Raw genomic sequence first — 72,089 nt, forward strand, 5'->3', positions numbered from 1 at the left:
AATGTTGAGTTGTAGCGAGTAAGCAATTTTCACACCCACCGTGAAGTAACTTCCTGTTAGCTGATAGTCACTCATTGTACAAGGAAAATTTTTGATTGACTACTATTGAAAGAAATGATTTTAAATTTGGTCTGCAGATTGATAGTGTTGAGTTGTAGCGAGTAAGCAATTTTTACCCGATATTGCTCTTGTTTAACAAATGAATGACCAATTTTTCTATGAGCACCTTAAAGACAAGATGAGTCAGCAATGCTAGCTACTTTGTGTGCCCAATTTATGGCGTAAATAGCATCATTTAATTTGTAAACATATGAAAGCAGATACATTCGAGAGGCAATTCAAAATAAAAGAGGAATATCAAGGAATGTCCTTTTTGCAGACTGAAATATGCAAAATTCATGAATCTATCAAAAAAGTGCAAATGCATCAACTGTTTTCTAATTTTGTAAACTGTTATTGATAACTTCAATTGTTTGAAGCAATTTCTTCTCTGTAAAAAAAAAAACAAAACTAGAAACTTGCGTAAAAATATGAGAATATTCCTAGTCAGAAACTTCTTCTTTCAGACCGTAATTATAAATACATAGAGAGGTCAGCTTAATGGAAGAAATATCTTTTATTTGACGTAAAATAAAATCCTTGAAGCAGTAAGTTTATTAGAAGAAATTTCTTCTACCAAACGTTAATTGAATAACTTTGAGTTGCAATAGCTTTTGGAAGAAATTTCTTCTTTCAGATTTAAACCTGAAATTAAATATTTAATCTAAGCTGTTAGTTCGTTGGAAGAAACTTCGTCCATCAAAACTACATATAAATCTTAAATGAACTACATATAGTTGAAAGTTCGTTGGTAGAAATTTTTTCTACAGAAAGACATAAAATAAAATACTTGCGACAGTTAGTAAGTTGCAGGAAATTACTTCTATCAAAACAAAAATGAAACTCCATGAAAGTTTTTCAAAGTTATTAATGTCTAAAAGAGGTTGATAAAAATAAACTCCAGAGTCTATCTAAATATTATCTGCCAAAAAAATTCATTAATTTATCAGCCAAATACTGAAAAGGAGGAATGTTATTTGTCGATCATTAAGAAACTTTCCTCGAAGTTTCACCAAATTTCATAAAGACTCACAAAAGGGTAATTGACGTCTAAAAATTAAAACTGTGACTAAAGCTATATGTTAAGTTCATAAACAGATTTATCCATTTATCGGTAAAATTAGGAAAAATGAAGAAAAAAATATTCAAAATTTTGCTGCAGAATGAGATGCTGTCTTTTGCTCAAAGAAATGCTTTTTTTCCCAATTTCGTCATTTTTTATAAGTTTTGACAAAGTGTTTACGTCTTCAAAATACTTTACTCCACTTTAAAAAATCTGACATTCTTAATTGATTTTTGAAAAATATTATATAAAAATAAAGAGATTTGTTAGGATGTAGTTTTTTTTTTTGCAAACATATGTTCAATCAGCAGTCATTTATACTTAAATCGATTAATCAGCATGCGTTCATGTATACATTTACATCCTCATAACGATATTGTATTTCAACGCTCTAACATTTTGATTGTCTCCGAGAACAGGTAATGCAATTCTATATTCTTTTAAATTTAGTTTTTGTTTTTAAAATAAGAAAATGTTAATTGGACATATCCTTCCAACCCACCAATCCTTCTTATTTTGTGTGTGCAAAGGTATCTGCCCTTTTACATGAATTATTTGCTTGTCAAATACTTTTATTTTTATTAAAGTTTAAAGTTTTGTGTCCTGAAATTATCCCGCTCCAAAAATGGATGATAAGTCTGTATATACCTAATATATTTATGTTTGCGTTACATTTGGTGGTCTGTTGAATATGACAGGTGTTCGAAAATACTGTCTTCAAATTAATATGTTCGTTTTCTGTTAATGTTTATGAAATGTTGAATTATTCAAAGCGCTAATGTTTTTCTTCCAATAGGCATAGACTGCCTTAGTCGATTTTGGCACAACTTCGAAATTTTCGATATTTGTTACTATTCAACCTCGTATTTGATTCGGCATTTAAACTTTATTGATTCGATCGCCGCTGATGAGTTTTTACTTATGTTAATGAAACGCGCGTTTGGCGTACAAAATTATCGGTCTGGTATCTTTGAAGAGTTTTGTTTCCCTGTTATATACTTCAAAACTGTGGTTGTATTGATCTCTTGACTAAAATTTTAAGATTCATTTTTCGAAAATGATTTATAAAATATGAAAAAGAAGGTTAGTTCTAGTATAATTTTAAGGATTAAAATCAAACTTAAAATACTCGCAAAACGTTTTTGTCTTCATATAAACCGACTAAGCAGCCAACAATAGGGTAGTGCTGATATGATATAAATATCACACATTAGATCTAAAAGTCAACTGATAATTTTCCTTTTACAAACGATTATGTTTCTTTGTTCCCTTTTTTCTTTGGGATACATTTCCCAACTAGTTTGCAAAGCTCCTGTCTGTAGTGACTTTTTATATACAAATGAACGTAATCTATATATAATTGGTAAAGTATAAAGTCTAGACATTGTTATTATATATTTTTTAAAACCTATACTAAATTATTGCATAGAAACATGTATCATGTTATGTGTAACTTCAAGGCATATTTTAGCGCGATCGATGTCTTTCAAAATTACTGCACTTTTCTTGTATACTTGGTGTTTTCGACTGGAGAACCGTCGTACCCAGCATCGCACAAGTTGGCACTCCGAGGCGGGTGGGGAGCAAGAAGGTGAACTGTGGTTTATTTTTATCAATAGTACCGCTTAAGTCGACGCTAGGGGCCGTCTTGACCTTGTTGTAGGGTATGAATGATTCGTTCATTGTTGAAGACACTACGTCAACTGTCAAGATGAAGAACAGGAATAAAAGCCCTGTTCATTGATAAATTATTTATTTTTACTATGTATTGTGTGCGATTTTGTCCCATGTAAATTTACTCCATATCCTTTCATTTTCTATCAGTCCAAGAGCTAAATGACGATCCAGACTTCAAATACTGTACATCTATCGAGACCACCCCCGGTTGGGTTCGTGTTGCTCAGACTTTAGTTTTCTATGTTGTGTTTTGTAGACTTTTGTCTTTTTGTCGTTTTCGTTTTATATTTCAATATAAAAAGCTACTACAAATAAGGACAGATTACTATTGATATATAATTTACTTAATTTTTAACTTTATTTATTTGTTGTACGTCTTTTTACGTATATTGTTTTAATGAATTTGCCACAAATTTGTGTAGCTTATATGACAATTAAGACTTTGATTTAATCAAGGATTTAAAATATGTGCACAGAGAAGTTTATACTGTTTAGCCAAGCATTAAAATATCTATTTGAATTGAAAAAAAACTGATTTTAAAATAAAACGATTGACATCACTATTTCTTTTTTTTTCTTTTTATGCAGAAATATGACACCACGTTGTATAGCAGGTTTTTCTTTCTTTTTTCTTCCTTCTCTCCTTTTCATTTTAATTTTTATGTATATATACAAAAATAGAAATAGTATAAATGGTTAAAATGACTTATACTGATTATTAAAATGGTAATTTCTACAGAGTAGGACAATCGGACACTTTTGACAAACTACAATCATGGCATATTTTCTCAATCTGATATAATTCAGATGTATTTTAACTCCCCTGCTCACATACGACAACATGGGCTTGGGATGTGCCATTTATCAATGTCAGATTACCTAGATCTTTACTTGGACCTTTGACCCTATGGTAGTAAAACCTTATCGAATTCGTTTCCGGCTCATAACTTTTGTACCTTTAAACTCGAATTAGCCAAACTAAGCATGCAGCAGCATTATGAGCTCGGGGTGTGTCATATACCAAAGTAGACCACCCTGACCTTTGACCTCTATGATAGTAAGAAATGGTATAATTTGTGTCCTTTAAGCAACTTGTATGCCGTATAACAAACGTAGTATGCTGATACATCATCGGATGGAGTGTGTCATTATATATCAAAGTCAGATCACTTTGACCCTTGACCCCTTTGATAGTAAAACATTGTCTGATTTGTGTTTGATGCATACATTTTGTACTGTAGCACTTACATTGCCAAATTTGTATGCAGAAGAATCATACTGATCTTTAATTTGACCTTTGATGTCTGAATTTCGCAGTAAACAAACCGCAGACTTCTTTCCTCAGTCTGCATATTTCTTTCAGATTTACCTACTAGTATCAGTAACCATGTGTCAATCTAACACAGAGACAATGGAGAGATAAAATGATTGGATGAAACCATAAATTTCAAAATTGTCATTATCTAAATAATGAACTCCACAACAGCAACTTAAATGCATGTACGAGGGGATGGGTGGGGTGGCGGATGGGTAGGGGTTGAGGGGTAATAATATCGATATGCGGACAGCTCTTAACGTGTCAAAAAACGCGATTTACTGTTATCAATGAATGAAATAACTAACTCACTAATACTTCCTAGCAAACACTACCTTTAAAGGATTAAACTTAATGTTAGCTTCTTTGGAATGTTAAAGCCAAGTTTCAACGGACTTCCACATTTTGACATATTTTGGTATTTTGTCGGATTCCAATTTCTCATATACATGTATGTCTTAAAACTGAAAACAAAAATGTTTTGCCTCTTCAACAAATAAAACTACGTCAACACAACCTTAAAAATCCACACCCTAAATAAAAAAGAAAATGAATTGTCAATATTTATAGTAATTTATACCTTCATATTTTTACATCTGAAGGCTTTTGGGATAAGCTGCTTTTTTGTAAAATCATTATTTTTGATATTTGAATAACCACAATTGTAGTTTTCAGACACACTGACCTAGTAAGTTACACAAAAGCGCTACCTAGTTCCCGGAAAATTAATACTACCGTTCCACCTCATAAATATCATCGAGTCTGTTCGGAATATATAACTAATGCATGATTGTGTTATATACTATAAGATTTTACTTATTTTCAGCATCTTCTTTTTTAACATCAACTCGTGGAGGAGAAGCAGAAGACAAATGTTAATGTATGCTTGACAGAAATACCAGACAAATAATCAATCAGAAAAAACTATGAAAATCAAAATAAGTCAGTTATTGTTAATTTCAATTAGTTTGGTGATACTTATAATTCAGCACAACATAGTATCGAAACACACGACAAACGGAAAAACGGAAAATGTCTTAAATTTTTTTTCAAATACCTCTGAATTATTGCGGTCTTCAAATACAACGCGGAAAGAAGCAGGTGTCAATTATCTAAACAGGAAACCAGTCTTCAACTCTGCATATTTACAGAAGAGTAAGGAGCTAAATTATATACTGAATACAGCAAAAAGCATTTCAAGCAAACCAGTTTTAGTGACTCTAATTAACGATGGGTTCATAGAATTAGCCCGCAATTGGTTATGTAATACAAAACATATGGGAATCCATCGTCAGGTAAGCAAACATTTTAAAACATAACATATGGGAATTCATAGACAGGTAAGTGAGGGTTTGAATACAACAGCCATGGAATTCCCTCGGTAATAAGGTATCAATACAGTAATAAAAACAAATATTGGCCAATATAATATAGAGAGAGCTTTCTTAGTGACAAATGTTGAAGTTTTGAAGTTATCACGACAAATCCTCATACAACAGATTAGGTCAGTTTCTTTATTACTATGAGGAATAGTAAACCTGTTTTGTATATGGAATGATTAGAAAATGTACATGTACGTCTGGCAGGTCTGATCTGAACTTCATATCATTTAATTGTTCTTTGGTCAATTTCAAGTCTTTGCAATTTGGCTTTTTTTCTCAAATAATAGTAAATACTATATCTGATGTTTGGAATGGATATAAGGTGTACATGTTCGTTTGGCAGGGTTCCTTCGACCTTGAAAATATTTTTCGTAACAGTTGTTTAATGCTAAATTTTCATCGTTGGCTGCCTTTCTCAGATACTGCAAACAATAAGTTAACGATATTTGATGATTGGAATGCTCGTTTGGTGTATATGTACGTTTGAATGGGATCAACTTGACCTCATTTTCATGGTTCATCAGTCATTGTTAAGCTTTTTGTGGTTATGTTAAGTTTTTATAATACTTGTATTAAATATTTCTCTCGAAGAATTTTAGTATAAATTAAAAAGGATTAAAAAAACAGTCTATGAGGGTGCGGATGGAGGTACACAGGAATGAAGCTCTATCCAGACCCTAATCTTTACATTTCAGCGTGTGCACTTTTGTTTGAATTTTATAATTAAATAAACATATTTCTATGAGGCGGCCACCGACATAAACTCCTTTCGTATACATAATTAAAAAGCGTTGTGGAGTTTGAACTCACCTTAGTGTTGACAGGGTAGTGATACATGTAACTGTAAATGAACTACTTAGGATACTTTGCCCCCGAGGCCACAAAGGCCCCAAGAGGCACCAAAGCATGTACAATATAATTAGATAACACATTAATTTCATTTTATACCGTCAATTCATGATCTATATAGTTTAATTGGGCAGAAATCGTGTGTCCCTCTATTAAACCATGACAATCTATACATTTTAATTATTACAAATGGGGAAAATCCAACATTTTCCCAACCTTGTTTATTTGGGAACAAAAAAAAAAAGGAAAAGAAAAAAAAGCAGCAACGACACTTTCAATCAACAATGACCGACGTAGTTTCCGTAAATACCATTGAAAATACAATATTAACAAAAACAAATTTTTCAATTTTTATTTGTAGGTATTAATTATCACGACAAATCCTCATACAAAAGATAAACTTCTGTCTATTTCATCGGAAATCAACATTGTTGTATTAACTGTTGAACCGTATCTTCAAAAAGATCAATATTATAGCCACGTGGGTTATCTTAGACTATTAGTCCGAAGGACAGAAATACTGTTTACGTTACTAGAGAATAAGATAGAAACTTTCCTGTTTGAAAGCGACTTCCTATGGATAAGAAATCCTATCCCATTACTCCAGTCGTATGCTAATACGTCAGATATGGTGTTTATTCGTAATATGGTGCATCGTGGATCTACTTCCGTTAATGGCGGATTTTTTTACATGTTTCCAACAAGGCCTACTATTAAAGTGTTACAAGAATTGCATAGAATGATGATGAAATTAGCAGATATTATTAAAAACTGGCCACCAGAAAAAGCTATTTCCGAAGGCGAAAATGACCAAGTATACCTAAATAGGCTGGTTTTAAACGAATATGGTGGAATGAAAGCTACTATGATGCCTTTTTCAGAGTTCCCGGATGGAAAGTGGTTCACGGCATCAAAATCACAACGTATATTATGGCATCCATATGTTATTCATAATAATTGGATAATTGGAAGAGAAGAAAAGATAAAACGTGCTAAACAGTGGGGTCATTGGTTTATGAAGGATAATGGTGAATGTGATGATGAACAAGTTAAAAAGATAACTGATAATACACCTAGTTTTATAGAATAGATTTGTATGCAGAAGATATTCGATCCTTGAGGACCAATTATGGAACGCCGTAACTGTCTTATAGTGTAAATATTTAATGTGTTTGTACTTTGCCTTTACGTTCTGTCATTTCTTCTTTATGTTATGTATAAGTGCCTTTATTTCCTGACACTTTATCTCTATGTTATGTCAAATTTTCAATTATTAGTTTTGTCAAACAATTGTATGATATGTCATTCCTATTCTTTGTTGTGTGCAATATGCATTTCATTATGTTGTAACTACGGTATATTCTGTGAGTACCTCTAAACTTTATGATCAACCACCTTAACGTTCTTTCACCAACCACCTTTACGTTCTTTCACATTACCTCTATGTTGTGTCTATTCTTCCTTTAGGTAAGTCAGTTAATTATTGCGTCCTGTCTCAAATGTGATTGTTATGTTTAATGGTCAAAACGTTTTGTTTTGATACATCTTTGGTCTATGAAAACCTCGTGATATTATATTTTAATAGCTTTAATTTGTGTTTATACATATGTATCTTCTGTGAAAAATATAATATATCATGGTAGAGCTTAAATGCGTTTTGCCAAACAACTAATACTTTCTGTTAACATTCAAGATGTCATGTGAATCTACTGGTACGTTATGTGCAAACACCTATGACATTATGTGCAAACAGCTATGACATTATGTGCAAACAGCTATGACATTATGTGCAAACACCTATGACATTATGTGCAAACAGTTTGTATGTTAGGTGCAAACACCTATTACAATACATGCAACACCTATTACATTTTGTGATAACACTTATTACGTAAAGTGCAAACATCTATTACGTTAATGGCAAACACCTATTACGTAAATTGCAAACACCTATTACGTTATGGTAAACGCCTTTTTAACACAGATTAAAACAAAACGCATCAATGATATAAACATTTACAGTAATCGAAAATTAAGGAAATCAAAAGAATGTAATATGTTAAAAACAAAATCCAACTGCATTTCTTTACGGAGAATGTGAATGGAGAATAAATTGATGCCCTCTTTCACGTCCGCCAACCGGGTCATTATATAGGTCGCTATAGTTTGCATACATTCTTAATACATATGGTTTGGGAAGGCGGCTTACTTATATTTATAAATATATAAGCCTTAAATTAATAAAACATGTACATATATGTGTATATGCATATTATGTGTAGCCTACCTCATTTCTCAATATGGTTTTAGTATTAATGTTAAATATTTTCACCCGTTGTGGGGGGGGGGGGGGGATCTCAACATGAGTTTTGGGGTACAGACGTGAAGCCGGTATTTCAAAAACATATGTTGAACTGATAGTTATTTCTTGAGTTCATGATATTGTTTAGAAATTTCATCTAGTTGTTCACCCTTGTGTCGTCCGTGATATAATTATAAAATTAAAAGATACCTGGATAAAACATTAGAATAAAGGTCCCTTTTTTGAAAGATTTCTCGGTAAAATCCTACTTTTAATTTTGGATGTCTATACCTTATTCTGGTAAATATTTTGTGGTATTTTCAGAGAAGTGAAGCCGGAAGGAACAGTACCAATTCCCATTGTTTTCCCGACTGCACCCCGGACTAGAAATATATTATTCTGAATAACATTTCAGAGACAAACTGGTATTTAGTGATTCCTCCGTCCCTGACGAGAATGTTGCGCCCTACCTCATATTAAAAAAAAAGTTCAGCCACGTCATGGACTGAGAAATCACCCATATATTTACCATTGATCGCCTATTAAAATATATATACATTTAATAAATATAGAAGCCAAAAGAAAATAGAAAAAAATTAAGGATGCCCGCTTCTCAGTTTCAAAATAACAAGCTTTTCATTACCCTGTTATTTACTGATAGATTGATAAAGGAGCAAACATATCAAACAAATATAAAGGTTCGTGTGTTTGTTTTCCAGAGATAAGCCAATGATATTGTAACGGGAAAAAATGTTCTCTCTTCATTTTTCATATCTTTATCATTGACACGTTTAAGTTTTAAAAAAGTATAAAATTAAATATTTTTTTACAAATGTCTTATTATTCTTGTTATATTCTAATACTTTTTGAGAACTAAAACGTGTCTATGATATATTGTACATGTAAAAGATTTTGAAAAGAAAACTGGGAGTAAGCGGGTAAAATGTTATATGGTACTTAAACGGATAAAACAAGAGGATTCCGAAATTCTAACAAAATTTCCAAAACATGACAAGCAAACATCCTTGATCTATAATCAGTAGCAAGAGAATGGAATAAGAATTGAAGCCTTCCCTTTCGTCTTTATAGTCTGTCTTATTTTTCTTTTTTGTTAAACAGGTGCATTTTTTAAAAGAATCTTCACAAAATACTTTGTCGATTTCAAGGCGATCCAGATTTCATCAATTTAAGAGGGATTCCGCCTATTTAAAATAATTTTGCTTTGAATAATATGGACTAAATGCCTCGCTAGCTATTAATATATAAGTTATTCACACTTTAACAGTAACCGAGAAAAGGGGGATCAGTATTTCTAAAGTTGTCCATATTTAACGGAAACTGTCAAAATAATGTAGGATTTTACCGAGAAATCTTTCAAAAAGGGGACCTTTATTCTAATGTTTTATCCATATATGCTTTAATTTTATAATTATATCATTGATCGACGACACAAGGGTGAACAACTAGATGAAATTTCTAAACAATATCATGAACTTAAGAAATAACTATTAGGAACTATCATTGTTCTTTGTTGTATTTGTTTGCTTTGATTTTTATTCTTTTCAATTTGTCCTTGATGGGTTTTTTTGTTTTTTATTTTGCTTTTATACTATAAAATAACACAGTCATTTTTTTAAAAATTTATTATTTTTCTTCATCATGGATTGACAGGCATCTACATATATTTATAGTGGCACATAATAAAGCAAGCAAGATAAATAAGCATAATCAAGCAAATGAAGGGGAAAAACATATTTATATATAATAATACGATACGTTATAACAGAAGACAATATATGGACGAAGTAGAATAACATTTTCATCAATATCAATGATAATTGTAATTACAGAACATGCACATTTATACATTAATAATTCATCATTGATATATAATTTGTGACTTTAACCCAGGGGTTCCAGTACATGTTATATTCTTTCGCACTCATATTTTTTGAAGAAATATGCTTTTCTAAAATCTAATTTTCTTTGATATGATTTTTAAGTCCTTCTATATGAGGTTTTTCGTCTTGCATCTTAGATATGTAGATGAAGTACTTTGCTAGTAAAAGGACTTTATATTTTATAAAATTTAGTTTATAGTTATCATAGAGGCCAAAAATGACAATATCCACATTTAGTGGAATTTCAATATGTGTTGCGTCAAAAATCCAAGGATTCAGCGGTGCCAAATGTCTGCTACAATATGACAGCACCACAGTAAGTGTTCTATGGTTTCTGGTTCTTCCTTGCAAAATGAACATAAATTACACTGTACAAGGTTCGTTTTTAAAATTAAGCATTAGTATCTAAAATACGGTGAATAATTCGGTAAAACAGTCATAGTTCATATAATTACTCGCCAATATGTTTACAGGGTTGGAGATGGGGGTCTCTTATATGAAGGGTGGGGTTGGGTCTCTTATATGAAGGGTAGGGACGGGGGTCTCTTATATGAAGGTATTATACATATATGTGCCGCTGGAACGGGTCACTTTTTTGATACGTCAAATATATCAATGGGTTGCGATTTCACCAAGGTAATATGTCAATGGGTCAGTAATTTTCATCTTTCGATTATATTTTTGTACAAATCTTGATTTATCGTTTAAAATCAAGTTAAAATCTAACAAAAAATGAATATGTGATATCTGAGGAATATATGAATGGGTACTGATTTTGAAATATTCTTTTTTATGGGTCGTGATTTCAGAAGACTTCAATATATGAATGGGGGTGTTTTTGGAATACCGGCTGCACATCTGTGCCCAAAAACTCATGCTGAGACATCTCCCTTCCCGTGAAAATGCAAAACAGGAATACTAAAACCATATTGAGGAATGAGGTAGGCTACACATAATATGCATATACACGTATATGTACATGTTTTATGAATTTAAGGCTTATATATTTATATATATAAGTAAGCCGCCTTCCCAAACCATATGTATTAAGTATGTATGCAAACCATAGCGACCTATGTAATATGTGTTTGCACATAACGTAATAGGTGTTTGCACATAACATAAAAGGTGTTTGCACATAATGTCATAGGTGTTTGCACATAATGTCATAGGTATTTGCACATAACGTAATAGGTGTTTGCACATAATGTAATAGGCATTTGCACATAACTTATTAGGTGTTTGCACATAATGTAATATGTGTTTGCACATAACGTACCAGTAGATTCACATGACATCTTGAATGTTAACAGAAAGTATCAGTTGTTTGGCAAAACGCATTTAAGCTATACCATGATATATTTTATTTTTCACAGAAGATACATATGTAAAAACACAACATAAAGCTATTAAAATATAATATCACGAGGTTTTCATAGAACAGAGATGTATCAAAACAAAACGTTTAGAACATTCAATACTAGTATAACAATCACATTTGAGACGGGACGCAATTATTAACTGACTTATTTAAGGGAAGAATAAGACACAACATAGAGGTAATGTGAAAGAACGTAAAGGTGGTTGATCATACAGTTTAGAGGTACACACAAAATATACCGTAGTAACAACATAATGTAATGCATATTGCACACAACAAAGAATAGCAATGACATATCATACAATTGTTTGACAAAACTAATAATTTATTTGACATAACACAGAGATGCAGTGGCAGGAAATAAAGGCACTTACACATAACATAAAGAAGAAATGACAGGACGTAAAGACAAAGCGACAAAACACATTAAATATTTATACTATAAGACAGTTACGGCGTTCCATAACCAATCATAGGGTATGCCGTTGACCAAATGCACGAAAAGCTAAGAAGTATGTCACTTTAGAAAAGACAAAGCCGTCTCAGGTGAAATTTGTCTTATTTTAAGACATGATGATTTTTGTGATGAGGTTTTTAAAAAATTACATAATGAATATTGAATTTGAAATTTACATATAAAAATAGTTAAAGTATAATGCAACTAGTTTTATGGTATAGATTTTATGCAGAAGATATCCGATCCTTGAGGACCCATTATGGGGTATGCCGTTAACCAAGTGTTTGGAAAGCTTAGAAGTATCACACTTGAGAGGAGACATAGATATGAAAAAGTGTTAAATTAGTCTTAAATTTTTGATAAAACTACATTCTAAATAATAAATTAGAAATTTACATAAAAAATATAGTTATCAAATAGTTCTACTACAGAATACGTTATGTAATATGGAACTTATAATCTTCGTTTCTACCACTGTTGCAGGATCGTTTATCGTTGCGGTAGAACAATCCCATGCATGCTTTCATAATTCCATGGCCCTTTTATTCTTTTGCAGTCACATTGCTTTGGGTTCGATGGTTCAGTACAAACTTTATTCATACAGAAGCTGTAAACACAGGTGCAGTAACATTTCTGTTGGCAGTATCGGCACACCAGTTTAGCTTAACAGAAAAAAAAGCACACAGATAAGTCCAATACCAGCAACGTAAGGTATAATTCGGAGGCATACAATTATTTAACGTCAACAACCGACTATTCCAAGAAAATAGAGAGAGAAACAACAAACAACAACGAACAACAAACGGTCCGGATTGCCTGACTTTACAAATGCACGAAATTTTAAAGGGTTGAATATAAGTAAAAGTTGATGTGACGTATTCGTCAATCGTCAATTCGAACAACCAAACACAAAATAAACAAAGGCATCGAGGAGGCAACTTCAAGTTTTAAACAAATATAGATAGACATTGCCTAAGCTCATACATATGACAAAATCCTAAGTAACTTATTCATATGATTTGCACCACGTGACTTTGGCCCTTTTGATTAAGTTACTCCCCATTAGTACATTTATATATAGAGTAGAGAATGGAAACAGGGAGTATATAAAAGAGACAACCCGACCAGAATGCAGAAAACAGAGTAAGGCCACCAGTGGGTCTTGAATGCAGCGGAAAAATCCCGCACCTGGAGTCGAGCTTCATCTAGGCCATAAACAATAATGTATACTAGTTCAGCGAAATTGACTCAGAAACATACAAGTGAACCAAAATAAAAAAAAAAAAAAAAAAAAACACAACACAACACTTACAAAGGCTAGAGCATAGATGCCAACCATTACGTTTTTCCCGTAATTGTTACGAATTTTGGACCAAAATTACGGTGTTACGGTTAACAGTCGATTTGTTACGGATTTATGTTTATTAAATGTCCAAAACAGTTCTCCGTTTATATATAATTTTTGATAATTGTGACGCTACATCTTTTATTAAAATCGTGTAACATAAAGCGCTTAAATGGTTCGAACTGTTATTGTCCTTTGAGGGTTTCTCGGGACTACCCCAACCCCAAGGATGAATGGGGAAAAGAAATAGTTACCACTGGTCTTCCTCCAACCGGCAGTACAACCTTCGCTAAAGTGGGGCGTCTGTTTGGCTGTGCGGGATGTATCAAGTACGCCGCCACGTCTAGTCAGAATGAGGACGTTCGATCCGATGACTCGTGTAGAGAGAGTGCCACGCTCTCTGCACGTTAAGAACCCTTGCAACAACTCTTTTAGGGGTCCGTTATTTGGCCTGTTGCAAGTCTAAATGTCTGCCCCAATTTAATATACCCGTATTGAATTGATTGTTAACTCGTCCTGAACATGCGTGAAAAATTTGCCACTGGACGTTAAGCAACCAACAATCATTCGGGACTACCATTATAAAACGATCTCTCTATTTCTTGTTCGATTCTGAATAATTTTGTTTTATTTTAAATAAACGAAACAAGTCTTTGTTTTCAATTTTACAATGTCTGGTGGAACAATTTAAATTTATAAAGCAAAGAGAAATCTGGACCATTATGCATATATAATAAAAAATATTCCCATTTAACGCGATGGTCAGTGTTCCTCACTTGCTCATCAACTTTGAATCGTAGTTCTGATATATAAAGGAAATCATTTTGTTACTGAGTGTCACCCAAAAGGGTGACTGAGGAATAGATATATGGTCACTACAGGTTTTCTCCCAATCGGCAGTAATACTCTTGTCAAAGTGGGGCGTCTGTTTGGCTATGGTGGATGTAAAAGTACGCAGTTATGTCCGGTCGGAATGGGGACGATAATTCATATGCCTTTAGAGCCTCTTGCCTCCTGGAGTAGGAGTGCTACTCACTCTGTACGTTAAGGACCGTTGAAACCACTCTTTGATGCCACTGGACGTTAAGCAACTAATTTTCAATTAATCCTATCACTGTGTGCCCAGTTGTTTATATGATTATTATAACATTTTGCCCATAAGTGTAACACTAATTTCTAGTCATTGTCTATATATGATCATCATTTTCGTATGCCGTTTTTTGCACTAACGAATGACACCTGTAGCAAAATTTATTAAATGTATCAGTGCATGTACATGTATAACAGAAGTCATATGAATTTCAAAATGTAATGCATGCTGGTTAATATTTTTAAAATTTTACCCCAAAATGTCATAAACAATGGACATTCATTTTGTTGAAATTATCCATACTTTTTAGGAATCTTTATTGTTATTTGGATTGTCAAGTTAACTATCTAGAAAGTTACAATATTGTTTTATGTCAATATTACTGAAAAAAAGACACATATTACGGAAATTTTAATGCCTTTTTACTGATTGCACGCAAAGGGGGTTGGCATCTTTGCTAGAGGTTCCTGACTCGAGACAGGTGTAAAACGCAGCGGGGTTTTGTAGGATGCGTTGCTACGCCTCTGAATGTATTAAAAGTTGAAAACTAAATTAGGAACAAATTTGATCACATCTACTTTGTAAGCAGATTAATAAAAAAAAAGTAGATTACTCTTTAACTATAACGCAAGCGTCTAAAAAACTTTTCGTAAACATTCTCGCAAAAAACAATATCCAATATCAGAGAAATATTTCTGAAACAAATATTCCTTAAAAACTAAAAAAATAATAAAAACTGCTTACGTGGATGTTTCCTTCCGCCTTTTTTATTTTGTGAACTTATTTGTCCATTAGTAGAAAGAAGTAAGAAGGCAAATAGAATAGTAGCAGTTACACTCAAATTGCTGACCATTATTGTGTATAAACCTTATCGCAATTTATTCCAATCCAAATAAGTTCTGAAATAACACAAATCTTTCAATACGTCACAAATCAGTTTAAGTTAACTCGGGCCCTGTTTCACCGATTTACTGTGCATACAACTTTTCAAAGAGACATATTTAAACCATCATAAACACTTCAAACTTTGTAATTTTATGACTTTAATCTATGTTTCAAAATAATTGATTACATTCTACTAAATTATAATAAATGTTGACTTTAAAAACTGTTCCCTCCCTCAGCGCATTACTGATGAACTTTGGTTAGCGACACTTGTCACAAACAGGAAGTGTTGTAAGTTACTATTTCCGGATTGGTCTAAATAGTGATCATTTGCAAGTATATCAGTAAATTCTGTTGTTTAAATGATCTTACGTGTTATCTTGTTCTTATACCTCAACCTTGCCCAGTACATCACATTATAAGTATGTCATAATTTGTGACTGCAGATTGATGTTAGAAATATTTTTAAATAACCCCATTACCGTTTTACTTTGCATGTACTTTCCATCTACATATGTTAAAATATATTTAACAGCAAGTAAATTATATACACTATTTGTAAACACTGGTACTTTTATTTTCATTGTTATTAGAAATTTAGAAAATATTAGTAATTTTTTTTGGTTAAATCATTATTTCAAAACCGCAACGTTGTTTTCAAAACAGCACATAGACATTAGTCATAACGTTTTTTCGGCAAGCCAAGAGAAATAATTCCTTCCTCATTCTCTCATGTTAATATTAATTCCCCATGCAGGAATTCATAGTACATGGTTGTCTATCAAATCTATTTACATGTTCTATGGACTTATTGTTAGGTTAGTGTTGTTGAATCACTGCACCTCGCATCTTTTGGTATGAATATCAATTCACTAATCAATAGTATGAAACAAAGCTAGAAATGTTTTTGGTGAGTTTTCTGTATCCCAAAAAACGAAAGGAAATACTTAAGTTTCGCTCGTGTCAGGTTTCATGTTACACACAAATATCACGTGATAACGTCAGAAAGTCTACAATACAACATTGTCTGCATTAAAACATCAACATATAAACGATGTCAGCTTACCGTGGGTTTTTGTCAAGGTGAGGTTCCAAGTAAAATTGGGAAGTGTGTAGCATTTGCTTGTGTAAAAATCTAGGTATGCGTAGTCGAAAAATATGTACGTGATACGAAATTTTTAATCTACACATTGAAACAACAATAATCCCAGAAAGTAACACAAAGAAATAGAAACAACACATCAGTTTTAAAATAAATGCTATGAGGGTCTGGATGGGTAAAAAGGGGAGAATATTAGGCAAACATATAAAGAATATAGGTTAATAGGGTGCAGAAATATAAAGAATAGAGAATGAAGGTAAACAAATATTAAGAATAGAGGAACATGGTCTAAAACGTTAAAGAATAAAGAAATGATGAACCCCCAATCCAACCCATCTGTAATTATAGAAACGATGAAACATGTATTTGGTTGTGTTCTCTGTTTTATCACTAGTTTCCGTCTTTTGTTCACACATTGGGTCATTAAATAAGCAACATTAGTTTACCGGTGCTCAAATCTCATACACCGATTAAGAAAACAAATCAAGGCAAACCTGTTACTGAATAGACATGGCTTTCACTATAAATAAATAAGAAGTTATTAAGAAACTAAGGTTCCAATTCTCTGACTTTAGAAGAATTTTGTCATTTTCAGGTTTCTTTTGGTCATATAGCTCTTCACGTGTTTAGATCTATACATCCTTGGCTTTCAAATGTTTGGTTTTAAACGTTCCAGATAAATCCAAAAAAAGAGCCTCGAAAGTACGAAATCAAAAATGTTTTATACATTTGCTATTAAAAGTATACATGATATGTGAAAGATAACGATTTCACGATAATACTTGGAGCATTTGAAACAAAAGTTTGTTTTACGTTTTTACCATTAAATTAGTGCTGAACCTAGATAAGAAGAGCGTGCTCGATCCGAATGTCGTAATTTAAAGAACATCCTTTATTGGCAGATCTTTGGGTATTTGTTCATGCCTTTTATCTTGCAATCAGCCAACTTTTGTCCAAAGAACAGGTACACAAATACATTTTTGCTTTATAGGGACTTCTATAAATAAAGTCTCCTTTTCGATGTTGAGAAAGTGGTCATGTGGATATTTGTTTTGCATAACAGTTCATTTTGGTGTCTGCGTTTAAATTACATCAATATATGTGAAAAATCAAGGACAATGAATTGGATTTAAACAAATAAAACTTCAGGTCCCGGATGTAAATTGCAATCTAATCATGCTGTGTTTACACATGCATAAGGAGTTTCGTGTATGGGTTGTATTTTGTCACATCTATTAAACATGCTTGTGTCTTTTTATTTACCGAATACAAAACTTGGCATTGAACTAGCTGTCCGTTATTGTGTGCCTCTTATATCGGTTCTTCAAGCCCATTCCAACTGATTTTAACAGGTTGTCCCAATTTTGTTGAGTGACACAACTGTTATATGCAAGAGGGTTGGGTAATCACAAAGGCGCTTGTCCAAAGTAAGTCGGTGATTGCTGTTGCTTTCTGTCTGTCATACTCGTTTTTGTTTATTGTTTAGCATAAATCAGGTTGTAAGTTTTCTTGTTTGAATTGATTCACAATTTGTCGTGTAGGAGCCTTTTAACGGAGACTATACGGTATGGGTTTTTGCTCATTGTTGATCCTGATGCTGACCTATTGCTGCTTACATCTACATTAGTCGGTCTTTGAATATAGTTTTCCCATTGGCAATCAAACCAAATCTCCGTATTTTTATATTGATGCTTTCAATAAAAGTTTTGGTAGATGGTAAAAACACTTTTTATCGTTCAAGGAATGATCCATAATAAGTATATTGTATCTTTTCCACCGTTCTAGTTTTGAACATAACAAATTAAACATTAACTTAAGAAAACAAACTTGGTATACGCATATTTATGTAACGCCTACTGGTCTTTGCGTCCTTCTGTAAGTCTGTCCGTATCACGAGAAGGATTATGGTTGGGTGGTCTCGTCAACTTCTAACATAGTACATATGTTCATCGTTGTGCAAACTTTCTTAGAAATTGCTTTGACAACATTTCTTTATTGTTATCCTTTGTATTTTATGTTTAAGAATTTTTGCTGAGAAATTTTCTTCGGATATTTGCAGTTTTGGTTGACACATTTGTAGCTTCATATCGGAAACGATCAGACATATCTCCCTATTTTTAAATATGTCCGAGAGTTTAAGCTGTTCCTTTACGGTAGTTCTTTTTTGACATTTATTATTTTAGGATTTTTGGGTATGGTCTACCAGAAAGGAAAATAGCGGGATTGGTTTATATTCAAAATGTGTTCTAATCATTTCTCCCTTATTAGTAATCGCATGCGTGCAACATCCAAGGTGACATTGTCCCCGATTTTGCATGATAATTTACCTTTGTTTTTTTTAATTTTGTTTTTATTATATTTCTGCACTATTCAATATTTTAGGATGAAGTATTTAAATGAGTGTGTTTTACTTGCAAAATATTGTAATTAGTAACGTTTTAAGTAAGGTTTTATTTCGGGAAATCAGTCTCGACACCACCATACGAGGGTAACGGGTATATACAAAATGTGCGTATGCAAAAACAAATGGAACAATAGTCTATTTTTATATAAACGTCTATTGACCTCGGCATTTTTCGATAGATTGCCTACTCTGTGGTAGGACATCTTGGTACTCGGTCAAGTAAGAGCAACGTAAAGAAGTAAAATCAAGCTTAAAATAAGTACATATTTTGGAAAAATGAACTGTTTTGTGTTTCAAATCAACGACAAAAGTATCGGAAAACTTTAAATTTCAGCCCCAAACTGCACCGATTATGTATTTGATTTAAATTTTGTTTTGGTGGCTCTAAATTGAATGAATACAAAGATGTCCTACCACAGAGTGGGTAACCTGTTGAAATATTATATGATCTGGAGGCAAAAGTTGGTTATATGAAAAAGTCTTTCATCGCGGATTTTAGTCTTAAGGGTATGCTATTTCTGTTTTAGTTAAAGATAAAATGAAGCCGTCAACACAATAGTTTTCAACCATTTTATTTATATAATTATATACACGTCTAAACATGTGACGACTTTATGACAGACATTCTCCATCGGATAACACGTATGTAGCCGTGGTCGATTGGTCTAGGGCGGTGGACGCGGTACAAGCTGAGATTCTACGATGTCACAGACACAAGGGTTCGAATCTATATAAGTGGCATATATGAAATTAAATAATTCCAAAATGTCTTTATTTTTAAGGTACATGTAGCTTCATCCTAAATAACTTTGTTACCAGATACACACATATTTTGATGCTTTTTTCATCAATTTGACCTCATCTCGTACACACTTATAATAAAATGACATCATAATTTCGACAGTTCACCGGATTGCGCAGATGTCACAATCAACACATTAACATAAGTATGTTTTCGGCAGACTAGTACGATAATTTGAAACAAACTGTAATGTGTGTAAGAGTGCTTAAATTGTCATACAAATTCGATGTCGTCTAATATCTGTAGCAATTCGTAATAACATGACAGCTGCTTCTTTCGAAAACGTGTCTCCTATTAAATAATTTTTTTATAACCAATTGAAGACCTTGGAGTGAATCTTGACATTGTTTCGCATTATTCAGATAATAATGACATAGAAAATTCAGAAAATAAGCATACGCTGTAGACGGAAGAAAACGTACGTCCTCCGATTCGACCATTTGAAGTTCATCTGGTATTAACGTGGACATCTGCTTAAATTGAGTGTTATCTACAAGCGTTGTTTTTAGCAGATACATTAAACCATTCTTCTGGAACGATTGAAGTTTTAACAATTGGTAGTGGATATCCGACATAAACATGTAGCGGTAAAGTTTTTCGTGAGTACATTTCGAGATAGAATACCCGATGATGTGTAAAGCCTTACGGTATTGTTTTGTCTTATAGAAGAGCGAAGCTAGCATCAGCCATCCAGATACAGCGTCATGATAGACATTTTGTAGCAGGGTACTAAGGCAGGATTTGTATTGTTTGTAACGATATTTATTACTGTTTGTACTGTCCAGTGGTATATTCTGAGCTAATCTATTAAAACATATTGACATGTAGTATTTATATAGTACATATTGTGCTGAGGATTGCTGACGCAAAATTTTCTGTATTATATTTTTATTTGATATATTCGATTCCTCTCTTGCAGAAGGATTATGGCAGGTAAGATTTGCCAAAACAAATAAAGGGGATTTTAGTATTTTCTCAACGTCATTTACGTATAATGTATGTTGTTCGATGGGAAAATTCCACATAGATACCTCAAAGTTAGATATTTGATTTGAAAATAAGATGCATCGCCATCCATAGCTATGCAACGTATTAAGTTTTTCTAACAGAATTTCACGAACACGACCCTCTATTTTGTTCTCAAACATATTGTTCTCTTGAATAAAGTAATGTAAACAAACTGAGTGCTCAACACAATAAATGAGCCTTCTGAAACATTGCATGAAACATGATATTAAACTATCAGGTTTCCATACAGATTGTGGCAGTTCTTCAGATATCCAGAAAATAATATTTTTCAGGAAATATGAACAGAGTAAATCTTTACATTCCGAGTAATTAGCTATTACATCTTTCAAAATTATTTTTAAAAGAGCATAGCATAGTAATTGGGCGTGCGTTAAAGTATTAATTAGAAGTTTTTCACCAACAGAAAAAGATATTCGCCATTCTATATCCTCTTTTGGTGACCCCTTGACTCCGATCGGTACAAAAAGTACTCCATGGTTTATAATACTTTGTTTGACACTATCACACGGCCATGAGTTACTTGACCTTGTTATCCATTGTAATGCAGGTGATACCCATGTTTTGCAATGTAAACAACCGGCATGGTCATACATTCCACTTTCGGTAGATACACAGGGTCCATGTGAATAACCTTCATCAGAATAATTTCATTGTTTATACAATGCATTCGAAAAATAATGCTTACCATCATGTCCTTCACATTGTTCAAACATAATTTGATATTTGTTATATTCTAGTTTCAACTGAGTAAAACCAGGTTTTACATCGTCTGTTTCCATTAACAAATATGTAATATTTGGATTAAAGCGGAGTTTTACATCTTCACAGACTTCGATACTTTTATCTACAAACATTACATCTATATCACTACCTCGCATGTGAAGTCCTTCACCAAAGCTGCCACTTGTTATAACTGTCATCTCACTACTTGGCAAATCGTCCCTCGCAGCATTCATACTTCTGATTGTCTTAACATGATCTTCTGTTCCGAGGGTCGTGTTCGGTAAATACTGTTAAAAAAACTTAATACATTGTATAGCTTCGGATGGCGATGCATCTTCTTTTCAGATCAAATTTCTAACTTTGAGGTATTAATGTGGAATTTCCCCATCGCACAACATACATTATACGTAAATAACGTTGAGAAAACATTAAAATCCAATTTATTTATTTTGGCAAATCTTACCTTCAATAATGTTTCTGCAAGAGCGGATTACAATGTATACAAAACATATATGATACAGAAAGTTTTGCGTAAGCAATCTTCAATACAATACGTACTATATATATACTACATGTCAATGTACTGTAATCGATTAGCTCAGATTATACCACTGGACAGTACAAACTGTAATAAATATCGTCACAAACAATACAAATCCTGCCTTAATACTGTATTAAAGAGTGTCTATCATGACGCTGTATCTGGATGGCTGATGCTAGCTTCTCTCTTCTATAAGACAAAACAATACAGTAAGGCTTTATACATCATCCGGTATTCTATATCGAAATGTACTCACGAAAAACTTTACCACTACATGTTTATGTCGGGTATCCACTACCAATTGTTAAAATTTCAATCGTTCCAGAAGAATGGTTTAATGTATCTGCTAAAACAATGCTTGTAGATAACATTCAATTTAAGCAGATGTCCACGTTAATACCAGATGAACTTGAAATGGTCGAATCGAAGGACGTACGTTTTCTTCCGTCTACAGCGTATGCTTATTTCCTGAATTTTCTATGTCATTATTATCTGAATAATGCGAAACAATGTCAAGATTCACTCCAAGGTCTTCAATTGGTTATAAAAGAAAATGATTTAATAGGAGACACGTTTTCGAAAGAATCAGCCGTCATGTTATTACTTATTGCTACAGATATCAGACGACAACGAATTTGTATGACAATTTAAGCACTCTTACACACATTACAATCTGTTTCAAATTATCGTACTAGTCTGCCGTAAATACACTTATGTTAATGTGTTGAATGTGACATCTGCGCGATCCGGTGAACTGTCGAAATTATGATGTCATTGTATTATAAGTGTGTACGAGATGAGGACAAATTGATGAAAAAAGCATCAAAATATGTGTGTATCTGGAAACAAAGCTATTTAGGATGAAGCTACATGTACTTTAAAAATGAAGACATTTTGGAATTATTTAATTTCAAATATACCACTTATATAGATTCGAACCCTTGTGTCTGTGACATCGTGGAATCTCAGCTTGTACCGTGCCCACCGCCTAGACCAATCGACCACGGCTACATACGTGTTATCCGGTGGAGAATGTCTGTCATAAAGTCTTCACATGTTGAGACGTGTATATAATTATATAAATAGAATGGTTGAAAATTATTGTCTTCACGGCGTCATTTCATCTTTAACCAAAACAGAAATAGCATACCCTTAAAACTAAAATCCGCGATAAAAGACTTTTTCATATAACCAACTTTTGCCTCCAGATCATATAATATTTCAACAGGTTATCTACTCTGTGGTAGGACATCTTTGTACTCTGTCAATTTAGAGCCACCAAAACAAAATTTAAATCAAATATATAATCGGTGCAATTTGGGACTGAAATTTATAGTTTTCCAATGCTTTTATCGTCGATTTGAAACACAAAACAGTTCATTTTTCCAAAATATGTACTTATTTTAAGCTTGATTTTACTTCTTTACGTTGCTCTTACTTGACCGAGTACCAAGATGTCCTACCACAGAGTAGGCAATCTATCGACAAATGCCGAGGTCAATAGACGTTTATATGAAAATAGTCTATTGTTCCATTTGTTTTTGCATACGCACATTTTGTATATACCCGTTACCCTCGTATGGTGGTGTCGAGACTGATTTCCCGAAAGAAAACCTTACTTAAAACATTACTAAGTACAATATTTTGCAAATAAAACACACTCATTTAAATACTTCATCCTCAAAATATTGAATAGTGCAGAAATATAATAAAAACAAAATTAAAAAAAACAAAGGTAAATTATCATGCAAAATCGGGGACAATGTCACCTTGGATGTTTCACGCATACGATTACTAATAAGGGAGAAATGATTAGAACACATTTTGAATATAAACCAATCCCGCTATTTTCCTTTCTGGTAGACCATACCCAAAAATCCTAAAATAATAAATGTCAAAAAAGAACTACCGTAAAGGAACAGCTTAAACTCTCGGACATATTAATAAATAGGGAGATATGTCTGATCGTTTCCGATATGAAGTTACAAATGTGTCAACCAAAACTGCAAATATCCGAAGAAAATTTCCTAGCAAAAATTCTTAAACATAAAATACAAAGGATAACAATAAAGAAATGTTGTCAAAGCAATTTCTAAGAACTTTTGCAGAACGATGAACATATGAACTATGTTAGAAGTTGACGAGACCTTCCAACCGTAATCCTTCTCGTGATACGGACGGACTAACAGAAGGATGCAAAGACCAGTAGGCGTTTCATAAATATGCGTATACCAAGTTTGTTTTCTTAAGTTAATGTTTAATTTGTTATGTTCAAAACTAGAACGGTGGAAAAGATACAATATACTTATTATGGATCATTCCTTGAACGATAAAAAGTGTTTTTACCAGCTAGCAAAACTGTTATTGAAAACATCAATATAAAAATACGGAGATGTGGTTTGATTGCCAATGGGAAAACTATATTCAAAGACCGACTAATGTAGATGTAAGCAGCAATAGGTCAGCATCAGGATCAACAATGAGCAAAAACCCATACCGTATAGTCTCCGTTAAATGGCTCCTACACGACAAATTGTGAATCAATTCAAACAAGAAAACTTACAACCTGATTTATGCTAAACAATAAACAAAAACGAGTATGACAGACAGAAAGCAACAGCAATCATTGACTTACTTTGGACAAGCACATTATAATGTGTCGGGGTCAAGCACCTTTGTGATTACCCAACCCTCTTACATATAACAGTTGTTTTACTGTACAAAATTGGGACAACCTGTTAAAATCAGTTGGGATGGACTTGAAGCACGCAAAAATAACCAAGCAAACTGAAAGACACAAAGAACCGATATAAGAGGCACATAATAACGGACAGCTAGTTCAATGCCAAGTTTTGTAGTCGGTAAATAAAAAGACACAAGCATGTTTAATACATGTATATGTGACAAAATACAACCCATACACGAAGCTCCTTATGTATGTGTAAACACAGCATGATTAGATTGCAATTTACATCCGGGACTTGAAGTTTTATTTGTTTAAATCCAATTCATTGTCCTTGATTTTTCACATATATTGATGTAATTTAAACGCAGACACCAAAATGAACTGTTACGCAAAACAAATATCCACATGACCACTTTCTCAACATGGAAAAGGAGACTTTATTTATAGAAGTCCCTATAAAGCAAAAATGTATTTGTGTACCTGTTCTTTGGACAAAAGTTGGCTGATTGCAAGATAAAAGGCATGAACAAATACCCAAAGATCTGCCAATAAAGGATGTTCTTTAAATTACGACATTCGGATCGAGCACGCTCTTCTTATCTAGGTTCAGCACTAATTTAATGGTAAAAACGTCAAACAAACTTTTGTTTCAAATGCTCCAAGTATTATCGTGAAATCGTTATCTTTCACATATCATGTATACTTTTAATATTCTTATAATAGTAAATGTATAAAACATTTTTGATTTCGTACTTTCGAGGCTCTTTTCTTGGATTTATCAGGAACGTTTAAAACCAAACATTCGAATGCCAAGGATTTATAAGATCTAAACACGTGAAGAGCTATATGACCAAAAGAAACCTTAAAATGACAAAATTCTTCTAAAGTCAGAGAATTGGAACCCTAGTTTCTAAATAACTTCTTATTTATTTATAGTGAAAGCCATGTCTATTCAGTAACAGGTTTGCCTTGATTTGTTTTCTTAATCGGTGTATGCGATTTGAGCACCGGTAAACTAATGTTGCTTATTTAATGACCCAATGTGTGAACAAAAGACGGAAACTAGTGATGAAACAGAGAACACAACCAAATACATGTTTCATCGTTTCTATAATAACTGATGGGTTGGATTGGGGGTCCATCATTTATTTATTCTTTAACGTTTAAACCATTTTCCTCTATTCTTAATATCTGTTTACCCTCATTCTCTATTCTTTATATTTCAGCACCCTATTAACCTATATTCTTTATATTTCTACCTAATATTCTCCCCCTTTTTACCCATCCAGACCCTCATAGCATTTATTTTAAAACTGATGTGTTGATTCTATGTCTTTGTGTTACTTTCTGGATTATTGTTGTTTCAATGTGTAGATTAAAAATATCGTATCACGTATCCTATTTTTCGACTACGCATACCTAGATTTTTACATAAGCAAATGCTACACACTTTCCAATTTTACTTGGAACCTCACCTTGACAAAAACCCACGGTAAGCTGACATCGTCTATATGTTGATGTTTTAATGCAGACAATGTTGTATTGTAGACTTTCTGACGTTAGCACGTGACATTTGTGTGTAACATGAAACCTGACACGAGCGAAACTCAAGTATTTCCTTTCGTTTTTTGGGATACAGAAAACGCACCAAAAACATTTCTAGCTTTGTTTCATATTGATTAGTGAATTGATATTCATACCAAAAGATGCGAGGTGCAGTGATTCAACAACACTAACCTAACAATAAGTCCATAGACCAAGTAAATAGATTTGATAGACAACCATGTACTATGAATTCCTGCATGGGGAATTAATATTAAAATGAAAGAATGAGGAAGCGATTATTTCTCTTGGCTTGCCGAAAAAATGTTATGACTACTGTCTATGTACTGTTTTGAAAACAACGTTGCGGTTTTGAAATAATGATTTAACCATACAAAATTACTAATATTTTCTAAATGGGTAATGACAATGAAAATAAAAGTACCAGTGTTTACAAATAGTGTATAAAATTTACTTGCTGTTAAATATATTTTAACATATGTAGATGGAAAGTACATGCAAAGTAAAACGGTAAGGGGGTTATTTAAAATATTTCTAACATCAATCTGCGGTCACAAGTTATGACATACATATAATGTGATGTACTGGGCAAGGTGAGGTATAAGAACAAGATGACACGTAAGATCATTTAAACAACAGGATTTACTGATATACTTGCAAATTATCACTATTTAGACCAACCCGGAAATAGTAACTTACAACACTTCCTGTTTGTGACAAGTGTCGCTAACCAAAGTTCATCAGTAATGCGCTGAGGGAGGGAACAGTTTTTAAAGTCAACATTTATTATAATTTAGTAGAATGTAATCAATTATTTTGAAACATAGATTAAAGTAATAAAATTACAAAGTTTAAAGTGCTTAGGATGGTTTAAATATGTCTCTTTGAAAAGTTGTATGCACAGTACATCGGTGAAACAGGGCCCCAGATAGCTTAAACTGATTTGTGACGTTTGAAAGATTTGTGTTATTTCAGAACTTATTTGGATTGGAATAAATTGCAATAAGGTGTATACACAATAATGGTCAGAAATTTGAGTGTAACTGCTACTATTCTATTTGTCTTCTTACTTCTATCTACTAATGGACAAATTAGTTCACAAAATAAAAAAGGCGGAAGGAAACATCCACGTAAGCAGTTTATATTATTTTTTTTTAGTTTTTAAGGAATATTTGTTTCAGAAATATTTCTCTGATATTGGATATTGTTTTTTGCGAGAATGTTTACGAAAGGTTTTTAGACGCTTGCGTTATAGTTAAAGAGTAATCTAAATTTTTTTTTATTAATCTGCTTACAAAGTGGATGTGATAAAATTTGTTCCTAATTTAGTTTTCAACTTTTAATACATTCAGGTGTAGCAACGCTTGCTTATCATTTTGCAAGACGCAAAGGTACCATGAAGTATTAATTTTTTTTAAATGTACAGATTTGCGCAACTTTAGAATCCATTTTCCACAAAAAAAAAGCTTGATCAGTAGTCAAATATGTTGCTCATGAAAAAGCTTTCCTGACAAAAGTTCAAGTGCAAGTAAAAAAAAGCTGTATTTCGCATCATTTATATCAGATCTTCTGGTGATGGTTAAGACAGCTTCTAGACCATGTTCAAGTTGTGGATTTACTTAGTATTTGATAAAAGTTCTTTTCAAACACAAAATACAAAATAGTATTTCAATTCAAATTGATGTCCAAATTTGATGCCCACTTTTTATATATGAAAACATTTGTATTAAAATATTTCCATGGATGATTTGACAAAATATTTCCATAGTTTCCGAGTCTTTTAAGGACATCTAGGGCTTAGTCCTAAACCTTTGTCATTGTGAAATTAGTCTAATTTGATGACTTTATCAGATTCGGTTACTAAATGAAAGCCCCTTTAATCTTCATTCATGTGTTTCCTACCAAATGGTGCCTTCACAAAGGAAAACAGAAAACCGAACGTTTATTAAACTATTTTCTGTTTTCTTTCAATATTGTGCAATTGTTCATATTTTTATAGCAATAAAAGCACTATTGGTACCAGCTGTTAACAAGGCAGATGGTTATTTTGGGTCTCAATTTGATATAATTTATTATTGATACTGTGGATTCATTTATTTTCGTGGGTACCAATTTTCGTGGATTGAAGAAAACTTGCATTTTCGAGGATATTCAATTTCGTGGTTTTGGCAGAGTCTTCATATATTCCTTTAGAAAATTTGTAATTCGTTGAAATTTAAATTCGTGGTTCCCTTGTTTCCCCTAAATCCACGAAAATTAGTATCCAACGAATATTAATGAATCCACAGTACATTATGTTAAGCCGAAGTAGTTCCTTCTGTTACCTATTATAACATCGGACTCGGACTTCTTTTAAAATGCGCTTTACTGTGCGTTTTGAAGATTGTTTTTTCATTGGCTACAGTTACAGGGAAGGGTCGACATCCTACAAAACCCCGCTGCGTTTTACACCTGTCTCGAGTCAGGAACCTCTAGCCTTTGTAAGTGTTGTGTATTAGTTTTTTTTTATTTTGGTTCACTTGTATGCTTCTGAGATAATTTCGCTGAACTAGTATACATTATTGTTTATGGCCTAGATGAAGCTCGACTCCAGGTGCGGGATTTTTCCGCTGCATTCAAGACCCACTGGTGGCCTTACTCTGTTTTCTGCATTCTGGTCGGGTTGTCTCTTTTATATACTCCCTGTTTCCATTCTCTACTCTATATATAAATGTACTAATGGGGAGTAACTTAATCAAAAGGGCCAAAGTCACGTGGTGCAAATCATATGAATAAGTTACTTAGGATTTTGTCATATGTATGAGCTTAGGCAATGTCTATCTATATTTGTTTAAAACTTGAAGTTGCCTCCTCGTTGCCTTTGTTTATTTTGTGTTTGCTTGTTGTGCCGAATTGACGATTGACAAATACGTCACATCAACTTTTACTTATATTCAACCATTTGAAATGTCGTGCATTTGTAAAGTCAGGCAATCCGGACCGTTTGTTGTTCGTTGTTGTTTGTTGTTTCTCTCTCTATTTTCTTGGAATAGTCGGTTTTTGACGTTAACAATTTTATGCGTCCGAATTATACCTTACGTTGCTGGTATTGGACTTATCTGTGTTTTTTTTTCTTTTAAGCTAAACTGGTGTGCCGATACTGCCAACAGAAATGTTACTGCACCTGTGTTTGCAGCTACTGTATGAATAAAGTTTGTACCGAACCATCAAACCCAAAGCAATGTGACTGCAAAAGAATAAAAGGGCCATGGAATTATGAAAGCATGCATGGGATTGTTCTACCGCAACGATAAACGATCCTGCAACAGTGGTAGAAAGAAAGATTATAAGTTCCATATTACATAACGTATTCTGTAGTAGAACTATTTAATAACTATATTTTATATGTAAATTTCTAATTTATTATTTAGAATGTAATTTTATCAAAAATCTAAGACTAATTTAACACTTTTTCATATATATGTCTCCTCTCAAGTGTGATACTTCTAAGCTTTTCACATACTTGGTCAACGGCATACCCTATGATGGGTCCTCAAAAGATCGGATATCTTCTACATAAAATCTATACTATAAAACTAGTTGCATTATACGTTAAATATATTTTATATGTAAATTTCAAATTTATTATTCATTATGTAATTTCATTAAAAACCTCATTACAAAAGACATCATGTCTTAAAAAAAAGACGGATTTGTCTTCTCTAAAGTGACAAACTTCTTATCTTTTCATACATTTGGTCACCGGCATACCCTATGATGGTTCTTCAAGAATCGGATATCTTCTGCATGAAAATCTATACTATAAAACTAGGTGCATTATAAATTAGTTATCTTTTTAACTTGTTCATCATCACATTCATCTTTATCCTTCATAAACCAATGCCCCCACTGTTTAGCACGATTTGTCTTTTTTTCTCTTCCAATTATCCAATTATTATGAATAACATATGGATGCCATGAAATACGTTGTGACTCTGATGCCGTGAACCACTTTTCACTTGGGAACTCTGAAAAAGGCAACACAGTAGCTTTCATTCCACCATATTTGTTTAAAACAAGCCGATTTAAGTATACTTGGTCATTTTCGCCTTCGGAAACAGCTTTTTCTTTTTAATAGTATCTGCTAATTTCATCATCATTCTATGCAATTCTTGTAACACTTTAATAGTGGACCTTGTTGGAAACATGTAAAAAAACCCGCCATTAACGGAAGTAGAACCACGATGAACCATATCACGAACAAACAACATGTCTGACATATTAGCATACGACTGGAGTAACGGGATAGGGTTTTTTATCCATAAGAAGTCGCTTTCAAACAGTAAAGTTTCTATATTATTCTCTAGTAACGTAAACAGTATTTCTGTCCTTCGGACAATAGTCTAAGATAACCCACGTGACTATAATATTGATCTTTTTGAAGATACGGCTCAACAGGTAATACAACAATGTTGATTTCCGATGAAATTGACAGAAGTTTATCTTTTGTATGAGGATTTGTCGTGATAATAAATACCTACAAATAAAAATTGAAAATTTCGTTTTTGCTAATATTGTACTATCAATTTCTAATGGTATTTACGTTGAAACTACATCGGTCATTGTTGATTTTATGTGCCGTTGCAGCTTTTTTTCCTTTTCCTTTTTTTCGTTCCCAAATAAACAAGGTTGAGAATGTAATAATTAAAATGTATTGATTTTCATGGTACAATAAAGGGACACAAGATGTCTACCCAATTAAACTCTATAGATCATGAATTGACAGTATAAAATGAAATTAATGTGTTATCTAATTATATTTTACACGCTTGGGGTCCGCAGGGGGCCTTTGTGTCCTCGGTGGCAAAGTATCCTAAGAAGTTCATTTACAGTTACATGTATCACTACCCTGTCAACACTAAGGTGAGTTCAAACCCCACAACGCTTTTTAATTATGTATACGAAACGAGTTTATGTCGGTGGTCGCCTCATAGAAATATGTTTATTTAATTATAAAATTCACACGCTGAAATGTAAAGACGAAGGTCTGGATAGTGGTCCTCCATTTCTGTATACCTTCATCCGCACCCTCATAGACTGTTATTTAATCCTTTTTGATTTGTATTAAAAATATTCGAGAGAAATATTTAATACAAATATTATAAAAACTTAACATAACCACAAAAAGCTTAGATGAACCATGAAAATGAAGTCAAGGTCAGTTGATCCCATTCGAACGTACATATACACCAAACAAGCATTCCAATCATCAAATATCGTTAATCTATTGCTAATGTAGTATCTGAGAAAGAGACCCAACGATGAAAATTTAGCATTAAAAATGGACCAGGAATATGAGTTCAAGGTCAAATTGATTCTGCCAAACGAACATGTACACCTTATAACCATTCCAAACATCAGATATAGTACTTACTATTATCTGAGAAAAGACGCCTAATTGCAAAGACTTAAAATTGACCAATGAACGTTTAAAATGATATGAAGTTCAGATTAAACCTGCCAGACGGACACGTACAAATTACAATCATTCCATACACAAAACAGTTTTACTATTCTTCATAGTTATTGCGAAACGGACCTAATCACAAAACTTCAACCTTGGTCACTTAGAAAGCCCTCTCTATATTATATTGGCCAATATTTGTTTTTATAAGTGCCTATCAATGGATTCCCATGGTTGTTGTATTCAAACCCTCACTTACCTGTCTATGAATTCCCATATGTTATGTTTTAAAATGTTTGCTTACCTGACGATGGATTCCCATATGTTTTGTATTACATAACCAATTGCGGGCTAATTCTATGTACCCATCGTTAATTAGAGTCACCAAAACTGGTTTGCTTGAAATGCTTTTTGCTGTATTCAGTATATAATTTAGCTCCTTACTCTTCTGCGAATATGAAGAGTTGTAGACTGGTTTCCTGTTTAGATAATTGACACCTGCTTCTTTCCGCGTTGTATTTGAAGACCGCAATAATTCAGAGGATTTTGAAAAAAAATTTAAGGCATTTTCCCTTTTTCCGTTTGTAGTATGTTTCGATACTATGTTGTGCTGATTTTAAGTATCACCACACTAATTGAAATTAACAATAACTGACTTTTTTTGATTTTCATAGTTTTTTATGATTGGTTATTTGTCTGGTATTTCTGTCAAGCATGTATTAATATTTGTCTTCTGCTTCTCCTTCACGAGTTGATGTTAAAAAAGAAGATGCTGAAAATAAGTAAAATCTTATAGTATATAACAAAATCATGCATTAGTTATATATTCCGAACGGACTCGATGATATTTATGAGGTGGAACGGTAGTATTAATTTTCCAGGAATTGGGTAGCGCTTTTGTGTAACTTACTAGGTCAGTGAGTCTGAAAACTATAATTGTGGTTATTCAAATATCAAAAATAATGATTTAACAAAAAAGCAGCTTATCCCAAAAGCCTTCAGATGTAAAAATATGAAGGTATAAATTACTATAAATATTGACAATTCATTTTCTTTATTTTTTAGGGTGTGGATTTTTAAGGTTGTGTTGACGTAGTTGTATTTGTTGAAGAGGCAAAATATTTTTGTTTTCAGTTTTAAGACATACATGTATATGAGAAATTGGAATCCGACAAAATACAAAAATATGTCAAAATGTGGAAGTCCGTTGAAACTTGGCTTTAGCATTCCAAAGAAGTTAACATTAAGTTTAATCCTTTAAAGGTAGTATTTGCTAGGAAGTATTAGTGAGTTAGTTATTTCATTCATTGATAACAGTAAATCGCGTTTTTTGACACGTTAAGAGCTGTCCGCTTATCGAGATTATTACCCCTCAACCCCTACCCATCCGCCACCCCACCCATTCCCTCGTACATGCATTTAAGTTGCTGTTGTGGAATTCATTATTTAGACAATGACAATTTTGAAATTTATGGTTTCATCCAATCATTTTATCTCTCCATTATCTCTGTGTTAGATTGACACATGGTTACTGATACTAGTAGGTAAATCTGAAAGAAATATGCAGACTGAGGAAAGAAGTCTGCGGTTTGTTTACTGTGAAATGCAGACATCAAAGGTCAAATCAAAGATCAGTATGATTCTTCTGCATACAAATTTGGCAATGTAAGTGCTACAGTACAAAATGTATGCACCAAACACAAATCAGACAATGTTTTACTATCAAAGGGGTCAAGGGTCAAAGTGATCTGTCTTTGATATATAATGACACATTCCATCCCATGATGTATCAGCATACTAAGTTTCTTATACGGTACACAAGTTGCTTAAAGGACACAAATTAGACCATTTCTTACTATCATAGAGGTCAAAGGTCAGAGTGATCTACATTAAGTATATGACACACCCCGAGCTCAAAATGCTGCTGCATGCTTAGTTTGGCTAATTCGAGTTTTAAGGTACAAAAGTTATGAGCCGGAAACGAATTCGATAAGGTTTTACTACCATAGGGTCAAAGGTCAAAGTAAAGATCTAGGTAATCTGACATTGATATATGGCACATCCCAAGCCCATGATGGAACTACAAATCATGTTTTACGGTAGTAAAGTTATCATCCGTGCACGTGTTAGACAAGGTTTTACTATCATAGGGTTCAAGGTTAATGTCAGAGTTCCTTGAATCTTTTTTATGACACACACCAAAATCATGATGAAACTGAAGACCAAGTTTGGCTATGTACTAAAAGTTATGAGCCTGACCCGAATTATACAAGGTTTTACTATCATATGTGTCAAAGGTCAACGTCACGGTCAGAGTGATGCTCACTTTTAAATAACCCGCGATGCAACTAAGCGAATCTGAACAGTGCAAGAGGAACATAAACTTGAATGTGGTACCTGAGGTTGTGAGTTCGAATACCGCTCGCGGCACATGCACTTTACTCCAATCTTAATTGTCTAAGATTGTCAGTTTTCCTACCGAAGTTCCCTGGGTCTCTCTGAGTACTCCAGCTTCCTCCACCAAAGTGGCATTAAACACATATCAATCAATCAATCAATGTGGATCATTAAAAGGTCCCGAGGGTATCCAAAAATAAAAATAATGGGACGAATGACAAGTTTGTTGCTTCAATTGTTTTATTGGTTACAAATATTTTTTTAGATCTTTCAGTTTTGTAGTATGTGAGCATGGAAGTTAAAATAGATCTGAATTATATCAGATTGAGAAAAATATGCCATGATTGTAGTTTTTCAAAGTGTCCGATTGTCCTACTCTGTAGAAATTAACATTTTGATAATCAGTATAAGTCATTTTAACCATTAATACTATTTCTATTTTTGTATATATACATAAAAATTAAAACTAAAAGGAGAGAAGGAAAAAAAAAGAAGAAAAACCTGCTTTACAAGGTGTTGTCATATTTCTGCATAAAAAGAAAAAAAAAAGAAATAGTAAGAAAGAGATAGTCAATCGTTTTATTTTAAAATCAGTTTTTTTTTCAATTCAAATAGATATTTTAATGCTTGGCTAAACAGTATAAACTTCTCTACGCACATATTTTAAATCATTGATTAAATCAAAGTCTTTATTGTCATATAAGCTACACAAATTTGTGGCAAATTCATTAAAACAATATACGTAAAAAGACGTACAACAAATAAATAAAGTTAAAGATTAAGTAAATTATATATCAACAGTAATCTGTCCTTATTTGTAGTAGCTTTTTATATTGAAATATAAAACGAAAACGACAAAAAGACAAAAAGACAAACAAAAGTCTACAAAACACAACATAGAAAACTAAAGTCTGAGCAACACGAACCCAACCGGGGATGGTCTCGATAGATCTACAGTATTTGAAGTCTGGATCGTCATTTAGCTCTTGAACTGATAGAAAATGAAAGGATATGGAGTAAATGTACATGGGACAAAATCGCACACAATACATAGTAAAAATAAATAATTCATCAATGAACAGGGCATTTATTCCTGTTCTTCATCTTGACAGTTGATGTAGGGTCTTCAACAATGAATAAATCATTCATACCCTACAACAAGGTCAAGACGGCCCCTAGCGTCGACGTAAGCGGTACTATTGATAAAAATAAACCACAGTTCACCTTCTTGCTCCCCACCCGCCTCGGAGTGCCAACTTGTGTGATGCTGGTGTACGACGGTTCTCCAGTCGAAAGCACCAATGCAGTAATTTTGAAAGACATCGATCGCGCTAAAATATGCCATGCAGTTACACATAACATGATACATGTTTCTATGCAATAATTTAGTATAGGTTTTAAAACATATATGATAACAAAATCTAGACTTTATACTTTACCATTATATATAGATTACGTTCATTTGTATATAAAAAGTCACTACAGACAGGAGCTTTGCAAACTAGTTGGGAAATGTATCCCAAAGAAAAAAGGGAACAAAGAAACATAATCGTTTGTAAAAGGAAAATTATCAGTTGACTTTTAGATCTAATGTGTGGTATTTATATAATATCAGCACTACCCTATTGCTGTCTGCTTAGTCGGCTTATATGAAGACAAAAACGTTTTGCGAGTATTTGAAATTTGATTTTAATCCTGAACTTACCTTCTTTTTCATAATTTATAAATCATTTTTGAAAAGTGAATTCTAAAACATTAGTCAAGAGATCAATATAACCTCACTGTTGAAGTATATAACAGAAAACAACACTTCAAAGATACCAGACCGATAATTGAGTACACCAGACGCGCGTTTCATTAACATAAGTAAAAACTCATCAGCGGCGATAGAATTGATAAGGTTTAAAAGTCGAATCAAATACGAATTTGAAGAGTAACCAATATCGAAAATTTCGAATTTGTGCCAAAAACGACTTAGGCAGTCTATGTTTATTGGAAAATATTAGCATGATTAGTGCTTTGTATAATTCAACATTTCATAAACATTTACAGAAAACGAACATATTAAAATATATAAGGTATATACAGACTATTCATCCTATTTTGGGGCGGGGTAATTTCGGGACAAAATACTTTAAACTTTAATAAAAAAAAGAGTGTTTGACAAGCAAATAATTCATTTATAAAGACAGATACCTTTGTAGACACAGAATAGGAATGAACGGTGCGTTCGAAGGATATTTCCAATTAACCGTTTCTCATTTTTAAAACAACAAGAAATTTCAAACCTGGTGTGATGTTGTACACACCACGCCTAAATGTTTATATTCTAAAAAATTTAAAACCCAACATTGTGTTGAAAAATATTTGCATTTTGACAGCTGACTTGTGGAGAAGATTTTCTAATTTTAGATGTCCAAGTCATAAACTCTCAAATCGAAAAGTGAATCTTAAAACATTAGTCAAAAGATCGATATAACCACACTTCTGAAGTATATAACAGGGGAAAAAACTCTTTAAAGATACCAGACCGATAATTTTGTACGCTAGACGCGCGTTTCATTAACATAAGTAAAAAGTCATCAGCGGCGATCGAATCAATAAAGTTTAAATGCCGAATCAAATACGAGGTTGAAGAGAAACCAATATCGAAGTTGTGCCAAAAACGACTACGGTAGTCTATGTCTATTTGAAAATATTAGCATGATTAGTGCTTTGTTTAATTCAACATTTCATAAACATTTACAGAAAAAGAACATATTAATTTTAAGACAGTATTTTCGAACACCTGTCATATTCAACAGACCACCAAATGTAACGCAAACATAAATATATTAGGTATATACAGACTATTCATCCAATTTTGGAGCGGGATAATTTCAGGACACAAAACTTTAAACTTTAATAAAGATAAAAGTATTTGAAAAGCAAATAATTCATGTAAAAGGGCGGATACCTTTGCACACACAAAATAAGAAGGATTGGTGCGTTCGAAGGATATGTCCAATTAACATTTTCTTATTTAAAAAAAAAAAAAAGTTTCAATAGAATATAAAATTGCATTACCTGTTCTCGGAGACAATCAAAATGTTAGAGCGTTGAAATACAATACTGTTATGAGGAAGTAAATGTATACATGAACGCATGTTGATTAATAGATTTAAGTAATGACAGCTGTATACCAAATTGAATATATGTTTGAAAAAAAAAACTACATCATAACAAATCTCCATATTTTTATATCATATTTTACAAAAATCAATTAAGAATGTCAGATTTTTTAAAGTGGAGTAAAGTACATGTATTTTGAAGATTTAAACACTTTGTCAAAACTTATAAAAAAATAACGAAATTGGGGAAAAAAAGCATTTCTATGAGCAAAAGACAGCATCTGCAGCAAAATATTGAATATTTTTTTCTTCATTTTTCTTAATTTTACTGATAAATGGATAAATATGTTTTTGAACTTAATATATAGCTTTAGTCTTAGTTTTAATTTTCAAACGTCAATTACCCTTTGTGAGTCTTTATGAAATTTGGTGAAACTTCGGGGAAAGTTTCTCAATAATCGACAAATAGCATTCAAATTTTTTTTTTTAATCCCTCCTTTTCAGAATTTTGCTGATAAATCAATGACTTATTGTTTTGGCAGATAATATTTAGATAGACTCTGGAGTTTATCTTTATCAACCTTTTAAAGACATTCATAACTTTGGAAAACATTCATGGAGTTTCATTTTTGTTTTGATTGAAGTAATTTCATCCAAATTACTAACAACCACAAGTATTTTATTTGAGGTCTATGACTGATAGAAGAAATTTCTTTAAACGAAATAACAGATACATGTATCTGAATTTAGATCTTAATGATGGTCTGATGTAGAAGAAATTTCAAGAACAAATAGATAAAAGAAATTTCTTCCAACGAACTAGCTGTTTCAAGCATTTCATTGATTATAGGTTGCACTTCTGTAAATATAGACAATGCAGTTTCCCATAGGAACTCCCTTTGCGGCTAAAGCTGTGCCACTTTTACTATGAAGTTTCGTAAAAAATTATATCCTAGAACGGAAAGTTGATATGCACTACTTTTTTATTTAAAGGTCAAAACATAGGGCTGTGTGGCATATTTTCCAACATTTATATGCCCCGAAGTTCTAAGAGTTTAAACTTATACAAAAATTCTGTACTACCCCTACCTTCACTTTGAGTCTATCTCAGAATTTAATTTTCGTCACTACCATGTGCTTTTATACTGGTAACATTCCCAAGTTATTTCGCTATGAGATGAAACATAGAGATCATATCAGGGAACCAGTATGTAAACAAAACAACTTATCTATGAATAGTATATATCTCCCCAAAAGAGGCGTGGCTTGTGAAACCGCTGTATGTACAAAGTGTAACCTTGAAGATATGTCAACATATCTTGAATTGTATATTAGAGCGCATTAGTTGCCGCAAGTTGGGTAGTACTTTGATTTTGATAACCCAAATATTTTGTTTTTTTGACAAAGTTACGGCTATCCGTAGGGACTATTTTGTTTTAAATATGTTCTGCTTTCTTGTATTTTCTTTGTAACCGTATTAGTGGTTCTATAACTAAATAGGCGTTTAAATGAGATAACTTAGAATCTAGTCTGTAATGGGGATTTTGAATTCCTATCATTTTAACTATTTGAATTTGTGTATCTTGAATATGATCCGGTCATGTACATCCTCCATATGTGCACTTTAAAACTTTGAACACTTAAATGTATCAAGCGATTTAGGAGGAGTATTGCTCATTACAAAGTATTTTTGAGATTAAATGATGGACATATGAATGATAAGAACAAAGACAAAAGGGCATAGCGACAAGATAGTTCCTACATCCAGACTAAACACACACACACACACACACATATATACACATCGGTATCTGAGTTTTAAGTTCTGTTGTGATTTCATTAATTCACCTAACTTTGAATAAGCTGGTTATCTTCTCTTTGGTTGACAGGAAGAAAAAGTTTCATACCATAGCAGAAGAAACACAGATAACACCATGATCAAAGCAGAAGAAACACAGATAACACCATGACCAAAGTGAAAAGGTCAGACTGACAAACAACAGTCCTCAAAACACTACATCGAAATATACGAACACTTATTTGTCTACCTAAAACTGCAGGTGATCGTAGTTGCTCAGGAATGGTATTCAATCTTCAACAATATATTAATTTTTCGTCATATTTGATAAAACAAATAATATCAAATGTAATAATGTTCTAACATACAAAATTGAAACGGATTTGCGATTGAAAAGCACGTGTTGCAACCAGTATTCATTCGAATACTGAACGATAATAAACTTTATTACACATGTCATCTACTTTCGATATCGAAAAACAATATTTTACTATTTATACCTGGTATATTCCTTTAAATTTATAATACCCCTTTTCAAATATAATAACTGATATTGACAATAATCGATGTGTAATCGAAACAAAAAAGAGCAAAATGATTCTAATTTGCAGATGTTGCTATTAGGGCAACTGCAAAAGCTTCATTACGAGACTGATTCCTGATCAGTATTATATTATTTGAAGTTGAAATGATGAAAAAAATCCCTAAACCTATAAACGACAAATTTATTTATTTTTGACGTATACATATTGATACCTCAAGAAAGATTTTGCTTTTAGCGCAATTTTATCATTTTTTGGAGATTATTTAAGAATAGCAATTTTCTGTAAATATTGCGCGATTAAAACTTTAATTTGCATTTGATTTGGAATTATGGTATTCTGTTCTATGTGGTTTGTATGAGTTTTTGAACAAAAATATCAAACAAGAACCAGATTGATGGCATTATCATGATGATATCTAAAGACACCAAAAACTGATACTCGGGTATACTTCCCATAAATGGAGATAGCACCCATTTATGAGGATCTTCCCCAACCTGTACAGTTAAATAATCTGACCAATTTCTTAAAAAGGCAAATTTTTCATGAGATTCTAGTCATGTCTACAAAATCTTGATGATGGACAATGGTTGAAAATCTTGTAGTTCATACCTACATGACCTAAATCATGAAATTTGGCAGGTGTGATGTTAATCTAATGGCCTTCAAAAAGTAGAATATTTGGTATTTAGTACATTTTATTCAGTTCTCTAAATTTTATAATGTGGTCTCATTGAAAAGGAGAAAAGGACGCCAATCTGTCATGACAGCCATTATAATGAAATACAAAATTCAAATTGTTATCACTGTAAATTGATGAGTTTTTGGTTATAAATTAGAATTCTAGTCATTTCAGCACCTGGTTGAATCGGCACCCGATGTAGTCAATTCGGCACCTAGTCAATTCGGGACCTCGTTAATTCAGCACCCAAGGTAGTTATTTCGACACCCCATGACTTGTATTATGTTTTCCAAAGTAAACTATTGAAGACTCTGTTTTTTTCATATTTTTTAAGATATTTTCGCTCGAGCTGTCAAGGTATATTAGTCACGCATAACAGAAGTTCCAATGAAAACGTTGTTATAAAAAATGTCGTAATATCTGTTCCTACTGGAACTTATATCATCAAGGAGCTACAATTTAATGACAACTGTACATTGCTAGTAAACATACAAAATTGGTGCCAGTGCTTATTACAGTAGGTGTAATAAGTTGTGATTACAGATAATCCGCTTATCGACATCGGATGGGTCATTAATCCGTTAATTAAACTTCATAATTGACCATTGTAATAATTTTTCTCATTAAATTCGGTCAGTCAGCATTTCAATTTCAATATTTCTCAAAAGATGACAATTTGCGTTGGATGTATCCGTAGATCGTCTGTTGTTTATATGTCAAAGATTTTTTTTTAAATTGATCTTTTAAACTAGTTTTAATCCAGAAGAAAGTAAAAAACATGCTAGACTGTACCTTTCATTGAATATCTATATCCAAATTAAATTAATTAAAGCTGTAATTCATGATCACAACTTGACTGCTTTGTTTACATTTGTTGAAAGCCATGTGCTTTTTGGCGGGAAAATTCGGAAAACCCCTTTAACAAGAAACAGTTACATTTCATTGTTATTTATAGACAGTAAGATTTTCATTTTGATTAACTGCTAAGATTATTTCATTAAAAAAGAATACTTTCTTGGGGTGAAACTGATAATACTTTAATACTCTACATCTAGGGGTGTGTAAAATGGAAAGGGGGGGGGGGGGGGATTTTTTAGATATAATATTACAAATATAAGTTTAACAGTCTGAAAAGACATGGTTAAATGGATTTTAGTTCGAAAAACTCAATGTGGTTTATTATAACTCATTTATTATTTCGATCATAATCAGAAACACTAGGTTACATGTATTAGGTATTTCAAACATATATTATTGCCTTTATAAGAACATTCAAGACTATTAATAAGTATGTACCTGTAGAAAAAATACCCTGATAGGGCCTTAAAATTTCTACTGGGCCCTTGGAAAAAAGTTTTGGGATCCAGGTTGGCCCCTGGAGAAAATGTAAGGTATTGTTCCTGACTGTATTGCAGATCTAGTGTAGTATTTTAACTGACATGTAAAATTCATTTCACTAATGAAATAAAAATAATTCTACAAAACACCGCTGCGCTCTGCATTGCAACTTAACCTTAGACCTACCATGCATCAAAAATGTTCTAGGGAAGACTGAGCTAGTAATATTCGTCCTTGCATGGTCCCTTCAATACTGTTACCCAAAATAAGGTTGATTTTCATCAAGCGTAAAAGTGACTAAACCCCCTCAAAACTCCTAGCTGAAACCCCTGCAGTTAACATAAGACAATGTTTGACATGCTCTTTTTGAAATATCAATCATCGTGCTAAAGTGCCCTTTTCATAACTGGCTCCCTGCCCTTTTGAAATCCTAACTGGAACATAATATGTTATAATCTTGCAAACTTAAGGAATGTTCAAACTTGACATTGACCTTGGTTTAACGAAAATTGCACCGTACAAATTATTGACGACCGGGAAAAACAGAATGTGCAGATAATAAGCTTACGAATGATATATAATATATCTCTATGTTAGTTGGGTTCATTAAAGTCGTTAATTAAGCGTGTGTTTTTTCAAATGTCACTCGCCTAGTTAGAAGACAAAATCAAGTATGAAGCTGAAGAGCATTGAGGACCCTAAATTTGGAAAGGTTTTTCCAAATTCAGATAAGTTAATCTATTCCTGAGTTAAATTTAAATATCTCTTATACTGTTCATTGATTCTTTCGGTTTTTTTTACGAAATGTTTTTAAACGCTCGTGTCAAGGTTAAAGAGTGCTGTAATTGTTGATGACCTTATTTCTCAGCTTTCAAGTAGTTAGGTAGTTAGGTAGTTATGCTAAAACGTAATTCAAATATATTTATTTTTGGTTGATTGTTATCAGTTTTAATATAATCAATACTTCAAAGGCAAGGGTATTATGAAATGCTCCATAAGATAAAAAAAGTGTAAAGGTATGTACAATTTTAGAATCTCTTTTCCAACATTAGTTCAAGTGCCGGAAAATGGTAATGAAGCTTCTGTCGTATAACAATACCAAGGCGAAAGACACCAAAGGGGTATTCAAACTCATAAGTCAAAAACAAACTGACAATGTCATGATAAAACACGAAAAGCGATGAAATACAAACAGCAGTACATAAAAACAACAAAGTTGCTTAAAATTAAAGATTTTTAAACCTTACAGTCAGGCAGGAAGAAAACGCGCAGGTCAACTTAACATGCTATTGTGTTTAATGCATTTTTAACAGGAAATAGCTCTTGTTGAACCATTATGATTTGTACACATGATTATTCAATGTCTTTTAACCAAATAATGAATGATGAAAGGATATAACCAAAGGTCAGTTGACCCCATAACAATTCTAATTTTTAGGTTCTGAAATATTTCGTGTGTTTGATGTTCATCTCTGATCATGACTTCACCTTTGATTTGAATTTGTTTTAACGTCTATTTTCTCGGAAGAATCAATTTTAATTAACCCCGTTCATAGCCTTTTTTTCAATTTTTCCTGCCATTTGATTGTCTAAAGTGCAAGCGAGGTCTTTTTCTGAAAACTTTTTCTCAAGTAGTGGCTTCTAAGATATACATGTAAAACTGGAATCAGATCTATTTTTAACGGGTTAAATCTATTTTTGTGCTTATTTATAATATTTAGAAAAATAGAAAGTGATACTTTTTTTATATAATATTTCGGTAGAGTTGAAAATTTCCTTGAATAACGCGGACACATTTTGTGATATATTCTGTAAATAACGGATTAGAATTGTTGTTATATTACTCGCCAATATGCTCTAAAGCTTTGAGAGAAAAAAGGTATTACTATGCATGGACACAACCTCATATGAAAAAATCCACAGACTTTTTTCCCGCCAAAAATGATAATGGATTAAAGTACTCATACATAATAATAATAACCGATTAAACTGAAAAAAAAATCATCATTTAGAGCAATATATTCTATGACGAGTAATTGTGGACATTTTTGTCTTAATTGTCTTTTCTTTAATTTTAATTTTTCGTTTTGCAAATCATTTAGACTATTTATAGTTTCTATCTATAATAGTTTTCAAGTGAGTGAAAAGTGAAGAATTTATTCACAACACATTCATTAAGGACAACAAATCTATTCGGGATTCATGGACAATTTGTGTTGTGTTGACCTATTTGTAGATCTTTACATTATGTTAACATTTTCTTTTTACAGTGTCTCACTATCTGTTAAAATTTTCAATATAATAGGAAGACAAGCAACAAAATGATAAAAAAAAAAACATTGTTTAAGGGCAATGCTTCGTATAAGAAATTTCAATCCAAAATAGTGGTCTTGATATGGTAAAGTACGAGATGACGCCGACAATTTTAGTACAATTCCATACTTTGAAATCAAATTTTAAAAAATGATGGTCAAAATATATACCGTTAGTTTTCTCGTTTCAAATGTTTATCATTTTTCATGTCTTGCCTTTTATAGATGATTATACGGTATGTGAGCAGTAAATTGCGTTATGTAATTATAGAACTTCTTTTCCAATTAAAAGTATTGGGATAATTCACAAAGTAATAATCAAACTATCGTTTGCATGCTGTTAAAAGCTTACAAACCTATGTCTCATACAGTCACATTGCTTGTGGGTTGGTTTGCAAAAAAAAAACCAGCTAAACAGAAACCAAAAATATATCCCACTACCATTATAAGGGAAAATGAGGTCAAGGCTATATAATAAGATACAAAGACAACAGGAATTACTAAAAAATATATGACAGTACAACATGCACCACTTTCCAAACATTAACTTCTGATGTAAAATGAGACAAACAATAACGAATAACACATGGTCTAAATAGCCTGAATTTGTACCGGCATAAAGCAGTTTAATGGCACACAATCATCCTCTTTCTGCTTTCTTGTGTTTGTTAGTTTTGCAACCGCTTGATGGTAGACTTAACATATTCAAAAGATATGTTTTAGAGTTCAAAAAATGAGGGTTGATAGGGGAACATTTTAACTTGTTTGATACGAATCTTCCAAATGATTTAAAAAAAAATTTAACAAACTATTTGTATGTGTTGTTTACATATTAGAACTTCATCGCAAGAGTGATTTTGATATGAAAACTGCTTGAGAAGTTAAGTTTACACGTAAGTTAGTTTTCATGCATTGTTTTCTTCCTGTAAATGACTATTAGGTTTGCAAATTCAACATGACAGAAAAAAATAATAACAGTCATATATTATAGTAGAAATATTTAAATCATCACAGCACGTGTTCGAGACCAACAGGTCGACACGACAACACAAAACGGGCTTCATTGGCAATGATACCACATTTTCTTATTTTTTTCAAACTGATATTGAAAGAATGACGAATGGATCGAGTCGAAGATTGTATTTGTTATAAATTAAACATGAGGATAGGATTTGTAAGAGGAAGCAACTCATTTAGGTTTACTGTAGAGTTTTTGTATACACATGAAATATTATATAGATTACTAGTAGTTTATGTCGTTGAACACAACATAGGACCAGGAGGATTGAACCAGCTTTACGTTGAAGTCCTCGTTCTCCTCTTTGTTCTTTTGTTGCACCTCCTGCCATACCTGCAAGAACGGCTGATCCTCAAGGAATACCGTATGCATGCCACAATACATGTCCTGTGTTGCCATCCTAGGTGAAACCGACGACTAACGGAAGTTACATGTTTATATAGCCTAGGTGTCCGTTTGGTGTAGGATGCTGGACATAGTGAAGGCGGTGAAACATTGAAACATTAGTTAAAATACCGCCTTCGTATGGATTTATTGTTTAAATTGGATTAAATATTATGACGCGTTTCTCTTATGGATCAGTGTAACAAACATCAATTTACATTGTTCTTATTAATCAGTTTGTCAGTTTTAAAACTTATTTTAGTTCTTCTATAAACGCACATTCTGTTCATCCGTAATAACAGAAATAGAAAGAACGATATGAGGTTTTGAGTGTAAGCAGTCTGGAGATGGTATTCCTCTCACAAAATACAAAGAAAGTAGCACACTGCAGTATTTGATCAGAAAATTACTAGCATTCATATTCTAAAGATATTTGAAATATCCCAAGCCCTCATATTCAATTATTATACTAAAGATACTACAGCTTATGTTGAAGATTGATTTTAAGAACATTGTAAAGGGCATGCTTGCTGCTATCAAGGCTTCATATTTTCCTTAGGTTTCCTTTGCAATTTAAAAGTGTTTCGATTTCGAAGATTTGTTTTTCGGAATATTGCAAAGCAGATGCTCGCTATCACTAAGGCTTTACATATCCAAACCTGTCGTTTGGACATGTTGCTAGCTTCAACTTGATTCCACATTAGACATGTCTATTTTGACAACCATTCGGGTACGGAACTCCAAGGGACATAACAATAAGTAAGCCATAAGAACGTTTCAATAGTGCTAATAGGGGATCAGTTAGGAATAAACTATTAGTTAATAACATCTCCTTTCATGAATGATTTGGTCAAAATCTAGAAGTTTTAGCTCAATTTTCATATCATTACTGCTTTTTAATTTAGAGATTGATGACTACAGAATCACATAAAGCTGCATGTATGTGGCATAATATTTGTTTGTTGCAATGTGTACTTCCCAAATTTGTATTTGGAATTGATATATTATTTCTGAATTTTCGAAAAAGGGGAGGTGGCTCACATATTCTTTGGTGTATTTAAGAAAAAAGGAAGACCAAACATCTTATTTACATATTCATGAAAGAGAACAAATTCCTTAACTGTTTAGGTTTTTATACATCCTTGTAATTTAAATATTTGGCTTTGAGCGTTCTTGATGAAGGTAAATCCAGAAAAGCGTTTCGGACGCATGCAATTTATAACATGTTGTTTTCATTTTTTACAGCACTGGGTAGATACCTCTGTTGTGGATTATCAGTCCCCGAGGGTATCATCAGCTCAGTAGTCAGTACTTCGGTACTGACACGATTTATAACAAACCTTTTTAAAATTGTCCGTTGATAAAATTCAAAATTAATAGAAATTAAGGTTTCAACTCCCTCAGGCAAAGATGACCTATTTTCTAGGTCCTTTTTGGTTATATAGCTCTTCAACTGTTTAGGTTCTTATACATCCTTGGCTTTGAAATATTCGGCTTTGAGCGTTCCTGATGAATGAAAATCCAGAAAAGCGCTTCGGATGCATGAAAATTATTACGTGTTGTTTTCATTTTTTATTGACTTAATTTGATAAAAGCCAGAAGATAAAGAGTGTGCAGATAGAGGAAAACTATCAACAACACTATTAATCGGCAAACCAAGATCTATAGATAAGCAATCATATCTGAAATTGTCGATACCCTTCTTATAGGAAATATTGCCCTTAGATTTTTACCAATTTATTGCTTTTAATGCTTTTATCTTGCAAACTATAACAAAAACGGAGAAACTGTAAACAGGTTATAAGAACATCATGTTATAGTCTTCAAATGAGTCAACATAACGGAACTTGTTGAATGACTCCCTGTAAGAGGTGGTGCTCTTAATCAATAATAGTACCAAAATTCTGCACTTTTTACTGACTTGAAAAAAACAAACTATAATTGATAGAAACTCAAGAATACAGAAATCACGAGAAAACGAAAATTTGGAAATAATACAACAAGACTGAAATTGTCAATTGAGTCTTCAAAGAATTTATTGCCCTTAAATAGATATAAGAAGATGTGGTATGAGTGCCAATGAGACAACTCTCCATCCAAGTCAAAATTTATAAAAGTAAACCAATATAGGTCAAAGTACGGTCTTCAACACGGAGCCTTGGCTCACACCGAACAGCAAGCTGTAAAGGGCCCCAAAAATTACTAGTGTAAAACCATTCAAACGGGAAAACCAACGGTCTAATCTATATAAAAAACGAGAAACGAGAAACACTTTTGAACCACATCAACACATGACAACTACTGAACATTAGATTTCTGACTTAGGACAGGTGCAAACAATTGCAGCGGGTTTAAATGTTTTAATGGTACCAAACCTTCACCCTTATCTGAAACAATAGTGTAACATCACAACATAGAAAGACACACTATAAAATATCAATTGAAATGGCTTAACTCAATCAAAAGACATATTAACACCAGTGAACATACACTGAACAAATAAATTTGATCTATGATACAATGCAAATACAAAATAAATAAACTAAGGGAAGAATAATTAAAGTACCATGTTATACCGCTGTGAAATGTTAAACAATTTAAGAAAAACAATATGCTTGAACAAAAATATCAGCCATTTGCAATTACTTTAAACACAGGTAAATGAAAAGAATTTTGTAGTTAGGTACAGCTTAAAGTATGATTTCTATTTTTATTAGTTCGTATCATTTTTGTAAGATATGCGTAAGAAAACGAATGTCGGTGAAAAAAGAAGTAAAATTGCAAAAAATATGAAAAAAGATGGTCATAAATGAATCAAAGACTTAACATGTAAAACAAAGACTATATTATCAACTTAAGCAGAAATGGGGTTCATTTGTTTTCACCTCGCCAAAATGTCTCAACTATTTTATATTTAATCGTAATCATAGTTTGGTAGATTAGTTACTAATCTACAGATGATAGTAAGAAAGCTCTATGTAAAAAAGAGGCAAAGGATACCAAAGGAACATTCATCCCCACAAGTCGAAAATAAACTCACAACACTATGGCAAAAAAAAAAAGAAAGACAAACAGACATACAACTGTACACAAAACATAACATAGAAAACTAAAGACTGAGCAACACGAACTCCACCAAAATAAAAACTGGGGGTGATCTCAGGTGCTCCGGAAGTGTAAGCAAATCCATGTGGCATCCGTTTTTAATTTTTAAAGTCACTATAGTCGACTCCCTTTTGAGAGTGGTCCCTCTGTGGGGAGTTGAATGTGATGACAAATTTTGTGATACCTCTAATAAAAACAAATTAAGTGATTAATATCATTTCTTGTTTGATTGTACGTTTTTTAAATATAAAATAGAAAATCACTACTACTTTTTAATCTCATTACCAAACATAATACTGGAAAATGTTATGAGTTGTTTAGTTCTGACTACTACAACTATTTTTAAGATTGCTATGTTTTGTAAAATTGTAAACTAATACTGCTACAAACAAATAACTTTTATACTTCAAATTTGCTGTCTTCCCTAAAACTTATGACTTCTTGTATATGCAGGTACTTTATAAATGACTAATTACAATGTTTACTCTTTAACTTGTTTTATGATGAATATATCTTAACTTGTTCCCTTCTATTCATCCATCACTGTTGGCGGTCTTTGGGAAATAAAAACTTAAAACTTAAATTTGAAACTTTTCTTGACTGATACATGTACGGATTGGATATATTTTTACGAAATGAAAATGCACAGAAAAAACTCATAGGGTTAAACAATATTCAGCTAATTAAAAAAAAAAATGAGAAGAGAACAACATTTTAAAAGTTTCTGTTGTCTCCATGCCGTAGCGAATTATAGTTATTTCGTACCCCACATTTCGTACATCATTGAATATGTATATGTATGTCAATTCGCCCCTTATGGTAGATACAAATGTATACCATTTGGTATCTCACGGGAGAGCTATATTGTGTGTGCCAATTTGTACCTTACGGAAGATGTATATGAATGCTATTTCGTACCTTATGGAAGATTTATATGTATACCATTTTGTACCCCACGGGGGATTTTTATGTGTGTCATTTCGTACCTCACGGAAGATTTATATGTATTACATTTCGTTCCTTATGGAAGATTTCACGGGAGATTTATATATGTGTACCATTTTGTTCCTCACGGAAGATTTATATGTATGCCATTTCGTACCATATTTCTCAAAGTGATAAAGCCATAGCAAATTCTTTGAATGGTCACATAAGGTGCAAATTTTATACAAATATTTTTGATTCATGGCTTTCGTCTTGAATAAATATTAGCTTGTGTCCCTTTTCACTGCATTTCCTGGCAAATAAAATCTTGTTAATAAATATAATAAAATGCTCCGCAGAACGCAGTTCAATACGACCACAGAAGTCGAGCCCTGAACAGGTGGGGGAATTATGGACACAAGTTCAAGATGGATACATCTCTGAATTGAGATTGTGATAAAATATTTGACACAATAAAGGTTTCTGATACAGAATGAATGTGGTCTAAGAACTTGAAAATTTGAAACTGGACATTGACCTATTATGATCCAATTTCAAAAATCTAAATACATGGTTGGATTCAGAATATAAAAAAAAAACAAAAAATCAATTTTTGATGATGTTCAAACAAAGTTTAATTTGAACCCTTTCGACATCAAAGTAGACCAATTTGATAACGGAGCACAAACTACGAAATATTATCTAAATACGCGGTTAGATTCGGCATCTTTATATTGTAAAGGGCATGCTTACTTCTTTCAAGGCTTCATATTTTCCTTAAATTTCCTTAGCAATTTAAACGTGTTTCCATTTCGAAGATTGGTGTTTCGGAATATGGCAAAGCAGATGCTCGCGCTTTCACAAAGGCTTTATATATACAAACCTGTCGTTTAATCATGTTTCTAGCTTCAACGTGATTCCACATTAGACATGTCTTATATATTATTTATTTATGTATTTCTCTGTTCTGAGTGTTCTTTCGTTTATTTGTACTATATTCCTGTCATGTAATGTAGTCATTTTAACGGTATTTTTAACATTGCCATATAAGCGGGAGGTTTGGCTAGCCATACAACCAGGTGCTACCCACCATATTTTCTTAAAAGGTTCTGTACCAAGTCAGGAATATGACAGTTGTTATCAAATAGCTGTTTCTATGTATGTTGGCCTTTGTTTTTGTAGCAGTTCAGTGTTTCTGTTGTTCCGTTGTTTTCCACTGATAGTTGATGTGTTTTCCTCGGTTTTGGTTTGTGACCCGAATTTGTTTTGGTACAATAGATTGATGACGATTGAACAGCGGTATACTACTGTTGCCTTTATTTGACAACCAGCCGGGTATGTAACTACAAGGGACAGTAGTTTAAGCTCAAATTTCATATCTTTACTGATTTTTAATTTCGAGATTGATGACTACAGAATCACATAAAGCTGCATGTATGTGGCATAATATTTGTTTGTTTCAACGTGTACGTCCCAAATTTGTATTTGGAATTGATATATTAATTTTGAATTTTCGAAAAAGGGGAGGTGGCGCCCATATTCTTGGGTGTATTGAAGAAAAAAAGAAGACCAAACATTTTATTCCCATACTCATTAAAGAGACCAAATTATTTAACTGTTTAGGTTTTTATACATCCTTGGCTTTGAGCGTTCCTGATGAAGGTAAATCCAGAAGAGCGCTTCAGACGCATGAAATTTATAACGTGTTGTTTTCATTTTTTACAGCACTGGGTCGATATCTCTTGTGGTGGACTATCAGTCCCCGAGGGTATCATCAACTCAGTAGTTGGTACTACGGTACTGATATGATTTATAACAACCTTTTATAAAATTGTCCGTTAATATATTTCACAATTATTAGAAATTAAGGTTTCAACTCTCTCTGGCAAAGTTGACCTAAGATGGATTTGGCAATTTTTTAGGTCCTTTTTGGTTATATAGCTCTTCAACTGTTTAGGTTCTTATACATCCTTGGCTTTGAAATATTTGGCTTTAAGCGTGCCTGATGAAGGTAAATCCAGAAAAGCGCTTCGGACGCATGAAATTTATAACGTGTTGTTTTTATTTTTTATTGACTTATTTTGATAAAAGCCAGAGGATAAAGAGTGTGCAGATAGAGGAAAACTATCAACAACACGATTATTCGGGCAACCAAGATCTATAGATAAGAAATTATTTCTGAAATTGTCGATCCCTGTTTTATAGGAAATATTGCCCTTAGGTTTTTACCAATTTGTTGCTTTTAATGTGTTTATCTTGCAAACTATAACAAAAAGGAAAAAACTGTAAACAGGTAATAAGAACATCAAGTTATATTCTTCAAATGAGTCAACATAACGGAACTTGTCGGACTCACTGCAGGAGGCATTGCTCTTTATTTATACTTAGATGATTTCAGCTTCCTAATTGTGAACTTTCCATTTCTATGTAGCAACTTTCCTGCAGCGCCTGCATACGGAGTATATATCTCCCATTTGATACGATATTCCCGGGCTTGTTTTCCTATCATGATTTCCCTGATAGAGGGTTGCTGCTCACAAGGAAGCTATTAAACCAAGAGTTCCAAATGGTGAAGTTTAAATCATCCCTTCGTAAATTTTACGGACGCCATCACGAGTTGGTTGACCGTTATGGAATATCCGTTTCACAAATGATAGCGGATATGTTCCTAATGTCGTAACTACAATCCCGTCCCCTTTTTACGAATGTGACCTACCGTATACTTGTTACAGGGTTTGTACTAACATGAGCAACACGACGGGTACCACAAGTAGAGCAGGATCTGCTTTCCCTCCCGGAGCACATGATATCACCCCCAGTTTTTGGTGGGGTTCGTGTTGCTTATCCTTTAGTTTTTCTATGTTGTGCTTTGTGTACTATTGTTTTTTTCTGTTTGTCTTTTTCTTTTTTAGCCATGGCATTGTCAGTTTATTTTCGATTTTTGAGTTTTAATGTCCCTCTTGTATCTTTCGCCCTTCTTTGTTGATAATGTACCAAACTTCTGCACTTTTCATTGACTTGAAAAAACAAAACTGTGATTTATAGAAACTATAGAATACAGAAATCACGAGAAATCGAAAATCTAGAAATAATACAACAAGACTAAAATTGGCAATTGACTCTTCAAAGAATGTATTGTCCTTAAAGTATGATTTTTAGTTTTATTACTTCGTATCATTTTTGTAAGATATGTGTAAGGAAACGAATGTCTATGAAAAAAGAAGTAAAATTGCAAAGAATATGAAAAAAGATGGTTACACATGAATTACAGACTTAACATGTAAAATATAACTATATGATCAACTTAAGCAGAAATGGGGTTCATTTGTTTTCACCTCGCCAAAATGTCTCAACTATTTTATGTTTAATCGTAATCATAGTTTGGCAAATTAGTTACTTATCTACAGATGATTGTAAGAAAGCTCTATTTAAAAAAGAGGCGAAGGATACCAAAGGGACATTTGAACCTACAAATCGAAATAAACTCAAAACTCTATGGCCCAAAAAGAAAGACAAACAGACAAACAACTGTACACAAAACACAACATAGAAAACTAAAGACTGAGCAACATGAACTCCACCAAAAAAAACCCCAAAAAAACTGGGGTTGATCTCAGGTGCTCCGGGAGCTTAGGGGTGTTGAATGTGATGACAAATTTTTTGACACCTCTAATAAAAACAAATTAAGTGATTAATATCATTTCTTGTTTGATTGTACGTTTTTTAAAGATAAAATAGAAAATCATTACTACCTTTTAATCTCATTACCAAACATAATACTGAAACAAGTTATGAGTTGTTTATTTCTGACTACTACAATTATTTTTAAGATTGCTATGTTTTGTAAAATTGTAAACTAATACTGCTACAAACAAATACCTTGTATACTTTAAATTTGATGTCTTCCCTAAAATGTTATATTGTGTGTGCCAATTCGTACCTCACGGAAGATTTATTTGTATGCTATTTCGTACCTTATGCATTGTTATGGAAGATTTATATGTATTCCATTTTGTACCTCACGGAAAATTTATATGTGTGCCATTTCGTACCTCACGGAAGATTTATATGCATGGCATTTCGCACCTTATGGAAGAATTCACGGGAGATTTATATATGTGTACCATTTTGTCCCTCACGGCAGATTTATATGTATGCCATTTCGTACCTCACGGGAGATTTATATGTGTGCCATTTCGTACCTCACGGAAGATTCATATGTATGGCGTTTCGTACCTCATGGAAGATTTCACGGACGGGAGATTTATACATGTGTACCATTTTGTACCTCACGAAAGATTTATATGCATGCCATTTCGTACCATATTTCTCAAAGTGATAAAGCCATAGCAAATTCTTTGAATGGTCACATAAGGTGCAAATTTTATACAAATGTTTTTAATTCATGGATTTCGTCTAGAATAATTATTAGCTTGTGTTCCTTTTCACTGCATTTCCTGGCAAAAAAACCTGTTGATAACTATAATTGAAGGCTCCGCAGAACGCAGTTTGATACGACCATAGAAGTCGATCCTTGAACAGTTTGGGCAAGTATGGACACAACGTTCAAGATGGATACAGCTCTGAATTTGGATTCTGATCAAATTTTTGACACAGCAAAGGTTTCTGATACAGAATGAAGGTGGTCTAAGAACTTGAAAATTTGAAATTGGACATTGACCTTTTAAGATCCAATTTCAAAATCTAAATTCATGGTTATATTCAGAATATAAAAGACCCTCCCAGAAATTCATTTTTTGATGATGTTCAAGCAAAGTTTAATTTGAACCCTTTCGACATCAAAGTAGATCAATTTGATAACGGAGCGCAAAATACGAAATATAATCTAAATATGCGGTTAGATTCGGCATATAAGAAAAACCCAATATTGCAATTTTGGTTTAGTTTGAACAAAGTTAAATTTTTGACCCTTTTGACCTTAATCATGTTAATGTGGACAAATTAGAAAAACGGGGACCAAAATCCAAAATCCAAATACGCGATTAGATTCGGCATATCAAAGAACCCTAATAATTCTTTGAATTAAACCTCATTAAAATTGATCAAGAAATAATCAATTAATACAAAGTATTAGAAAAGTATTCATTTGTCATTAATTCCCAAACGATTAGTGCCATAACCCCCCATTAAATAAATCTCACCCTTTCATTCTTAGTATGGGACCTTGTGGTACAATTTAGATACGAATAGACTTATACTCAAGTTATTGTCCGGAAAGCAGAAAATCCTTGTTTCCCTGTCCCCTAAAATCAATTCCAACCTTCTTTTTGAGGTATGGAACTGTGTGATACAATTTCATAGAGATTCATACACCTATACACAAGTCATTGTCCGGAAAAAAGAAACATGCTTGTTTTTGGCGCCTTTTTGACCCTTTATTCCTAAACAGTTAGACATGAAGTATCTTTCCTCTTTTGAATTATACTTGTATTTAATTAAACCTTTATAGATTTTATAATAGCAATTTTCCTTAATTTCTATTAAACCAGCTTTTTGGTGATGTTTTTTTCTTGAACCAGCCTTTTGGTGAGTAAAACACAACAACATTTCTAATTCGTGTTATCTGGAGAAAATAACAATAATTGTAACACGTGTTATCTCTAGGAAATTCTATAATTTTGATCAATGTTATATAAAGAAAATACCCCACATTTCTCATATATTTATGGTGTTACTGTCTTTTTCTACGAAAACTATTTTTTGAAATAGTTCCAAAACCAATTTTATATTACCGAAGCCCCTACCTGGAAGACAGTTTTTGCGGAAAAAAAGTTCCTTTGGACCTCGAATAATCAAAATGAAGTAAAACAAAGAAAGATACAATGACAGTACAGATGAGGATTCTTCATGGCAGGTGGTTAATGAAATCACAACTGTCATTAAAGGTACGCTCAGAACCGAAATGAATGACACTTGATAGGAGACTTAAAGCGTCTCGTGTAAAATTCGTCTTACATAATGATTCAATTACACAACCAATCAAAAAAATTGGAATTAACAGACAAAACATATTTAATATTTCTCACATAGTAAATAGAAGAATGCATTCTAATATGAAACATCAATAATCTAATCTTCAATCAATAGTTAGGATTGTTAACAGTTTTTATAGAACAAAATCCTTGGTTCTTTTGAATTTCATCACATTGTCAGTCCGGATCCCATGCATTCCTTGCCAGGAGTCGGTTTGTCACAAACTTTATTTACGCAGTATGCGCAAGCACAGGCGCAATTACATTTCTGCTGGCAGTATCGACACACCAATCGAGCTGAAAAGAATAGATTCGTCCACAATCAGTGAAGTAAAGTAAAATCTGCATGATATCTAACATGCATCTTAGGTCACCTGTGGCTGATGGAATAGGAACCTTAGTTTTTTTCCTATACATGTAGTTCTTTACTTTATCAACAGAGGATTAAAGAAAATTGTAAAAGTAATAGTAGACAGAAATAACATTTTATATAATTTCTTATGTCGAACGCTTTTCTGGATTTACCTTTATCACGAATGATCAACTAGATGAAAAAAAGATACTGTCAACAATATTAAAGCACACCAAGCCAAGATATAAACGGGGAATTGCAATCTAAATGAAATGTATGGCAATATATTTGGAGAGCATAAAGTCCGTTAAGTAACTCTGATCACTTTAATTTGTGAAAACAAATACACTTTATGATTACATGAAAATCATGTGTCGTATAAGAACACACCTGAAGATTGCTCAATATCATACTACAAAAAAGAGAAAACAAATACCACGAGGGCCCGGCAAACAATCTGATGGATCCACATGATCTCCAAAAAAGAGGTAAAATAGTGCGTCGAGAAGAATCCACCCTCAGTCAAGAGTCCTAATTGGTAATAATAAAAAATACATTCTTTACAAATTAGACCACTTGTCTGAATTCTACATATTGAAGACGGCGAAAATTTGTCGTAAATGAGTTGCGACACAAACATATGATATCGGTCATCCTGATCGTAATGGTAACCGTAAAATTTGTGTAGTTTCGTTTTCATTGGTTCTTCCTAATATCTCTGTTGGAGCAGTTTCTGTATAAGGACAACAACCCTGCACATGAAGTCCGTATAGTGTGAACTTGCACGAGCGTAACGTATCATTTGAGTAAAAAAAACCGCTATATGATTGGCTACAGTAGTTACTGCTGAGAAAAGGAAAGCTGGTAATCGGAAAATGAAATCATCACCTTTGAAGAAAAGTCTACTCTGAAGTTGTCAATCAGTTTTCAATATCGAGGAAAATGTTCGGTAGTATCGTATCCTTAATCTCAAGTTCAATTACATGTAGCTATACGAGATGCAAAAACTCACTGGAATGTTGATAATTGAGTGACAGTGTCTAAAAGTGAAATTTAAGAAATTTCCTAGATGATTTACTTTTTGTCTTTGTGAAGGTTCTTTTATGAATTCTGCTTCGTACAAGTACAACAACAAGTCGGACAGTACGGTTGCACAATTAGTACTCATTGGAATACCGACTGTCTGTTGAAATAATAATCCTTCAAACTGCAATTTGTAGTTCAGTCTGTATCTGAAAATTAATTGACTACCAGGCATTTCTTTTTGTATGCTAATTCAACTTTCTCAATGAAGAAAACGTCATATATTAGTTGAAACCTATATTTTACAATACATTTGAATATATTTTACTTGCTCTTAAATACTAAATATTTTAATATTGTTTAATTCATTATACAGTATTCATAATGAAAGCTGTATTATGTCAACTAATCATAGAGCTTGTTTCATTGTATAGACAATATTTTTTTTGTCGTCACATACATATATAAATCTATGAAGGTCGTTGTTTTCATTCACTTAATATATAGAATAGGCACTACTAAGTGAATGACATATTGTAAAGACTCTCTATATAGCTGACAACCATATAGTATGTTGACCCCTTCCCGTTTAACAAAAATTCTAATACATACTACATAAAAAGGATTTTTATTCAAAATTGAACGGAGAAGATTCAGATCTCAATCAGGCTTCAAACATTTAAACAAATCCGATGTTGTTGTTTGATTGATTTTATATATATGAATGTTGAAATTTGTTAGTACAAATGTATTAAAACATAACAAAAAAATGATACATTAAGATATGACATAATTTGTCAAAGTTGTACATTGAAACAAGAAAACGGTCAATGCAATTTAAGAATTTGACTGTTCAAAATAATGATTGCAGCATCATGAAAAGAGTATCCATATCATAAACAGATATTTAAAAAATCTTAAATCACTCCTTTAATTTAATAACTATCACAATCAAACTACTTACATGCTCCCGGTCCTACGTTATTTCCATAAGTATACACCAATAAGAAGAAAAATAGTATAAAAGTCAAATTCGTAAAGCTCCCAACCATCATTGTAAAATTTATCAGTTATGCTAATTATTTACCTATCTGCACGCATCTTTTTTTCCCAAATTGAAATTACCCAATTTATCAAATTAAATACTAGTAAAATTAAATCGACATGGAAGTAGACTAGCTAGACAAGTGTTAGGGCATTACGAATGACCCGTTACAGATTGTTTGCCTGTACTGCTTTGTTTCCATTAGGATATTTCAAAATATATTTAGCGACATAAAAAAGAACGCATCATCTCTTTGTTAACATTGTCACATCTATTTGTAAACAAATTTTTGAGTTGTAAATAAGAGAACATTTACGGAAATGATTTCATAGATACAACAGCGTTTTTCAAATGAAAATAACAAAGGGTTCAGCATTAATCAAAATATATAATCGGTAAAAGTGCGGCTAACAAGCAGAAACCCCCCCCCAGATATGTCGGTTTAACATGTTTGGCCGCCTGCAGCCTAATCCTCCAAAAGACTAAAGTACTATAAGGTCACTTGAATTTGAAAAAAAACCAACAGTATTATACATTTTCTAAATAACAGCGTTCAGATGTTCTTTGACATTAATCAGTATTTACATTTATGAATTTTGTCTAGCATATTGGCAATTAGGATTCTTACATTAAGTGCATACATGAAAAATTTTCGCAATGTCCTTATTTTGAGATTTTTTTTATTGATATATAATAAATATGAGAAAGCTTTTTGCTAAAAAAAAATCCATATTTTTTACAAAGATGTAAATGTAAATACGTTTTTGGGTAAAGCTGTTGTTAATATATATTTGACCAAACAGTTTGTGTGATATGGCCATTTTAGGTCAAATACTTAATTTTCTATGTGTATATGACGTGCTATTGACTACACTTTTGACTTTCCTGCTCTAAAACTACCCGGTTTAATCAACGTGTTTGAAGAAGAAGAAGAAGAAGAAGAAGAAGAAGAAGAAGAAGAAGAAGAAGAAGAAGAAGAAACAGATTTTTTAAAAGTTCTTAAAGAATATGTAGATAAAGAATCTATATTAATTTTTAATATCTAATGCATTATAATGCAAGTGTGGTTGATAATGTCTGTTTTGTTCACGCATCGTTGTAAATATAACGAAATTTGATAAGACTGTCGTACAAGTGAGAGGTTTAGCGCTATAAAACCAGGTTCAATCCACCATTTTCTACATTTGAAAATGCCTGTACCAAGTCAGGAATATGACAGTTGGTGTCCATTTGTTTGATGTGTTTTGTCATTTGATTTTGCCATGTGATTAGGGACTTTCCGATTGAATTTTCCTCGGAGTTCAGTATTTTTGTGATTTTACTTTTTTTTTTGATATAGATAACAAACAAACAGCCAAAAAAAGATGTCCATATATGAATAGTACAAATCAGTTTAGATAAATATATAAATATATAATAACTAGCCAAAAAGAAAAAAAAAGTTAAGCATGTATATGAGTCATCCTGTGTCAGCAGCAAATAGGAAAGTATTATGGGTTCCTAAAGGCAGCTGACACCAGGGGGTGATACCTTATGGACCATAGGCATGTAAAATGTGTGTAAATGTCTCGTTCCTACCTGTATCAAAAGCAAACAAGGTAGCATCAAAGGTAACTTGAATGCAGTTGATACCAGGGGACGATGCCTTAAGGATATAAGAGAACATTTGAACAAATAATGTATATAAACAAAAAAAATTTTTTTTTAAATCGGTTAGTATGTGTGTGATATTCAGATCAATATATATTTTTAAGATATCCCATCAAATGTACACACACACATAGATTCCCATTAAATTATCTTCACTAAGGAAGATGTTTGTATATAAAATAACATTTTATTTTAAGTAAATCAACATTTTCTACACTAAATAACCTGATGATTTTGTTTTGACTGCTCATATGATTAAAATAAGAATTACATTTTACAATGCTAGCTAACATACAATTTATATCACCCTCAAATTTATTGCAATCAAAAAGAAAATGAGCCTCGTCTTTGACAGTATTTGAAGAACATTTATTACATAATCTGTTAATGCGGGGAATACCCTGATATCTATCTATTTGTAACTTATGAGAAGATACACGTAACTTTGTGAAACTATTTCTTAGCTCAAAATCCTTGATCAATGTTAGATATTTTTCAAAACCAAAGTTTGTTTTATATAAATGGTAGGTTTTCAGTTTACTGTCTGAAAATTTATCTAGTTTTTTTTCCAATAGCTAATGAACAATATTGATAGCTTGGTTTGTATATACTTTGTATAAGGATTGATAAAATTGAGCATTTGTAGCATTTGTATAGTCAATTCCAAGTAGTTTAAAAATAACATTTATTGAACCACACCATGATGTTTTATTCATCTGATGTAGTGTCTTTGATTGTATGTATACCTCTTTTAATAGAGGAAAATTATTACTTAAATTCTCTTATCTATACCAGTACAATACCATTCCTTTTATAATATTAAAATATTTTGGAAATCTTCCAAGTTCAGATAACACTGCGGCATTTGTTGTTTTCTTGTGTACCCCAAGTATAAATTTACAAAATTTTATATGGAGTTTCTCATAGGGTAAACCTGAATATAATTTTTCAAAAGATATATCTTCCTTCTTACATTTAGAGGAAAGAAACTAAACTTCCCCATATTTCGCTACCATATAATAAAAAAGGCTTTACAGTGTGGTCAAAAACATGAATACTTGTTTTTACGTTAGGATTAAGTGATAAAAGATCTTTCCTTAATTTAAGGTTTTCTTGTATAGTTCATTTTGAGCATAACTGAATGAACCAGATGAGCTTAAATATAAACCTAGGTATTTGTATTTTGAAACACATTGCAGATTTATATTCTGAAATGTGAATATCTGTTTTACATGTCTGCCTGCTTTGTTGAAAATCAGAACCTTTGTCTTATAAGTGTTCACATTGAGACACCAATCTTTGGAAAAATTTACCAAGCATTCTCAGCTTTTCTTGAAGTCCTTCAGCTGATGTAGATAATAAATCAATATCATCGGCATACACTAAACAATGCAGATCTTTGTCATTGACATTTAATGGGCCTCTAGTGTTTGTGTATGAATAAAATAAATAAAATTATGAAAATGCATCAGTTTACTTCTTTCAGGGGCAAAGTAATGGCAAAAGTAAAGTAACAAAAATACCGAACTCCAAGTGAAATTCAAACGGAAAGTCTTTTATAAAATGGCAAAATCAAAAGCTCAAACACATCTAACGAATGGAAAACAACTTTTATATTCCTGACTTGGTACAGGCATTCCATTTTGTAGAAAATGGTGGATTAAACATGGTTTTATAGTTAGCTAGACCTCTCACTTGTATGACAGTTAAAACAAACAACCTTCTTTTGACAGCTGAAACAAAAATCAAACTGGATCTGTCAGTCATCATTAGATATAATGTACCACAAAACAACTGCAAATGTACACGAATTACAAACAAATTAGTACTGAGTACAATCTACATTATTTGTTTTTCTTTCAAGAAATTAATTCAACCATAAATCAAACACCTGAACGAAATATAGCCTGCTAGGCAAAGTGCGCTGGATATAGTGAAGGCAGTCATGCCACGATATCACTGAAGCATTGGTTCAAATCAATTTCGAATAGTATTTATTATTTGAATTGAATTAAATGTTCTGGTGCGTTTCTTTTGTGGATCAGTATTGCAATACAAAATTTTCGTTTGTCAGTTTGTACACGTTTCATAATTCATTTTTAGCTTTCCTACAAATGTATATTCTTGTCTGTCGTTAATTACAGAATGCAATGACTGATATAAGGTTACAACATTAAACGGTTTAAACGTATTTACAAAATCTGTTTATCTAAGAAAAATGAAGATCAAAATTGTAGTCACATAATCATAAGTCTACATATTTTAAAATTAAATTAATTTTAATTTAGTTGAGAAATATTATACTTACATGTTATTGTTGATATTGTTTAAACTTACTAACGTTGTCAACTTATAAGTTCAATTGGCGTGAACAACCTTACTGTAAACAGTTTGTAATTGTGTTATACTTATTGATACATGTTCACAGATTACTATAACAAACCCATTACTTACTTGCTATTCATTAAAGGGGAAGCAATGCTTTATGGACATATTTTGAATGAAGTTGTGATAAAGCGAGTGTAGATAGAGGGAAACTACCAAGAACTGCAAGAATAAGCAGGAAATCAAGATCTACAAAAGAAAAACAAATAAAATCGAAATAACGAGGCATTGCCCTTAAATAATGGTTTTATTCTCGTTCAGTATTCAATGATGATTTTCAGTTTTATCAGTTATTATTCTCATGTTTGAGTACTTTAACCAAATTTGGCGGAAATTGTGAAATTGTTCATATGAAATGTTGTTCAGCATGACAAAAAGTGAATAAAACAATTCTGAATTATGTTGTCACATTATTGTATTTAAAACTATGATTTTCAACAAGATCAACACATGTCTGAATTCCAAATATATTTGTAAAATAAAAGAGTAGTTTCAAAAGCTCTAAGGTCTTACAACTTATCAGGTAAAATTGAAAAAAAAATTAAAGTGAACACTTATGGCAAACATAAACAAGTTTCAGTTGTGTCCATGCATAACAATACATTTTCTCAAAATTGATTCTTCCGAGAAAATAAAAGTCAATAATAAATCAAAGGTGATGTGAAGTATTTGTCAATAATACAGTAAAAACAAATATAAATCAAAGGTGATATGACACATTGGTCAATGAAACAGCAAAAAAATAAAAAAAAAAAAAAAAAATAACCAAATAGTCATGTTCAGAGATAAACATCAAACACACGAAATATTTCAGAACCTAAACACTAGAATTGTTATGGGTCAACTGACTATTGGTTATATCTTTGTGGATACCATCATTCATTATTTGGTTCAAAAACATTGAATAATCATGTGTACAAGATATAATGATTCAACATGAGCTATTTGCTGTTAAAAATACATTAAACACAATGGCATGTTTACTTGACATGCGAGTTTTCTTCCTGGCTGGATGTAAGGTTTAAGAATATTTAATTTTAAGCAACTTTTTTATTTTTACGTACTGCTGTTTGTTTTTCATCGTTTTTCAATTTTTGCCATGGCATTGTCAGTTTGTTTTTGACTTATGAGTTTGAATATTCCTTTGGTATCTTTCGCCTCTCTTTTGACAGCACCTTCATTACCATTTCCGGGCATTTGAACCACTGTTGGAAAAGAGATTTTAAAGTTGTACATACCTGTACACTTATTTTATCAAATGGCGCATTTCATAATACCATCGCCTTTGAAGTATTGATTATATTAAAATTGATAACTATCAACCAAAAAGAAAAATATTTGAATTACATTTTAGCATAACTACCTAACTACCTTGAAAGCTGCGAAATAAGATCATCAACAATTACAACACTCTTTAACCTTGACACGAGCGTTTAAAACATTTCTTAAAAAAACCGAAAGAATCAATGAACAGTATAAGACATATTTAATTAATCACAGGAATAGATTAATCTATAAGACAATAAAGACCTTGATTTAATCAATGATTTTAAATATGTCCGTAGAGAAGTTTATACTGTTTAGCCAAGCATTAAAATATCTATTTGAATTGAAAAAAAACTGATTTTAAAATAAAACGATTTTTTGTGCAGAAATATGACAACACGTTGTATAGCAGGTTTTTTTTTCTTCTCTCCTTTTAATTTTAATTTTTATGTATATATACAAAAATAGAAATAGTATTAATGGTTAAAATGACTTATACTGATTATTAAAATGTTAATTTCTACAGAGTAGGACAATCGGACACTTTTGACAAACTACAATAATGGCATATTTTCTCAATCTGATATAATTCAGATCTATTTTAACTCCCGTGCTCGCATATGACAACATGGGCTTGGGATGTGCCATATATCAATGTCAGATTACTTAGATCTTTACTCTGACCTTTGATCCTATGGTAGTAAAACCTTATCGAATTCGTTTCCGGTTCATAACTTTTGTACCTTTAAACTCGAATAATAAGCATGCAGCAGCATTATGAGCTCGGAGTGTGTCATATACCAAATGTGGATCACTCTGACCTTTGACCTCTATGATAGTAAGAAATGGTCTAATTTGTGTCCTTTAAGCAACTTGTGTACCGTATAACAAACTTAGTGTGCTGATACATCATGGGATGGAGTTTGTCATTTTTTATCAAAGTCAGATCACTTTGACCCTTGACCCCTTTGATAGTAAAACATTGTCTGATTTGTGTTTGGTGCATAAATTTTGTACTGTAGCACTTACATTGCCAGGTTTGTATGCAGAAGACTCATACTGATCTTTAATTTGACCTTTGATGTCTGAATTTCACAGTAAACAAACCGCAGACTTCTTTCCTCAGTCTGCATATTTCTGTCAGATTTACCTACTAGTATCAGTAACCATGTGTCAAGCTAACACAGAGATAATGGAAAGATAAAAAGATTGGATGAAACCATAACTTTCAAAATTGTCATTTTCTAAATAATGAATTCCACAACAGCAACTTAAATGCATGTACGAGGGGATGGGTGGGGTGGCGGATGGGTAGGAGTTGAGGGGTAATAATCTCGAAATGCAGACAGCTCTTAACGTGTCAAAAAACGCGATTTACTGTTATCAATGAATGAAATAACTAACTCACTAATACTTCCTAGCAAATACTACCTTTAAAGGATTAAACTTAATGTTAGCTTCCATGGAATGTTAAAGCCAAGTTTCAACGGACTTCCACATTTTGACATATTTTGGTATTTTGTCGGATTCCAATTTCTCATATACATGTATATATTAAAACTGAAAACAAAAATGTTTTGCCTCTTCAACAAATACAACTACGTTAACACAACCTTAAAAATCCACACCCTAAAAAATAAAGAATATGAATTGTCAATATTTATAATAATTTATACCCTCATATTTTTTACATCTGAAGGCTTTTGGGATAAGCTGCTTTTTTGTTAAATCATTATTGTTGATATTTGAATAACCACAATTGTAGTCTTCAGACACACTGACCTAGTAAGTTACACAAAAGCGCTACCTAGTTCCCGGAAAATTAATACTACCGTCCCACCTCATAAATATCATCGAGTCCGTTCGGAATATATAACTAATGCATGATTGTGTTATTGGACTTATTTTCAGCATCTTCTTTATTAACATCAACTCGTGGAGGAGAAGCAGAAGACACATGTTAATGCATGCTTGACAGAAATACAAGACAAATAACCAATCAGAAAAAAACTATGAAAATCAAAATAAGTAAGTTATTGTTAATTTCAATTAGTCAGGTGATACTTATAATTCGGCACAATATAGTATCGAAACATGCTACAAACGGAAAAAGGGAAAATGTCTTAAATTTTTTTTAAAAATCTCTGAATTATTGCGGTCTTCAAATACAACGCGGAAAGAATCAGGTGTCAATTATCTAAAAAGGAAACCAATCTACAACCGTGCATATTCACAGAAGAGTAAGGAGATAAATTATATACTTAATACAGCAAAAAGCTTTTCAAGCAAACCAGTTTTGTTTACTCTAATTAACGATGAGGTCATAGAATTAGCCCGCAATTGGTTATGAAATACAAAACTTATGAGAATCCATCGTCAGGTAAGTAAACATTTTAAAACATAACATATGGGAATTCATAGACAGGTAAGTGAGGGTTTGAATACAACAACCATGGGAATCAATTGATAGGCAGGTATCAGTACACTTATAAAAACAAATATTGGTCAATATAATATAGAGAGGGTTTTCTAAGTGACCAAGGTTGAAGTTTTGTGATTAGGTCCGTTTCTATATAACTATGAAGAATAGTAAAACTGTTTTGTGTATGGAATGATTGTAATTTGTACATGTCCGTCTGGCAGGTTTGATCTGAACTTCATATCATTTTAATGGTTCATTGGTCAATTTCAAATCTTTGCAATTATGCGTCTTTTCTCAGATAATAATAAGTACTATATCTGATGTTTGGAATGGTTATAATGTGTACATGTTCGTTTGGCAGGGTCCATTTGACCTTGACTTCATATTCCTGGTCCATTTTTCATGCTAAATTTTCATCGTTGGGTCTCTTTCTCAGATACTACATTAGCAATAGATTAACGATATTTGATGATTGGAATGCTTGTTTGGTGTATATGTACGTTCGAATGGGATCAACTGACCTTGACCTCATTTTCATGGTTCATCTAAGCTTTTTGAGGTTATATACTTGTATTAAATATTTCTATCGAACATTTTTAATACAAATCAAAAAGGATTAAAAAACAGCCTATGAGGGTGCGGATGGAGGTATACAGAAATGTCGGGCCCCTATCCAGACCTATTTCTTTACATTTCAGCGTGTGAATTTTATAATTAAATAAACATATTTCTACGAGGCTGGCACCGACATAAACTCGTTTCTTATACATAATTAAAAAGCGTTGTGGGGTTTGAACTCACCTTAACGGTGGCAGGGTAGTGATACAATGTAACTGTAAATGAACTACTTAGGATACTTTGCCACCGAGGACACAAAGGCTCCCTGCGGACCCCAAGCATGTACAATATAATTAGATAACACATTAATTTCATTTGATACTGTCAATTTATGATCTATAGAGTTTAATTGGGCAGACATTTTGTGTCCCTTTATTGTACCATGACAATCAATACATTTTAATTATTACATTCCCAACATTGTTTATTTGGGAACGAAAAAAAGAAAAAGGAAAAAAAGCTGCAACGGCACATTAAATCAACAATGACCGATGTAGTTTCAACGTAAATACCATTACAAATTGATAGTACAATATTAGGAAAAACGAAATTTTCAATTTTTATTTGTAGGTATTAATTATCACGACAAATCCTCATACAAAAGATAAACTTCTGTCAATTTCATCAGAAATCAATATTGTTATATTAACTGTTGAGCCGTATCTTCAAAAAGATCAATATTATATTCACGTGGGTTATCTTAGACTATTATTCCGAAGGACAGAAATTCTGTTTACGTTACTAGAGAATAAGATAGAAACTTTCCTGTTTGAAAGCGACTTTCTATGGATAAAAAACCCTATCCCGTTACTCCAGTCGTATGCTAATATGTCAGACATGGTGTTTGTTCGTAATATGGTTCATCGTGGTTCTACTTCCGTTAATGGCGTTTTTTTTTTACATGTTTTCAACAAGGTCCACTATTAAAGTGCTGCAAGAATTGCATAGAATGATGATGAAATTAGCAGATACTATTAAAAACTGGCCACCAGAAAAAGCTGTTTCCGAAGGCGAAAATGACCAAGTATACTTAAATCGGCTTGTTTTAAACAAATATGGTGGAATGAAAGCTACTGTGTTGCCTTTTTCAGAGTTCCCGGATGGAAAGTGGTTCACGGCATCAGAGTCACAACGCATTTCATGGCTTCCATATGTTATTCATAATAATTAGATTATCGGAAGAGAAGAAAAGATAAAACGTGCTAAACAGTGGGGTCATTGGTTTATGAAGGATAATAATGAATGTGATGATGAACAAGTTAAAAAGATAACTAACTTATAATGCACCTAGTTTTATAGTATAGATTTTCATGCAGAAGATATCCGATTCTTGAAGAAACCATCATAGGGTATGCCGGTGACCAAATGTATGAAAAGATAAGAAGTTTGTCACTTTAGAGAAGACAAAGCTGTCTGAGGTGAAATTTGTCTTTTTTTGTAAGACATGATGTCTTTTGTAATGAGGTTTTTAATGAAATTATATAATGAATAATAAATTTGAAATTTACATATAAAAAATATTTAACGTATAATGCAGCTAGTTTTATAGTAAAGATTTTATGTAGAAGATATCCGATCTTTTGTGGACCCATCATAGGGTATGCCGTTGACCAAGTGTGTGAAAAGCTTGTATCACACTTGAGAGGAGACATATATATGAAAAATTGTTAAATAAGTCTTAGGTTTTTGATAAAATTACATTATAAATAATAAATTAGAAATTTTCATATAAAATATATTTAATAGTTATTAAATAGTTCTGCTACAGAATAAGTTATGTAATATGGAACTTTTAATCTTCCCTTCTACAACTGTGGCAGGATCGTTTATCGTTGCGATAGAACAATCCCATGCATGCTTTTAGAATACCATGGCCCTTTTTTTTTCTGCAGTCACTACGCTTTTGGTTCTATGCTTCGGTACAAACTTTATTCCTGCTGTAGCTGCAAACGCAGGTACAATTACATTTCTGTTGTCAGTATTGGCATACCAGTTTAGCTGAATAGAAAAAAAAAACACCGATAAGTCCAAAACCAGCAACATAAGGTGTTATTCGGACGCATGAATTATTTAACGTGTTGTTTTCATTTTTTACAGCACTGGGTCGATACCTCTGTTGGTGGACTATTAATTCCCGAGAGTATCATCAGATCAGTAGTCATAACTTTGGTACTGACATGATTTATAACAAACCTTTTATAAAATTGTCCGTTTATAAACTTTGAAATTATTAAGAAACTAAGGTTTCAACTCCTTCAGGCAAGATTGACCTTAGATGAATTTGGCTATTTGTTAGGTATTTTTTTTTTGTCATATAGCTCTTCAACTGTTTCGGTTCGTATACATCCTTTGCTTTCAAATATTAGGATGTGAGCGTTCCGGATGAAGGTAAATCAAGAAACGCTCTTCGAACGCATGACATTATTTAACGCGTTGCTTTCATTTTTTCAAAGTTGTATAATACGTTACAAGGAAAACAAGAATTACAACAAAATATTGGAGAGTGCAACGGACAACACCAACAACCGACTATTCCAAGAAAACACAGAGAGAAACAACAAATAACAACGAACAACAAACGGTCAAGATTGCCTGATTTTACAAATGCACGACATTTTAAAGGGTTGAATATAAATAAAAGTTGGTGTGACGTATTCGTCAATTGTCAATTCGACACAACATCCAAATACAAAATAAACAAAGGCATCGAGGAGGCAACTTCAAGTTTTAAACAAATGTAGATAGACAGTGCCTAAGTTCATACATATGACAAAATCCTCAGTCATTTATTCATATGATTTGCACCACGTGACTTCGGCCCGTTTCCCATTAATACATTTATATATAGAGTAGAGTTAATTTTGAAATAATTGTTTAAATGAAATTAAAAGGTAGTTGTCCATTCGGATTTTTTTTCTAAACCTTTTTTGCTTCCTCTCTGATAATAGGGAAGAATGGAAAATACTTTCAGTTTGCTTGTATTGCTATTTAAAAAAATACATAAAAGTTTTGTTCGTTGTAATTAGCAAAGGGAAAGACGAAATGTTTGGTTGTGTATGAAATACTGTTTTCTTGTTTCATTTTATTTCATCGAATAAAATGGTTTGAAATATAGAATCACATTTTATTTTCGATATGACTTAAAATCGAGCACACCGTTATTAGTTAAATAACCTATACTAGAGTGTTACATACCTGGAAATTCATTCTAGTTGTACCATTTCACTTTTCACAAACGATTCTACATCCAATATTTATCAAACGAAAAACACACATAATCCATTAACATAAATGCATAAATACTATTTTTTTTACTCTCCCGAAATACCACTCAAAGACACAAATAAATATCCTTTCAATCCCACTACAAGAAAGACGTGCGTATCCAATAACCATGATAACTTTAAACATAAATCTGAATGAACTTTATTCAAGATCTTTTTATAGTAATTATTCTACTGTTCATAAATACTTCTTTAAGTGAGTAGATGGTCAGCTTGATATTAAATTTTGCCTGGAGATTCTTGGGTACAACACGGGGAAAATGAAAAGAAAACCATTACAAAATTAAATAAAATTCTTTAAAATGTTACAATCTGAAGATTCGTTTTTAACATTTAAGGTGTATTTTAAGTAAGCGAAAGTCCAAATAACTGTCCATTCCTAAGAAATAATGGGCGTCGGCCCTATGGGCCTCCGCTCCATTATTTCCAAGGAATGGACAGTTATTTGGACTTTCTCTATAACGTATTAGGTACGATACTATGGATCATTTTAGAAAATGGAGCCACCAAAAAAAGCAAAGAAAAACAATCAATATGGCCGCTAAATCAAAGATGGCCGATGTAAGGTACTGGAAATACACCATCATACACTTGATGATGTCTATCAATATGCAAGAGTTCAATACATATTCAAATATGGTATGAAGTTTTTTTAACGATATATCTTTTAAATCATTAACTTAATGGTTCCCATACTATAGAACAGTGTTTAAAGCTGTCTAATGAACACCATACCTGGGTACAAGTTACTACAAGAAGTATTTTAGTTGTTCGTTTTGGTGAATATTTACAGTTTCTAGTTTAAAAAAATAAAAATATTGAAAGGTAGGAGTGTTTGTTTTCAATATTTGTAGTATTTATCTGAAGTATTAAAACTACCAATGTCTGTAGATTATACGAAAGGTTCAATTTTCATGTTTTAATTGAGATTAATTGAAGCGTTTTAGTAAAATCAGATTGGTCGTCTTAGGCAAAAGGAGGTTAAATCTGAAAATCTCTAAATTAATTTCGTATTTTCCTCATTTTTCGACAACAAATCGTGCTTCAACCTGAAAAAATCCGCCAAATATTTCCAACAACCTAAATATTTATAAGAATACATAAAGTAATCAATTGTTTATTATATATTTTGCATTTGTTAACAATAAGAAAGAACCTTTTTTTTAGCATTTTGTGCCATTTTTTCAAGGGACAAGGGGAATATTTCAACTGTAAGAAGATTTGATAATATTTAGAAAGCTTACACACTAGGCTTGCATTTAATTTCATACTTGAATATGAACTGAACTTTTGCATATTAGTAGACTTTAACAAGTTTATGGCGATGTATTTCCACTTATATCGGCCATTTTTCATTTAGCAGACATTTCAGATTTTTGTCATTCCACCATTTCTGAAGTTTGTCTATGCAATTTAATCTTTTACTATGTCACTTAATATTTTGCTATGCCAAGTTTCATGCTTTTATCATAAAGTAATCAATTGTTCTGGTATTCGTTGGACTAAGGTGTCTTCATATTAGGATGTTAATAGAATAAGACAACTATCATTAAAGGTACGCGTGGGGACCGAAAATCAAATGCAGGACGCTTCATAGCAGACATAAATAAACCGTCTTATATAAAATCCGTCGTACATTATGGTACAATTACTAACTCGATTAAGAAATTTGAAACAGATAAAAAACAATTTGATAATAATTACATAGCAAGATGTAGAATCTCAAATATGCAACATAAAATCATCCCATCTACAATAAATAGTGTTAGGATTGTTTACAGTGTCTATAGAGCAAAATCATGCGTTCTTTCAGAATTTAACCATTCTCTCAATCACGTGCAGCCACATTCCTTGCGCTTCGGTTTGTTACAAATTTTGTTTACGTAGACAGCGCAAGCACATCTGCAGAAACATTTCTGTTGGCAGTATGGAAATACCAAACGATCTGAAATATAGATCTGTCAACATTCAGCCAAGTAAAGGCAAAACTGTATGATATACAGAAATACAAATGAAATTACACTTTATATATTCATTTTAGGTTGACCTAGCCTGAGGTAGATGAAGCTTTATTCTTTTATTAATTGAATATTTAATCAACTGAGAATTTATGATAAAAGAGTTATAAACATATATAAGTGCAGATGCAATGAATACGGAGCTTATGACCGACAGGCCTTACAGTCAATCAGAGTAATATCGTTCACGGGAATAACACTTATATTCCGTGCGTCATAGCACTTTCTTTGATTTACCTTCATCAGGAATGCCAAAAACCAATAACGGGTAGTGTCAACAATATATTACACTACACCAAGCCATGATACAAACGGTTAATTACAATTTAGAGTAGGTTAATAAATGAAAAATCCGTGAAATACTAATTATTTTTTGAAGAAGTG

The 72,089-nt window shown here is 32.4% G+C and overlaps 1 pseudogene; it reads right to left on the minus strand.

Annotated features, from left to right (window-relative positions):
- Positions 1–19,808: 19,808 nt before the first annotated feature.
- LOC127720616 (uncharacterized) lies at positions 19,809–22,068 on the minus strand (annotated as a pseudogene).
- Positions 22,069–72,089: the final 50,021 nt, after the last annotated feature.

The sequence above is a fragment of the Mytilus californianus genome, unplaced genomic scaffold (genome assembly GCF_021869535.1).
Source record: "Mytilus californianus isolate M0D057914Y unplaced genomic scaffold, xbMytCali1.0.p SCAF_11, whole genome shotgun sequence".
Classification (NCBI taxonomy): domain Eukaryota; kingdom Metazoa; phylum Mollusca; class Bivalvia; order Mytilida; family Mytilidae; genus Mytilus; species Mytilus californianus.